At 37.4% G+C, this 72089-nt stretch overlaps 1 protein-coding gene across 10 annotated transcripts; it reads left to right on the top strand.

The window, feature by feature from the left end:
- The first annotated feature begins 15901 nt into the window (after positions 1-15901).
- Positions 15902-66396, top strand: LOC100340280 (putative P2Y purinoceptor 10). 10 transcript variants are annotated; one of them, XM_089324218.1, is made up of 3 exons: positions 15919-16127; positions 64544-64996; positions 65512-66396. In XM_089324218.1, the coding sequence occupies exons 2-3, from the start codon at positions 64593-64595 to the stop codon at positions 65606-65608; spliced, it is 501 nt and encodes a 166-aa protein (XP_089180344.1). In that variant the 5' UTR covers positions 15919-16127; positions 64544-64592; the 3' UTR covers positions 65609-66396. The 10 variants fall into 10 exon arrangements, with proteins under 10 accessions (XP_069922910.1, XP_089180344.1, XP_069922909.1 ...); XM_089324216.1 differs by lacking the exon at positions 15919-16127 and adding an exon at positions 16349-16610; XM_089324219.1 differs by lacking the exon at positions 15919-16127 and adding an exon at positions 16358-16506.
- Positions 66397-72089: the final 5693 nt, after the last annotated feature.

The following is a 72089-nucleotide window of genomic DNA, read 5'->3' as shown; positions in this document are numbered from 1 at the left end:
CCAGTAACAGTCTTAAAAAGAAATTAGAAGGTCAATTAAATTTATGATAGTATAAAAAATACTTAGGAATAAATCCAACCAAGGAAGTACAAGAATTGTATGCAGAAAACAACCAAATATTGTTGAAAGCAATTTAAAAACATTTCATTTTAATAGATTAGAAAATCTAATATTATTACAATGCCAGTGTGCCCCAAGGCAAGACAGACACAAATTCAATGCAATTTCTATCAAAATTTCTTTTTTGCAGGAATGGAAAAGCTGATGATAAAATTCATAGATAATTTCAAGGAATACTGCAAACTTTAAAGTCTTAAAGAAGAAGCACAAAGCTGCAGTAATTAAGTTACATATGGATAGACAAGTGGATCTATTGAATAGAGTTGAGAGTCTTGAAGTGAAACCCTGTATTGATGGTCTACTGATTTTGGCAAGGTTATAGAAGATTAATAAATTCTGGAGGTCTGTTGTCTACCATACTGCCAATAGTTAACAATATTATACTGTATATTAAAATTTACTAGGAGAGTATATCTTGCATGCTATTATTACAAAGCAATAACAATAACAATAATGATAGATAAATACATGCTGGTGAAGAATATTTTTTCACTTGATGGAAAGGTTTATGGTATGGGTTTATTCTCATCATATGATTATGAAGACTGGGAAGTTTCATATCTGTCATCTGAAGATTGAAAAACTAGGAAAACAATTGAAGTAATTTGGGCCATGTTCAAAAGCATGAGAACTAAGGGACTTAGTGATGTAAATCTCCATCAAGGTCCAAAGGTCCAAAAAACAGGAGTTACAATTTCTGTAGACAGGAAACGATGAAAGTCCCAGCTCAACCAGAGAGATCAAGTTACCTTTTCTTTACATTTTTGTTGTTTTCATTCCCTTAGTGTATTGGGTGCTAACTCACATTAATGAGGCTGCTGTATTTAATCTATGTGCTTCCAGTCTCTTCAGGAGACACCCTTTCAAACACACTCAGAAGCAGTGTTTTACATGTCATCTGGGCATCCTTTAGCCCAGTCCAGTTGACATATAAAATTAACATTTACAATGACATATTTTATAATGTATTCAACAAAGGAGTAACATAACATTTTTCAGAGGAAAACAAAGATCATTAGTGTCAGCCATGATGTATATAAAGAAACACATTCCAGCTAAAAAAATGGGCAAAAATTCTGAATAGACAGTTCTCTAATACAGATACACAAATGATCTATATGCACATGAAATGATGCTCATTATTAATAGTCAGCAAGAAAATAAATATCTGAACCACCATGAAATACCACTTTATACTTATTAGTATAATAATAACATTAGTAAAGAAAATAACTAGTATTGGGGAAGATGTCAAGAAATTGGTTTTTCCAATCCAGCTCTCTGCTATGGCCTGGGATAGCAGTAGAAGATGGCCCAAGTGCTTGGAGCCCCTGCACCCACATGGGAGACCTAGAAGAAGCTCCTGGCTTCGGATCAGTGAAACTTTGGCTGTTACAGGAATCTGGGGAATGAACCAGCGGATGGAAGACCTCTCCCTCTCTCTGCCTCTCTCTGTAACTCTGTCTTTCAAATAAATAAAATAAATCTTTAAAAAAAGAATTACCATATGATTTAACAATTCCACTCCTAGGTATATAGCTAAAAGAAATGAAAGTCGGTGTTCAAACAAAAATCTGTACATGTGTGTTTGTACAGCACTCTTCACAATTGTCAAAAAAGATGGAAAAACCCAAGTGTCTGCAAATTGATGAATGATAAATAAAATGTGGTATTGCTATGCAGAATATTATTTAGCCATGAAAAAGGAGTGAAATAATGATACATGCTTAGGAATGCTCTACAATGAAAAGATTATGCTAAGTGTAAATAGCAAGATACAAAATGCCACATATTGTATGATTCAAATTATATGAAACATCCAGAAAAGGAAATCCATAGGAATATACAGCAGATTATTAACTGCCTGGGACTGGGTTTCAGATAAGGGGATGAGTGACTTCTTAATGGAAAATGAATTTACTAGATAACAGTATGGTGATCAACATTATAAATGTATTAAGAGTCACTAAACTATACAATGTATAATATTATGAATTTTATGTTATGCTCATTTTATTCCAATAAAAATTCTAAAATTTTAATGCTATGTATCATTTGATCTGTATTGAATTTCAGGCTCCTGACTTTGGCTTGGCACAGCCTTCCTGTTGCAGGCATTTGGAAAGCAAACCAATGGATGGAAAATCTCTCTTTCTCTCTATTGCACTTTTCAAATAAATAAGTGAGCAATATAAAATTTGTTACATAAACCTGTCATTGTGCTGTTAAAATTGATTTGTTAGTATTTTTTTTTTTGACAGGCAGTTAGACAGAGAGAGAGAGAGAGAGAGAGAGAGAGGAAGATCTTACTTTTCCGTTGGTTCACCCCCTCAAATGGCTGCTACGGCCAGCGGGCTGCGCCGATCCGAAGCCAGGAGCCAGGAGCTTCCTCCTGGTCTCCCATGCCTGTGCAGGGCCGAAGCACTTGGGCCATCCTCCACTGCCTTCCCGGGCCACAGCAGAGAGCTGGCCTGGAAGAGGAGCAACCTGGACAGAATCCAGCGCCCCAACTGTTAATAGAACCAGGAGTGCTGGCGCCGCAGGTGGAGGATTAGCCTAGTGAGCCATGGCGCCCGCCAATTTGTTAGTATTTTGTTGAGTATTTTTGTGTCTGTGGTCATCAGAGCTTTAGGCCTTTCATTTTATTTCCTATAACATCTATATGTTTTAGGTATTAGAATAATACTGGCCTCATTAGATGAGTTTGGAAGTACTCTCTTATCTTCAAATCCTTTTGGACGAGTTTGAGAAGGAATGGTATTAGCTCATTTAATGTTTGGTAGAATTCAGCCATGAATCCATCCAGTCCTGGGATTTTCTTTCTTGGGAGGTTTTTGATTTATTATTCAATCACATTAGTCATTGTTCTGTTCGGATTTTCTATTTCATTATGATTTAATTTTGGTATCTTATATGCTTCTAGGATTGTACACATTTCTTATAGGTTATCCAATTTGTTGGTACATACTTGTTCAAAGTAATCTGTTATGATTCTTTGCATGTCTCCAGTACCAACTGGAATGTCTTAATTAGTTTCTGATGTTATTTATGTAAACCTTTTTGTGTTTCAATGAGGCTAATGTTTTTTGATATTTTGATATTTTTATTTTAAAAATCAACTCAATTTCATTGGCTGAGCCAAGCTGAAGCCTGAAGCCAGAACTCCATCTACATCTCCCACATGTATGGCAGGGCTCAAGTACTTTAGACATTTTCTTTCTTCCCAGGTGCATTAGTAGGAAGCTGGATTAGAAGTAGAGCAGTTGGGACTCTAACCAGCACTTAGATATGAGATGCTGACATCTCAGGTGCTCGACCGGCCTCAGAAGATTTGTTTTTAAAGATTTATTTATTGATTTGAAAGTCAGAGTTATACACAGAGAGAAGGAGAGGCAGAGAGAGAGGGAGAGAGAGAGAGAAAGAGAGAGAGAGAGAGAGAGAGAGACAGAGGCCTTCCATCTGCTGGTTCACTCCCCAGTTGGCCACAGTGGGCGGAGCTGCACCGATCAGAAGCCAGGAGCCAGGAGCTTCCTCTAGGTCTCCCAAGTGGGTACAGGTGCCCAAGGACATGGGCCTTTTTCTACAGTTTTCCCAGGCCATAGCAGAGAGCTGGATGGGAAGTGGAGCAGCTGGGATTTGAACTGGAATCCGGATGTGATGCCGGTACTGCAGGCAGCGGGTTTCCCTGCTACGCCACAGCACAGGCCCCAAGAATTTAATTTTGATTTTGATGTAATTCAAAATTTTAATATATTATTATTATTCCCTAGGTTTTTTGTGTCACATCTGTGTAAGAATCCCTTGCCTAATGGTAAATCAACATATTTGCTTCTACTTTTTCTTCAAACTTTTAAAGTTTTAGCTCTTGTATTTAGATATATGGTTCACTTTCAGTTAACTTTTATATGTGGCTTAAGGGAATGATTGAGTTTCATTCTATTTATGTGGATATACAGTTGTCCCAGAACTGTTTTATGAGAAGAGCACTGTTTCCCCTAATGAATCATTGTGGCCCTCTTAATGAAAATCATCTGGATTCTGTTCTGTGAAACTATGCTCGCACTTACATATAGGCATATAGATCAGTCTTGATTATTGTAGATTCATAGTAAGTGTTGAAATCAAGAAATGTAAATCCTCTGATTTTGTTCTTTCTTTTCTAAATTGTTGTAGCTATTCTGTTTTTTGTATTTCCATATGAATTTTGAGTTAATATTGAAAACTCTGAAAAATACCATGCTGAAAGTTTTACAGGAATAGTGTTGAATCTGCAGATAAGTTTAGAGGGCACTGCCTTCTTAAATATGGTAACTCTTCTGATAGATCAACATAGTATATCTTTCCATTTATTCAAAACTTTGACTTATTTCGGTGATAGTTCATAGTTATAGATGTACAAGTCTTATTTTTATTATTTTCTTTCTAAGTACTTTATTATTTTCGGTGTTATTGTAGCAGGAATTGTTTTTGTGATTTTATTTTTGAATTTTTCATTTCTAGTATATAGAAATAAATTTATTTTTGTACTCAATCCTATATCCTGAAAACTTGCTAAACTTAGTTATTAATTAAAGTCATTTTAGTGTAAGCCTCAGGATATTTAACAGGCAGGATCCAGTCATTTTCAATCAGAGTTTTAATATTACTTTCAGTTTGAATGACTTTTATTTCATTCCCTTGCCTATTTGCTCTTCCAAGACCATCCAGATCAATGTTAATTAGAAGTGGCAAGAGGATATGGGCTGCTCTTAGAAGGAAATAATACATTCTTTCAACCTGACATTAAGTAAGATATCATTAGTACATTTTCATGAAGACCTTTATCAAGTTGAAGAAGTTACTTTCTATTTCTAGTTTCCTTCTGTTTCTAGAATTTTTCCATCAAAGTGTGTCGGATTATACAAAATGCTTTATTTGCATCTACCAAGATGATTATGTGTTTTCCCCCTTTTGTTCTGTTCATTTGACTAAGGACAATTTTTTTTTTTGACAGAGTGGACAGTGAGAGAGAGAGACAGAGAGAAAGGTCTTCCTTTTGCTGTTGGTTCACCCTCCAATGGCCCCCACGGCCAGCGCACTGTGGCCGGCACACCGCGCTGATCCGATGGCAGGAGCCAGGTACTTATCCAGGTCTCCCATGGGGTGCAGGGCCCAAGTACTTGGGCCATCCTCCACTGCACTCCCTGGCCACAGCAGAGAGCTGGCCTGGAAGAGGGGCAACCGGGACAGAATCCGGAGCCCTGACCGGGACTGGAACCTGGTGTGCCGGCACCGCAAGGTGGAGGATTAGCCTAGTGAGCTGTGGCGCCGCCCGACTAAGGACAATTTTTGAAAGTCAGATGTTAAATCAATCAGCTGTTCCTGAGACAAATTCCACTTGATTATAATCCTTTTAATGTGTTGCTGAATTCAGTTGATTCATATTTTGTTGAAAAATTGGCATCTATAGTCTTAAAGGATATTGATATGTAGTTTTATCTTCTTGTGGTATCTTTGTAGTGTTTTGGTATCAAGGTAATATTGTGCTTTTTATAGATTGAGCTGGAAATTGTTCTTTCCTTTTTCAGTTTTTTGGAAGTGTTTCCCGCAATCCTGTAATTCTCCTTTAAAAATTTGGTGAAACAATTGATCAAGTGAAATCAATTGCTGCTGTTTTTTTCTTTAAAGGAGTACTTCACTTGTTATTTCAAACCCTTTCACTGTTATTAGTCTATTTAGGTTTTCTATTAATTTGTAGAGTCCATTTGATTTGCATTTTTCTAGTAATTTTTTCTTTTACTGTAAGTTATCTAATTTAGGGGCATGTAGTTTCCATTCTATTCTATTCTAACCCTATAATTATGACTGTTATTTCACTTGTGAATTTAATAATTTGAGTCTTTTTTCTTTGTTCTTGGTTAGTATAACTAGAAATTTGTCGATTTCATTATCACTTTAATGAACAATAGTGTTGACTACATAATTTTCAAATGATTAATAAAATGACTAAAATTAAAGAATGTACTTACAATGAACATTGGGGCTGTATCATTGCTTTTGTTGAGTTTTGCTCCTGCTTGCCATTTTATATTTCATGTATTACTCCTCTAATTTTATCAGTTTCTTCCTTCTGCTTGATTGGATATTTGATCTTTTATTTATTTATTAATTTTTAGTGTCTTAAGGTAAGAAGTTAAGGCAATGATTTTCAGTTTCCTTATTTTTAATGTTCATGTTAGCATCACTAAATTTCTTTTATGTTATGTAATAATTGTTGTTATTGTAATTTTTATTCATTTCCAGGTATTTTCTAATTTCCCTTGTGATTTATGATTTATTCTTTGACCCATTAGTCATTCAGGAGTGTGCTTTTGAATATTTGTGAATTTTCCAAATGTCCTACTGTTGTTTTATAATTTCATTCCAGGTTTTTCTTCTTGTGAGTATATACTCTGTTTAGTGCGACTCCTTTCAAATTTATCCAGACTTGTTTAATGGTGTGATGTATGTTCTATCCTGAAGTACATTCCATATGAACTTGAGAAAAGTATATATTCTGCTCTCAGAATACTCCATAGATACAGTTTAATGTTGTTCAAGTCTTCTATATCTTTGTTGATCTTATGCCTAGTGTCCTTTCCCCTAGTGAAAGATGAGTTTTACCAGCTATGACTTTTGATGATCTATTTTCATCTTTAATTGACCATGTTTATTTTATGTATTTCCAGCCTGTTTTTTTAATCTGTATGTGTGGAGAGTAGTCATATGTTACTGATATATTCAGCCATTTATCATTATGAGATGTCTTTTTAATGTATAGTAATATTTTGTATTTAAATTATATGTTGTCTGATATTACTAGAATTAGTTCATTCCTCCTTTTCTTGCTGTTTGAATGACACGCAGTTATGAGATGTAATAGATTTACTTGAGTGAATGTCTCCATTTGCTGTATGCCTTTAGGGCCCTTTCAGATATTTTGTTTTGAGGATATATATATATATATATATATATACAGAGAGGGAGAGAGAGAGAGAGCTCCTATCCACTCATTCACTCCCTTAATTCTTGCAACAGTTGGGGACCAAAGCTAATAGCTGAGACTCAACCTACATCTCCCATGTAAGTGGTAGGAACCCACTTACTTGAGCTATTACTACTGCCTCACTGGGTCTTTGCATTGGCAGGAAGCTTATGATAGGAGCTGAAGCCAGGCATCAAACACATTCCTATATGGGATGCAGGCATCCTAACTAGCATGTTAACCACTAGGCTAAATGCATGTTCCAATTTCCAGATACTTCAAATAAATAATTTATATTTTTCTTGAGTTAAATAGTTGTCTTGCTGGGGAGAATGTCCACTGCACTCCTCATTCTGCCATTGCAGAAGTTAGACCCTCCTGGTTTCCTTTTGCTAGTATTTACATGGCACAACTTTTTCTGTTCAGTTTACATGCATCATTAAGTTTGAAGACTGTTTCTTGTATATAGTATAGTCTTTTTAAAATCCACCCTACAAATCTATATGTTATTTATGTACTTATGTATTTATGTATTTAATTATTGGGAGAAGGAGGGGGAGAGAGAAAGGGAGAGAATGTCTTATCTGCTGGTTCAAGAGCTGAAAACTCAATGTTGCCAAGTAGGTGAAAGGGAACCAACTACTTGAGCCATCACCTGTTGCCCTCTGGGGTATGCATTGGCAGGGAGCTAAAATAGAGAGTAGAGCCAAGACTCGAACCCAGAAACCCTGATACAGGATGCGGGAATACCAAGCAGCAGCTTAACTGCTACACCACTGGTACTCCAGTAAAATTTCCATTCTTTGTTCTATATTCACTTTTGTCTGAGATTATTTATTTACTGATACTTTCTATGTTTCCATTTGTATCGAGTATTTTTTCATTGCTATTTTAATTATAATTACTTTAAAATCAATTCTAGATCATTTTAGAAATTATTTTATCACACTATTGGTCTTCTTTATTCTTTTCTCATTCCTGTGGTGATTTTCCTGGGTATTGGTATAAGAAATACTTTTAAAATGAAATGTCAAAGTTTTAAGTATTGTTATGAGAGACTGGATCCTGTCTAAATCTTCTCATCTGACACCACTTCAGTGCTGTTAGGGGGATACTATTTTACTACTGACAAACAGGACTGAAGTTCAGTCTCCCCACTCTACCACCTGGGAATGATTGCCTTGTTTCTGCCCCCATGTGGCCTCCACAGATATTGTGAGGGGTGCTGTCCTCATTATCACTGGTGAAATTCATGACTCTACCTTACTCCTCCTCTGATTCCACCTCAACCCGAAGGTTGGGGGATGCTTTTTTACTTCAGGTCTTATTGGAAGCCCAGGCCCAACCTGTGTTCTTCACTAACAGTACAGGTGGGAGAGAACATACTATTGCATACTGAGGATAAAAGCTTTGACTCCTCCGTTGTCTGACATCACTCTAGGTGGGGAGGATGGGCGTTAACAAAAATTGTTATAACCTGATAACAGAGTCAATCTAGGTTCATCATTTGTGTGTGTGCATATTGGCAAGTGTGGAGTAGGGCTCACCATCTTTCTGCGGCATTTGACTAGCATATGGGGGCTATTATCACAAAGGTTTGTACCTTGCTGAGTGCCCCTTTCCTGATCCTTTTACTTAACTAATGTAGCTTTTCTTGAGATTTTTCTACTCTATAACTATTGATATTTTTATGCTGCTACCTTTACAGCATCAAACCTGGAATATATGAAGCAAAAAGAAAGTCCAGGAAAACTCATTTTTCTATTGCTTCTCAAGTCCTAATTTCTTTAGCCAGTCTGCCTTCTTTATATCTTTCAGACCCTTCTCATGTTGTACTTATTAGGAGAAATAGAGAAAAATACATATACTCCATGTTTTCAGAAACAAAATTTATTCATTTAATTCTTTTTATTTTCATATCTTTGACTGAGGGGACATTTTCTCAAGTGTGTATCAGCTGTTATTTTTTCCTCTCTTCTTTATTCCCTACACATCTTATGTTTAGCTTTTATTGAAAAGCTGAAATTTTCTCTATTAACTCTTTTTTTTTGACAGGCAGAGTGGACAGTGAGAGAGACAGAGAGAAAGGTTTTCCTTTGCCGTTGGTTCACCCTCCAATGGCCGCCGTGGCCGGTGTGCTGTGGCCAGCACACCACGCTGATCCGAAGGCAGGAGCCAGGTGCTTATCCTGGTCTCCCATGGGGTGCAGGGCACAAGGACTTGGGCCATCCTCCACTGCACTCCGTGGCCACAGCAGAGAGCTGGCCTGGAAGAGGGGCAACCGGGACAGAATCCGACGCCCCGACTGGGACTAGAACCTGGTGTGCCGGCGCTGCAAGGTGGAGGATTAGCCTATTGAGCTGCGGCGCTGGCCTCTATTAACTCTTAAGTAATCCTTGTTAATAATAGAACTCCAATGTTCACTGCAAGTATGTTCCTTATTTTTATTCATTTATTAATAATTTAAAAATTATGTGGTCAATACTATTGCTCTTTTTTAAAAATTTTTTTTTTCTGGCATTTGGTGTTTTACCTTCCCTATTCCAAAATTATGTAAATATCAACTCAATATTCCTCCACCGGCTTGAAATCTTACCTTTAGAAAATTTTTACTTCTTATTTTCTTTATCATAGTAGGATTTCTTGTAAGTTGATGTATAATATACAGAGAATAAAATAAACTTACCTTTAATGCACAGTGCCATGAGTCAGATCCTACGTATACTTAGCTCTCTCCCATATTTCCTATTCTCTCTTGATCTTAGCTCTTAAAAAATTGTTTAGGATAACAAAGAGCTTCTTGAAATCTTAGATTTTCAATACCCTTCTGTGGAGAAACTGAAAACACTTTTTAAATGTTAACACCTGGTCATTAAGCGTCAGCAGGGTCTTTACCAGTTCATTAATTATAAGCAGCTCTGTTAGTTTCCAGGCCCAGCGCAGACCAGCATTCTTATTAGGAATTAGGGTTTGGCCCTTAATGTAGAAACATTCCTGCAAAAACCAAGATCCTGACTAGCATTCATTTTAAATATCAGAATTATACAGATTTCAGAAGCCAGGGTCTTGGAGAGGTCTACAAAATGTGCTGACATCTATTTTGGAGATTAAATGTGTGGAAACAGATCAAACCAAGTTAAGTCCTGTCATAAGAACCCCAAATTATCGCTTCCCCTCTAGACTTCCCTCTGGAGGAAACACTGAGTAGATTTCTCTGAAAGACAAACAGAACGAACACTTATCATCCTTTGGCTTCTTGTGAATAGACTGTCCTGGAGCCCTCCTAAACCATGGCCACAAGATTGTAAGCATTAGACTTACATTGTAGGAACTTAACTCACTTTCTCTCATTTATTTTGGATGCCCAGCGACCCTTTTAGATTCTTGTAAGGACAGCCAGGAACGAATAGGGGCATGGAGACGATGGACTGGTTGTTTTCCAAAAGCGAGTATGTTTCATTGTTGTCCATGGGTGGCCTTTCAGGATGCATACTTCGGAGGAAAGCTTGAAAGTTCTTCCTCCAGCCTCTCAAGGCCATCGTACAGAACACGGACTCTGAAAAGTCACAGAGAAAAGTGGTAAAGTGTCAAGGATGATTAGTGGAGCTTAAAATTTTGAGATATTTTAGAAAAACCAGAATTGAACTCTTGGGAAAATGCAAAGCAGGCTAATTTTGTCTTAAACTTCCTCTTCACATTAGTTTTCCCCACCTTTTTCTCACAGGGTGTTTATATGCTATTTTTCCTCATACTCAAAACTTGTCTTTTATTTATGCTGAGGCATGAATGACTTGTTTGGTTCTTTCATCATTTATGGTATCTTTACTTTGTACAAAGAACTGGGTGGGTGCCAGGGATACAGAGATGAATTAAACAGGATTTCCACATTCAAGTAACTCACAGATCACAACTTAAAATTTTATTCCTGTCAAAGTGGTTATCATTTTTATTGAAATCAAAGTTTTTAATTCAAAGACTGATTTGTCAAACTTTGGCATTGTAGGCACCCCTGGGAAGTATTTGAAGGACCCTAAAATAACTTCCATGTGTGTCAATGGGTTCTGCAGATCAGAGTCATCACAAAAGAATCTTACAGAAGTAGACTGGGAACACTATAATTACACTGAAAACTTACTAATTCAGAGTCAGGCACTTTGTATTGTTGTCTTTGAACACCCAGCACCTGCCAGAGTGCTTGGACTTATTAGCAAATATGGACTCAAGAAGTGAATACATAGGAGAGAATGGGTTAGATCCCACCTCTCAAACAAATGCACCTGAGAGTTGTCATAGGGCACCTACAGGCAACCCTCTGAGAAGGTCCTCTTTCTTTTGTCATTGTTGATGAGGCCTTAAATTTCCCAACACACCTCTACCCATCTGCAATGAGATAATCTTTCACCAAGAAGCTAAAGGAAGCTTGCAGTTGATGTGTAACCAAATCTTGCTTCCTGTGCCAAAGTGAGTTTACTCATGTAGCTGATGAATATTAATATGTTTGTTAACTTGCAATGATTATGGTATGAAGAGTTTAATATTAGATATTATGTAAGATGAAAAATAAATAAAAAATGTGTTCTTCCCATGTGAAAGACTGTGTAATTTTGTGGAAAAAATATAGTCACTTGAGGTACATGGCTTGCAGTTCTACTTAAGCTATTTGTGTAAAGGTTATCTTGGACAAGTTGTTTGTAGTATTTTTCAAAGGTATTTATTTAATTTTTTTATTTTAAAGGGGAGAGAGAGAGAGAATTAATCTTCCATCTGTTGGTTCACTGTCCAAATGCCCACAACAGCCAGGGGCCATAAACTCAGTCTAGGTATCCTACATGGGTGACAGGGACCTAAATACTTGAGCCATCACCTGCTACCTCCCGTGGAATTAGAAGTGGAGCCAGAACTCAAACCCAGGCACTCCAATATGGGATGCAGGTGTCCCAAGTGGCATTTTAACCATTGTGCCAAATACCCTATGTTTGAGGAAGTTTCTAAACCTCAAATTCCTTATTTGTGAAATGTGTATAGCAATAATACTCTTATGAAGTTGCTCTAAGGATTTCATGAGATAATATATGTATGCAAAATTCTAATTTCAGAGCTAGGCTTTGAACCTCCTCCCAAACCTCATTTTAATCTTTGCAGTCATGCACCACTGAAATGTCTCTGTTATGTGGGAAATGTTCAGTGTTTCTGTAGTTAATTTGCAAATTAGGTACAATTTGTGCAGACATATATTCTCAGCCAGTTTTTTAAGGAACAAAGAAAAAGCAAAATTAAAAGCATTTGTGTTTTAATAGGACCTACTCATTAATTAAATAAATCCCCATTCAAAAATAAATTTATAAATGTCTGAATTAATTGCTCCATGCCCATATATGAAGGTTTCAGCACTCCATGGGAAAACACAATTTCATTTTTAAATTATTTTGAACAAATTTAAAGAAAAAAAGTGTCTCTGAGCCAATGCTGTAAATTTGAAAAGCAACTACAAGTGTATTGACATCTCATCAACAACTGTAGAAAGTGTGGAAACAGGACCCTGATATTTCAATTTCACAGAAATATATGACAGGGCTTGGGGCAGATTAACTTGCTCTGGTCTGGATATATCAAGCAACCTACAATCTAGATCAATTGCTCCTAATCAACCATTTCCTTGAACACAATGATGCAACACCACAGATTTCTCTGACAATGGTTCTTGTCTATTAGTGTCAAGAAGGAATCAATGTTGTTTAGAGGAGACTACAGGCTACCTCCATCACCCCCAAATAAGTGAACAACACTGGATTCTCTTGAGCTGTTTCTCAATCAGAGAGATTTATAAAAGCAAGGGCTCAAATAAAGATGTGCGGGAGCAGCTCTTATCAATGAGAGGAAATAAATTCTTAATTTATATGTGTTTATTGCATTCTTGTGAAAATAATAGCTTTTGGCTATCAGATAAATTATCCTTGAGCTTTCCTTTCTTCTTTTTCCCTTATCTACTCTTCTAAAAGGTGCTAAGATTCCTTTCTAATGGAGTCCATCCTAGTAGGAAAATAAACCCTAATATGTTAAACAAACAATCCTTGGGGGTAGAGGTCACATAAGCAGAGAATTACAAGTAGTGGACATTCAGTAAAAACTTCTTAAACAGATGAATGATGCGCCATTTCCCTTTTATGATGCTGTCATTTATTCAGTGACCCAGGCCCCAAATACCGTATGTGTTGAATCCTTCCTTCTCCCTCACCCTTCAAGCCAGTTAGATACAAAATTCTGTTGCTTCTTCCTTTATGACATCTCTCAAACTCCTTCCATCCAACTGTAACTACCACCAATCCTATTTGCTGCAGTCTGCAGTACAGTGAAGTGTCTTGTCTTCTTGTTTCTCTTCAGCACACATTCTGCTAAACTGAGTTTACTCACAGCCAATAGACAGTAGAAGTTTGGGAATTATTTCTTCTCATCACCATCACAATTTTTCATTTTACTTATATAGAATTACTTCTGTATGATGGAATGTGAGACTTAAAAGAGAAGCCCATCATTCCCTTCCCCTACTACTTAAACTGTGATTCTGAGACTAATTGAACTGTTAATTTACTTTATTCTGAAAATGATGACTCCAATCTATTTAATTCTCTGTCAAATACTGCAATGATACTGACTATATCTATCGATCTTATATTCATTTCTTTATCATCTATATATGTCTCATGCTCAATTCCCCACCCCCCTTTGCAGTAAAATGAAAACAATTCTAAAACATGGCACTTAAAATAAATATTTTTTTGACAGGCAGAGTTAGACAATGAGAGAGAGAGAGACAGAAAGGTCTTCCTTTTTCCATTGGTTCACCCCCCAAGTGGCTGCTACAGCCGGCGTGTTGCAGCTGGTGTGCTGCGCTGATCCAAAGCCAGGAGCCAGGTGCTTCCTCCTGATCTCTCATGCGGGTGTTGGGACCCAAGCACTTGGGCCATCCTCCATTGCACTCCCAGGCCACAGCAGAGAGCTGGACTGGAAGAGGAGCAACCAGGACAGAATCCAGCGCCCCAACGAGGACTAGAACCCCAGGGCACTGCAAGCGGAGGATTAGCCTAGTAAGCCGCGGTGCCGGCCTAAAATCAATATTACAATAGCAGTAAAAGCCTGTCAACTGTTGCTCAGGGTTCCAAGAGTTTTATGAACCTACAGAGGGAGGTTCAGGGAATCACAACTAGGATCTCCTAATTTAGATGAAGGGCAAGAGGGGATTATGGTAGAAATATGGAATGAGGAATTTGAAGCCTAAATTTAGCCCTGAATATCAGAGAAACTAGTGCGAAGAAAGCATAAACCTAGATGTCTGCTCAGTCATGTGGTTAGGCAGTTCCATTATATGATTGTCATAACCACCTCCTAAAGCAGCTGATCTCCTGACTACTTTCTTTTGATGTAATAACAGTTCAGTCTATTCTTTTCCAATAACCTAACTCACCTTCTGGTTTGAGTGTTTCTTAACCTTAGCTGACAACTGTCCATGATAGTTCCCAACTCTACATCCTTATCAATTCATGTTTGGATTATTACAATACTTATGACTCATTCACTTGCCTTCAGACTCACTTCCTCACCAATCTATCCAGATATCATCTTCAGTTTGTCTAAAAATAATAATTTGATCAGGATCATCTCTACTCTATGTGGCTTCTTTATAAAATTACAGTAAGGAATCCCCTCCATTCTGACATGGTCTTCTGGTTAGAATAGTTTTGTGATTTGTGAATTAGAAAATTGAACATTTTCTTCCAAGTGAAGCAGCCCTGTGAACAGCTTAGAGAACTGATTGGCTTAAATTTCAACTCCTGTGCACATTTCAAATTTTCATTGTTTTCCACTATATATCCTTATGCAGTGGCCCTGGCTTTGTTTACATTATTCTAAGTTAAACATTTTGAGGCCCCATGGATTATATCATGACCATTTGAATTTTCTTCATTTTAAACAGATACAAAATAACCTTTATATATAAAAGGAAAAATACCCCAAAGCAAAAGGAAGTCCCTGAGGGCCACTTAAAAGCTTAGATCCTCAAGTTACAACAGCATCAATAGTAAAGTCAACATTTTAGGGAGAAATTAATGAGATATACTTTAAATATTTCACCTACTTTTTGGAATCAAAACTTTTCATTAGCTGCATTTAATGATCTTTTCAGGCAACAGTTTGTAAATGACTGTTGGTTAATCCTACCAAAAGGAGTCAATGACAATGAGATTATGAAATCCTGCATGTTTGTTTTGAAATCCCTTCCGCTCCTTTCTGGTAAGTTTTCCCCATTTTAGGCATCTTACTGCTCTTCCACCCATGCACATGGCTACCCAGACAACATATTTCCAATATGATGTTAAGGATTTAATGTGGTGAAATTATCATTTTCCAAGACAAGTGTATTCAGAGTAAAATTTTTAAACCAAAAGAATTCCTAAAGGAGTAACTTTAGTCATCTTTATGAGAGGCAATGTTAAGCACAATCTTTCTGGTGACCTCAAATCATTCCATTTTGGAGAGCCAATAAGGTTTTCCCTAATTCCCAATAAGGTTCCTATTATTACCATGCTTTAACATTTGAAACAAACAATATGGTAGAGTGCAGCAATGTGGCCTAAACATTTTTATATAGATTGGAAAAATTTATTTCATACAACTAGCTTAACTATTATATTTGACTCACATGGATGCATGCATGAGAGAAAAAAAGGAAGAAGAAAGATGATGATATAGTAAGATGGGCGTGTGCATAGCAGGAAGCTCAGTGCATTTTTGACACATTCTCTTTCCAAGCACCATAGCAAAGACATATGACCTTTCATGTCTTTAGATGGAAACAGCAGTCGTTGTCTCCATGTGATATCTAATGGTGTCTGGGAGTATAATATCTTCTATAAGTTTAGCAAGCTATGGCTAACTAAGACCCTTCAGAGCGATGATGAAAATGAATTCCCCCAGCCTTGCAAGATTGAAGCAGGAAGAAGTCATGGTAAGGAACAAAATACAATGGACAGACAATGGGGGATCAGTGTAAAAATAGATTTTTATTGCTCTCTGCTAAAAAAGTCATTTTTATTTTAAATACATTACCGCTCATTTTTTAAATGACAAAGTAAAATTGTGACAGTTAAGCTGGATTTTGCATAGTCCAAAATTTAAACTTTCAAAATAGACTGAGAAAACTATGGTAATACGTGGCAAATTAAAGTCAGACATTCTGTTCCTGATTGAAGAAGTGTACAAATCATGGAAACTCTGAATTTATCAAAGCCAAAATTTGAATTTTCTTTGCCCACAATATCCTCTGAGGGAAATGCTTTCCTAAACAACTGAGTGATGCTGACGAACAGTTCTACCTCCTATTAGAGGTAAACGATTTTGTTTTTTTTCCTGTTTTGCTGAATAAACTACGTTACTTCCTCTTGTAGCTGAACAAGCCTGCACTTCTCTACAGGATATCTGGGTAGAAAGGGTAAGGTTCTTGGCTTTCTCTTTATACATTAAAAAAAACCCACAGAGCTTAAAAATCTCTGTGAATTGAAACAATGTGAACTTTTCTGCTACTTCCATTGAAAAATATAACTGTGAATCTGCTAAAATCTTACCTTTCGGGGAATATATTGTTTTGAAGAATGGAGACTCCAGTGAGGTAATATCTATTTATAAGTTTAAGTGCTTAAAATGTTCACTGAAACTGCTGCATGCTTTGTGAAAGGAAATGTGGCTGTCTAGATAGAAAGCTCCTTTCTCTACAATTTAATATGTCATTGACAAAAACCAGGAGTCCAGACTTATATTAAACACTGCTCATAACAATTCTATGTTAAACTTTAGATTGTGGTTGATTAAATGCATTTCTTTTACTGTGAGCAGTTGGGTAAAATAAAGTTAAAATTTTAAATCCATGGTTTCTGTCAACCAAATTAAGTGGTAATTAGATAGTAAATACATTTAAATACCTAAATCTTTTCATAAGATGAGATTTGACATGTTTTCTTGGATTGGGACATTTTCCATGTGTACATTCTCGGGTGGGATGTGATGGCTTCAAATAGCACAAAAGGATTTTCGTCAAACCGTAGAAGCTAGCACAGCTGTCCAATCTCAGTGGGGCTGATTCTCAATTTACAATGAACATTTCTTTGAGTGTATTTTTAAGTTGAAAACATGGGAAACATTTTAGTAATGGGCTTCAAGCATTTTGTTGTCTTTTCTTTTTAAAGAAGGGATTCTCTCCATTTTCCTTATTTGAAATAATAAGAGCCGTTGTTCTTGTTAAAAGTCAGCTAACTTTTAACTGAACAGCTAACTTTTATTTCCAATATGTAAAATTTTATGTAATCCTACAGAAGTTAGTGCAAGCCATTTTAAGATCAGTGAGACCTAGTTATACCACCACATAAATATATGAGCAAATTAATATATTCAGTTTATACTGAATTCCTCCAATGAAAAAGTTGGTCATACTACATTTCCTTTTACTAAAAGGTGCCTCAATGAAATTTTTCTTGTGAAATATAAGAATAAAGATTTTATTGTATGATTAGCTTATTTTTTTTCCAGAAAAAAAACTGTTACTAACAGCTGTAGACTACATGAGCATGACTCACAGGATGGCCCTATCTGTATATTATGGTTGCCAAGTGGCACCATAATACTGGATATTGAAAGTAGCTTTGCCTAATCTCTCCGACCGCAAGTATAGGTGGAGTTTTTCCTCCCTCAAAGTAGTTCTAAAGTGACTGAAACTTGGGACAGTGTATGAGCAGGCTAAGCAGCTGCATGGCTCTGGGGATCTCCAGAAGAGCTGAGGTCAGCAGTACTCCTTGCACAGATTTTCCTCAGAAGTTAGTTTTGGTGGAACTGTGTGAAAAAAAAAGGATATTCTCAGAAGATTTGTAATCTCAGGATGGAATTTTTTCTTCTCAATTGGTTCTCCTTCCCCTATCTAATTCAATGAGGAGGAGGCTAGCTATACAATGAAATACTGAGACTGTGTTGGGGGTGGGGGAAATTAATCATCTGTGTATCCTTAAAAGCAAAGTTTAGCTCAAACTTGGTGCTTAGTAGGGACTAGACATTTACTGAATTGTAGAGCCCTAGGGCGAGGGAGGAAGACTGAGAAAGAAATTACTGCTAGAGCTCGAGACATTTTTCCACATGGTCAAAATTACTGCTCAAGATTGGAAAATAATACTTGTAGTTTCTAGGGGTATAAACCAATAACATAACACTAGAATTAGACTTCCAAATTGGCAACTGCTTGAGCGTATTATTTTGAGGCACCCCCAGTCTGATGTATTTCCTTACACTGCCTCTGTCTGCCTTGAACCAGAAATGCCACTATTAGTAATATTTTCCCAGAGGTTACTAAAAGCCATTTTAAATTCTTATTTCTTGAAATGCACATATTCCTGCCAGCTGATAAATGTTAAGCTAATGGCAATTCAGTCAATGAGTTTATGAGTTAGGTTTATCAGCTGGCTTTTTCATTTTTTAAATGAGGAAGGTTGGCATTTCCAAACATACTAGGTGATAGAGGGAAGTGGGAAATGGGAACGAAGGGGAAGAAGTTACCATGTAGTGGAAAGGGAAATCTTACTACATGCACTGATAATGTATGTATGTGCTTCATGCCAAGCCAAAAACCTATGAACTTACCTATGAACAACCCAAAGAGTGAGATTTCTTTCTTATTTATGTTCTGAGAAGAATCTGATTACTTCTTAAAATTAATCACAAATATGTCTCATATTTACCCTGGTAATGTCTATAGATGAGTTTACTTTAATTATCTTCTTTTGAGAAACTGGTGTTAATTGACAGATAATAATTGCACATGCATGATGTGATATTTTAATCCTTGTATACATTGTAGAGAAATTCAATCAAGCTAATTAACATACCCATCACCTCTCTAACATCTGATCTATTTTTCTGGCGATAATATTTAAAATCTATTATTTTATCAATTTTGAAATGTACAATAAATTTTTATTCTGTGGTCACCATGAAGTACAATGGATCACTAAAACAGATTCATGCAATCTAACTGAAACTTTGACACTTTGGTGACTATTTTCCCTTTCTTCACAGCTTTCTTCTCTTTTCCAGCCTCTAGGGACCACTTTTCTACCTTATGTTTACATGAGAGCAACAAGATTTAGACTACACATGAACATGAAGCCATGCAATATTTGTCTTTCTGTGCCTGACTTATTTCACTTAGCTTAATTTTTCCTAGTTTTACCCATGTTGTTATGAATGACAGAATTCCTTTTGTCTTTATGGCTGTGTAATACACCATTGTGTGTATATATGTATTTGTATTTTCTTCTTCCATTCATCCATCATTGAGTTCTATATTTTATTCATAATATATTAGTCCACTTTCCACTGCCAAAAAAATATCTGAGGCTCGGTAACGTTTAAAGAAAAGAGGTTTGTTTGGTTTAGAGTTTTGGAGGCAGAAATCCCAAGATCCAACAGCTCAATTGGTTCAGCCTCTGGATAAGGACGTAGGGCAGACAGCCTCACAATGGTGGTAGTGAATGCAAAACAATTTATATAGTGAAGTAGGAAGTTAGAGAGAGCAGGGAGCAGCCAATTTTGCTCTTTTGTAACAATTCACTCTTGCATGAACTAACTGGAGTTCCATAAAATCTAAATTAATCCCTTCTGAAGCAGTGATCCTAATGCCCTAACCACCTTACATTAGGTTCTATCTCTTCAAGGTGTTATCACCTCCCAGCATTGCACACTGGGGACAAAACTTTCAACACATGAATTATTGGGGGACAAACTCAAACCATATGTGAAGACATATCTTATCTATTGTGAAAAGTGGTGAAAAGAACATGAAGGTGCAGATATCTCTTTGACATAATGATTTCAATTTCTTCAGATCCAAGAATTGGGATGATTGGATCATATGGTGTTTCTATTTTCAGTTTTTTGAGAACCTTCCTTACTGTTTTCCAAAATGGCTGTACTAATTTATATTCCCATCTACAGTCTACAAGAGCTCCCTTTTCTGGCTGGATTTTTCTTTACTGGCTTTAAATTGGAGCAATGCTGTGCATTTCTGTGGACAAGTCAGAGTAAAGAGTTGGCCTGGTCTTAACAATGAAACTTTCTGAATGCCTTGCTTTAGAGCTGGCTCCAACAGTGGATTCAGTTCAGTGGCTGAAGAATGACCACATATTTTTTCCAGACAGGCTTCTGAAGGTTTGTAATTGCACTTCCCAAAGCCAGAGAACAATTTTTATGCCAAACAAAACCAAAAGAAAAACCTATTTCTTGATTGTGGATCAACATTTGTGACAATAAATACTGTGGAAAGTCAAGATATAGTAAATCTTAGGATAACTTCTGTAAAAGTGTTTTACATATGAAAAATCAGATACATTTTTACTAGTTTCTTCATTGACATCAGTGCAGTTCAACAGGACGTCTTTTAAACTTTTTAATTTGGAGTAATTTTAGTCTCATATCAAGCTGTAAAAATAATATAGAATCATTGAGCACTCTTCATTCAGTTTTCCCAATGATAAGAAATTGTAAGACTATAGTATAATATCAAAATCAGAAAACTGGCATTGGTAGAACACTGTGTATTAACTAGACTACAGATCTCACCTAAATTCAGCAGTTTGTTTTTTAAAGATTTATTTTAGGGGACAGCATTGTGGCATAGCAGGTAAAGCCACTGCCTGCAATGTGAGCATCTCATATGGACACATTTTTGTGTACTGGCTGCTTCACTTCTGATCCAGCACCCTGCTGATGGCTTGAGAAAGAGCTGAATATGGCCCAAGTATTTGAGCCTCTGACACTCATATGGGAGACTTGGAAGAAGCTCTGGGCTCCTGACTTCAGCCTGGCCCAGTGCTGGCTATTGTGGCCATCTGAACCAACAGATGAATGATCTCTTTCACTGTCTCTCACTCTCTTTCTGTAACTCTGACTTTCAAATAAATAAATCTTTAAAGCTATTTTTAAAAGATTAATTTTATTTATTTGAAATTCATTGAGACACAGAAAGATGGAGAGGCACACAGAGAAAGAGATCTTCCATCTGTTCACTCCCCAAAAGAATGCAATGGCTGAATCTGGTCCAGGCTAAAGCTGGGAGTCTGTAATTCCATCTGTGTCTCCCACATGGGTGACAGGGGCCTGAGTAAATGGGTCATCTTCTGCTGTTTTCCTAGGTGAATTAGCATGAAGTTGGGTTGGAAGCAGAATATCTGGGACTGGTGTGGGTGTTCTGATATAAGATGCCAGCACTACATACGGCAGCTTAACTCCTTGCCCCACAATCCTGGCCCCATTTCATCAGTTTTTACATATATTCTTGTTTGTGTGTCTACAGTTCAAGAAAATTCTGAAATCATTTTATTCAAAAATTATTAACCTGAAATACTTGCATATTTTTGTAGTATACATTGTAATATTTCAGTACATACACATAAACTAAAGAGGCCAAGCAATTAGCCTTTCTATTTCCTTACCATTGGTGTATTTGGAGCCTACTAGTTCCTGTCTTCCAATTCTCTATACCATATATAAAACATAACCATGAACTACATTCATACCATTCGTCTGTGGAACACTGGGATTTATTACTACTATGGGACTATGTTAGAGCCCCATTATCCAACCTCCCTCTCTCCTGTTTCTCCACATTTTTCCCAACCTTTAACAAGCACTGTTCTAAGTTAAGATCAATTTATCAAACTTTCACATATAAAAGAGATTGTGAAGTCTTTCATGATTGCCTTTCTGGGTCTAGTTTATTTCACTTAATCATATGATCTACTTTCATCCATTTTCTGCAAGTTTAGGATTATATAATTTTTATAGGTAAATAATATTCCATTGTGCATGTATAACAATTCTATTTATTTCTTTATTTATTTTAAAAGATTTATTTGTTTACTTGAAATCAAGATAGATGGTAGATCTAGTTGTAGGTTTTTTTTTGAGTAAATGACATACTCTTAACTATAACAGTTAACATAACTTAACTATAACAGCTGTGCTATTTTGCATTTCTTTCCTTTTCTCCACTTCCTCAGCATTTGTTAGTTTTGTTTTTTTCATGAGACCCTTTCTAACTTCAGAGATGATACTCATTGTGGTTTTCACTTGTGCTTTCCTGATACTAATAATATTAATTTTTCATGTATTGGTTGACCATTTGTATGATTTCTTTTTTTAAGATTTTATTTATTTATTTGAGAGGTAGAGTTACAAAGAGTGAGAGAGAGAGACAGAGAGAAAAGTCTTCCGTCCTCTGGGTCACTCTTCAGATGGCTGCAGTGGCTGGAGCTGCGCTGATCCGAAGCCAGGAGCCAGGAGCTTCCTCCGATCTCCCACATGGGTGCAGAGGCCTAAGAACTTGGGCCATCCTCTACTGCTTTCCCAGGCCACAGCAGAGAGCTGGATTGGAAGAGGAACAGCCAGGACTAGAACTGGCGCCCATATGGGATGCTGGCACTGCAGGTGGAGGGTTACCCTCCTGCGCCACCGTGCCGGCCCCACAATTTCTTCTAAGAAGTGTTTTTTCAGGTCCTTTGCCTGTTTCTTTTCTTTCGTTTTTGAGATATTTTTATTTATATAAATGGAACAAATCTTAAGTATTTCATATTTATAGCTTTAAGAGACTAATGATGCCTCTCACCCAAACCTCCCTCCTCCTTCCTTTCTCATTTTTATTTTAATTTTTACAAGGAAATATTTTCAATTTACTTTATAATCAAAAGCTTAACCCTCTACTAAGTGAAGGATTCCACAAATACAGTCAGAAACACCACTGTTCCTCAAGAATATAGACAAGATCTATAAGCAGTAATCATATCTCAAAATGTTGCTCTCACTGATGTACATTGATTTTTTGTGTTTGGTATATTAGTTACCACAAACTAGGGAAAAATATGACATTTGTCTTTTTGAGATTTTTTTTTTAAAAGCATGGGGCTGCTGCTGTGGCGCAGTAGGTTAATCCTCTGCCTGTGGCGCCCGCATCCCATATTGCTGATGGTTCTAGTTCCGGCTGCTCCTCCTCTGATCCAGCTCTCTTATGTGGCCTGGGAAAGTAATGGAAGATGGCCCAAGCACTTGGACCCCTGCATCCATGTGGAGGAACTGGAAGAGGCTCCTGGCTCCTGGCTTCAGATCAGCTCAGCTCCGGCTGTTGTGGCCATTTGGGGAGTGAACGAAAGGATGGAAGACATCTCTCTGTGTCTCTCTCACTGTCTGTAACTCTACCTCTCAAATAAATAAATTAAAAAAATATTTAAAAAGTAAAAGACTTGTGTACTTATTTACTTGAGAGGCAGAGTTACAGAGAGAGGGGAAGGTCTTCCATCTACTGTTTCACTCCCCCAAATGGGGGCAACCGTTGGAGTTGAACTGATCTGAAGCCAGGAGACAGGAGATTCTTCCAGGTCTCCTACATTGGTGCAGGGGCCCAATCATGTGTGCCATCTTTCACTGTTTTCCCAGTCTGTTAGCAGGGAGCTAGATTGGAAGTGGAGCAGTGGGACATGAAACAACACCCATATGGGATGCTGGTGCTGCAGGCCTAGGCTTAACCTACTACACCACGGTGCTGGCCCCTGACTTATTTCACAAAGCATAATAGTCTTCCATTGCATCCATTTGTTGTGAAAGACAGGGTTTCATTCTTTTTATGGCTGAGCAGAAATCCATTCTGTATATGTACCAAAATTTCTTTATACTGTCATTGGTTAATGGACATGCAGGTTGATTCTGCATCTTAACTATTGTGAGTTGAGCTACTGTAAACATTGGAATACAGATAACTCTTGCATGTGCCAATGCTATTTCCTTAGGGTACACTCCCAGGAGTGAGATGGCTGGGTCATATGGTAGACCTATTTTCAGATTTCTGTTGAATCTCCATACTGTCTTCCATAACTGGTGTACTAGTTTACATTCCCACCTACAGTGATTTAGGGTACATTTTTCCCCACATCCTCACCCAGCACAAAATGCTTACCACCTCATTGTGGTTTTTACTTTATTTCCATCCCCCGATGGCTGGTGATCCTGAGCATCTTCTCACGTGTCTGTTGGCCATTTGAATTTCATCCTTTTAAAAATTTCTGCTCATATCCTTAGACCATTTCTTTTTTAAAAATGATTTATTTATTTGAAAATGAGGAGAGAGAAAGAGAGAGAGAGAGAGAGAGAGAGAGAGAATGAATTTTCATTCGCTGGTTCATCCCCCAGATGGCTGTACCATCCAGGGCTGAGCCAAGCCAAAGCCAGGAGCCAGGAGCTTCCTGCCTGGATAACTGAAGCCCAAGCACTTAAGCCATCCTCCACTACTCATCCCAGACTGTTCACAAGTAGCTGGATCAGAACTGAAGAAGCTAGAACATGAACTTTCTTTAGACCATTTCTTAACTAGATTGCTTGGCTTGTCGTTGAGTTTCATGAACTCCTTATAATATCTTGGGTATTAATCCTCTATCAGATGTATAATACGTAACTACTTTTCTCCCATTTTCTCCCATTCTGTTGGTTGCCTTGTTCCTTTCTTGAGTGTTTTTTTTGTGTGTGTGTGCTGAAGCTTGTTTGCTTCATGTAATCCCATTTGTCTCTTTTTGCTTTGATTGCCTGTGCTTCTGGGGTCTTTTCCAAGAAGTCTTTGCCTATGCCAATGTCTTGCAGAGTTTTCTCTATATATTCCTCTAGTAAGTTGATGGTTTCATGTCTTAGATTTAGATCCCTGATGCAGTTAGTTGATTTTTTATAGGGTGTAATGTACTGGTCTTATTTCATACTTCTGCATGCAGGCATTCAATTTTCCCAACACCCTTTGTTGAAGAGATTGTACTTTCTCCAGGGAGTGATTTTAGCTTGTTTGTCCAATAGTTGGTTCTAGATATGTGGATGAATTTTGGGGCTCTCTAATCTGTTCCACTGGTCCACATGTGTATTCTTGTGCCAGCACTAAGCTAATTTGATTAAAACTGCCCAGTAGTATGTATTGAAATCTGGTATTGCGATGCATCCAGCTTTGTTTTGGATGTTTAGTATTATTTTAGCTATTCAGTGTTTCTTGTGATTCCATATGAATTTTGCAGTCGTTTTTCGAGATCTGAGAAGAACATCTTTGGTGTTTTGGTTGGGATTGTATTGAATATATAAATTTCTTTGGGTAGTATGGCCATCTTAATGATATTAATTCTTTAATTCATGAAAATTCAAAATATCTCCATTTTTGTGTATGTTAATTCTTTCCTTAAAGTTTTGTAATTTTCAAAATCTTTCACATTCTTGGTGAAGTTTATACCAAAGTATTTAATTTATTTGGGAGGGGGCTATTTTGAATGGTACTGACTTTATAAAGACCTTTCTCAGCCATGACATTGTTTGCGTATACAAAGGCTATTGATTTTTGTGTGTTGGTTTTATATTCTGCAACTTTGCCAAACTCTCTTATGAGATCTAATAATCTCTTAGTGCAGTCTTTTGATTCCCCTGTGTATAAGATCATATCATTTTCTTTTTTTAACTTTTATTTAATGAATATAAATTTCCAAAGTACAGCTTATGGATTACAATGGCTTCCCCCCACCATAACTTCCCTTCCACCCGCAACCCTCCCCTTTCCCACTCCCTCCCCCCTTCCATTCACATCAAGCTTCATTTTCAATTCTCTTTATGTACAGAAGATCAGTTTAGCATACATTAAGTAAAGATTTCAACAGTTTGCACCCACATAGAAACACAGAGTGAAAAATACTGTTTGAGTACTAGTTATAGCATTAAATCACAATGTACAGCACATTAAGGACAGAGATCCTACATGAGGAGTAAGTGCACAGTGACTCCTGTTGTTGACTTAACAAATTGACACTCTTGTTTATGGCATCAGTAATCACCTGAGGCTCTTGTCATGAGTTGCCAAGGCTATGGAAGACTTTTGAGTTCACCGACTCTTATCATATTTAGACAAGTGGAAGTTCTCTCCTCCCTTCAGAGAAAGGTACCTCCTTCTTTGATGACCTGTTCTTTCCATTGGGATCTCACTCGCAGAGATCTTTCATTTAGGTCATTTTTTTTTTTTTTTTGCCAGAATGTCTTGGCTTTCCATGCCTGAAATACTCTCATGGGCTTTTCAGCCGGATCCACATGGCTTAAGGGCTGCTTCTGAGGCCAGAGTGCTGTTTAGGACATCCGCCATTCTATGAGTCTGCTGTGTATCTTGCTTCCCATGTTGGATTGTTCTCTCCCTTTTTTATTCTATCAGTTAGTATTTGCAGACACTAGTCTTGTTTATGTGATCCCTTTGACTCTTAATCCTATCATAAGATCATATCATTTTTTTTTTGGCAGGCAGAGTGGACAGTGAGAGAGAGAGAGACAGAGAGAAAGGTCTTCCTTTTGCCGTTGGTTCACCCTCCAATGGCCGCCACAGCTGGCGCGCTGCGGCCGGTGCAACATGCTGATCCAAAGGCAGGAGCCAGGTGCTTCTCCTGGTCTCCCATGGGGTGCAGGGCCCAAGCACTTGGGCCATCCTCCACTGCACTCCCTGGCCACAGCAGAGAGCTGGCCTGGAAGAGGAGCAACCGGGACAGAATCCGGAGCCCCGACTGCGACCAGAACCCGGTGTGCCGGTGCCGCAAGGTGGAGGATTAGCCTATTGAACCATAGTGCCGGCCCAAGATCATATCATTTTCAAGCAGGAATAATTTGACTCCGTCTTTTCCCATTTCTGCCTCTTTGATTTAGTTTTTTTGTTTATTGATTCTGGGTAAAATTTCCAGGATTATATTGAATAATAATGGTGAGAGTGAGCATTTTTGGTTCTGGATCTTAGTGGAAATGTTTCCAGCATTTCCCCATTCAATATGATTGCTGGCTGTGGGTTTGTCATATATTGCCTTGATTGTAGCAATCAACAATTGATTGTGTTGAGGAATGTTCCTTCTATAACAAATTTGCTTAAGGTTGTTTTCATGAAAGGATGTTGTATTTTATCAGATGCTCTGCATCTGTTGAGATAAATCATATGGTTCTTATTCTTCAATTTGTCAATTCTATGTATCACACCTATTGATTTACATATGTTGAACCACCCTTGCATATATCCTATTTGGTCTGGGTGAATGATCTTTCTGGTGTTTTGTTATATTCCTTTAGATAGTATTTTGTTGAGGATTTTTGCATATATGTTAGTCAGGGATATTAGTCTATGGTTCTCTTTCTCTGTTGTGTCTATTTTTGGCTTTGAATTTAAGGTGATGTTGAACTCATAGAAGGAGTTTGGGAGGATTCCTTCCCTTTCAATTGTTTTGAATAGTTTGGGAATAATTGGAAGCAGTTCTTCTTTAAAAGTGTGGTAGAATTCAGCAGTGAAACCATCCGGTCCTGAGCTTTTCTTTGTTGGGAGTGTCTTTATTAATTCAATCCCCATCTTGATTATTGGCCTGTCTCAGTTTTCAAAGTCTTCGTGCCTCAATTTTGGTAGATTGTATGAGTCCAGGAATCTATCCACTTCTAGATTTTCCAATTTGTTGATACCCAGCTTTTGAGTATAATTGAAGAGATTGTCCTCTCTCTCTCGGACTTCTATTTTGTTCCACTTGTCAATGCGTTGATTTTTATGCCAGTACTATGCTGTTTTGCTTACGAAAGGTCTATAGTATGTCTTAAAATTAGGTATTGTGATGTTTACGGGTTTGTTCTTTTGTTCAAGGTTATTTTGTCTATTCAAGGTCTTTTGTTCTTCTATCTGTATTTCAGTGTCTTTTCCCTGTTTCTATGAAGAATACCACTGTTATTTTGATGGAGATTTTATTGAATTTGTAAATTACTTTGGGTATAATAATAATTAATAATACTGATACTACTACTAATATTCATTCTTCCAATACATGAGCATGTGAAATATTTCCAATTTTTTGGTGTCTTCTTCAAAGGCTTTCACCAATGTTTTGTAATTTTCAATGGAGAGGTCTTTCACACCCTTGTTTAGATTTATTCCAAGGTACTTCTTATAGCTATGATGAATGGGATTGCCTTTATAATTTATTTTCTCAATGTGTCCATTATTGCTGTATGAAATGCTACCGATTTTTGTGTGATAATTTTGTATTCTGCAACTTACTGAATTTGCCAGATCCAATAGTCTTGTGGTGGAACACTTTGTTTTCTTGATATAAAGAATCATGGTAGCGTGAGTGTCTGGCAGAGCAGTTGCCTGCAATCCATATCAGAGTGTATGGATTTGAGTCTAGCTCCCCTCCTAATTCCAGCTTCCTGTTAATGCAGATCCTGGGAGGCAGCAGCTGATGGCTCAAGTAGTTGTGTCCCTGCCACCCACATGGGAGACCTGGATTAGGTTCCAGGATCTTAGCTTTATATCCAGCTAGGAGCCATTGAAGGCACTTGGGGAGTCAACCGAAAGATGGAAGATCTCTGTCTGTGTTTCTCTTTGCCTTTCATATAAATATATAGAAAAACATGAATCATGTTACCTGCAAAAGAATGTGATTTCTTCCTTTCCTGTTTATATGCCTTTTATTCCTTTTTCTTTTTTAATTGCTCTGGCTAAAATTTCTGATACTATATTGAATAAGAGCAGTGAGAGTGGACATCATTACCTGGTTCTAGATTTTAGAGAAAATAATTTCAGCTTTTCCTCATTCAATGTGAAACTGACTGTGGGTTTTTAATATATATGCTTTATTATATCTAATTAGTTTAAGGTTTTTATAACAGATGGATGTTGAGTTTTATTGGATACTTTTCTGCATCTTTCCTATCCTTCATTCTGTTGCTCTGGTGTATTGTGTTCATTTATTTGCATATGCTTGATCATCCTTACATATATTAATAAATCCAAGTCGATCATGATTAATTTGATCACGTGATGTCTACTGAGACAAATGCCTTCCCTTAATCATTCTTTTTGTGTTAAGTCTAAGAACCATTTATTATACACCAGATTCTGAAGATTTCCTCCTATGTTTTATTTAAAGTCATTTTTCTGTCTTTTTGCAATTAAACATGTCACTCATTTTGTGTTGTTTTCTCTATATTTTGGATAATTACATATAATAAACATTAGGTTTTCTGTTTTCACATGGATAATTATAAAAACATCATTTATTAAAAGAATAATGCTTCTTTATTGAATTTTGCATCTGTGTAAACGAATAAGCAGGCCTTACTTTTGTAGATCCATTTCCATCCTCTATTCAGTTTCCTTGTTCTATTGTCTTCCAACAATAACACACACACGTGATTACTCCAACCATATAGATCTTAAAATCAAGTATGGTGATTCTTCCAACTTTATTTTTGTTTTTCATAGTAGTTTTAGCTATTTTAGTTGCTTGTTTTTCCACGTAAGTTTTAGAATAAACTTATTTGTACCTACAAAACTATGTGCTGAGATTTTGATAGTAATGTTATTATACTTATCACTTCAGGGAAAATTTAAATTTTTACTTTATTGAATCTTCCAAAAAACATAAATATTAAATTTCTCTATTTATATAAATATTTGATTACTTATCAACATTTTATTGTTAGACATACAGTTCCCGTGACTTATACATTGACAAAATATTTCTTGGATGTTTTGAGCAATTGTAAATGGTATTGTGTTTTTAATTTCAGATTTAACATGTTTGTGGCTATTTTATACAAATAAAATAGATTTTTTGTGTTAACATTGTATACTAAAGCCTTTCTAAATGTGTATGTTATTTCTAAGTGTTTTCTTGGTAGATTCCTTGATATTTTCCACGTGTATAATTATGTCATCTGAAAATAGGAATCCGTTTTTTTTTTTTTTTATTCCTTTCCAATTTGCCCTTTACTCTTTTTCCTTACCTTACTGCACTGGCTAAAATTTCCAAGATTATTTTAAATAAAAGAGATGAGAATGAAAATCACTACCTTGTTGGTGAATTTTGAGGGAAGATATAAATTTTTCATCCTTAAACATAATAGTTACTGTGTGTTTTTAAAAGATATTCCATTCAAGTTGTGGTAGATCCTCTCGTTGTCTAGTTTTCTGAAAGGTTGTTAACTGAAGGGATTTTGAATTTTTTAAATGCATTTCCTGCATTAGTGGATATAGTCATGTGTTGTTTTCTTCAGCACATTCATATAGTAGGTTACATTGTGTGATTATATTTTTATTTTTGAGAAACTCTGATTTCTCTTTGATTAAAATATTTCATTAACAATTATACACATTTATGGTGCAGTATTACATTTCTCTTTTTTTCTTTGTGTATCATGGATACGCCGACTGCACAATATGATTTGGGAGTCTTCTCTCTTCCTTTGTTACTGAAAGCGATTGTGTAGAATTGGTTATTTCTTTACCAATATTTGATAAAATTTGTCTGTGAAACCATGGGGGTCTGGAGATTTATTTTTTTGAAGTTTCTGTCTTATTAATTTATTTAACAGTTATAGCACTTATTAAGATGATAGGTTCTATCTTTGGTGAGTTTGATGATTTGTGGTTTTTGAAAAAAATCTATCCATTTCATGTAAGTTGTCAAATTTATGTTTATGGCTGGCACCAAGGCTCACTAGGCTAATCCTCTGCCTGTGGCGCTGGAACCCCGGGTTCTAGTCCTGGTTGGGGTGCTGGATTCTGTCCCAGTTGCTCGTCTTCCAGTCCAGCTCTCTGCTGTGGCCCGGGAAGGCAGTGGAGGATGGCCCATGTGCTTGGGCCCTGCACCTGCATGGGAGACCAAGAGCAAGCACCTGGCTCCTGGCTTCGGATTAGTATAGCTCTAGCTGTGGCGGCCATTTTGGGGGTGAACCAACAGGAGGAAGACCTTACTCTCTTTCTCTCTCTCCCTGTCTAACTCTGCCTGTCAAAAAAAAATTATGTTTAGGCCGGCGCCGCGGCTCACTAGGCTAATCCTCCGCCTTGCGGCGCCTGCACACCGGGTTCTGGTCACAGTCGGGGCGCCGGAATCTGTCCTGGTGGCCCCTCTTCCAGGCCAGCTCTCTGTTGTGGCCAGGGAGTGCAGTGGAGGATGGCCCAAGTCCTTGGGCCCTGCACCCCATGGGAGATCAGGAGAAGCACCTGGCTCCTGCCATCGGATCAGCGCGGTGCACCCGCCGCAGCGCGCTGGCTGCGGCGGCCATTGGAGGATGAACCAACGGCAAAGGAAGACCTTTCTCTCCGTCTCTCTCTCTCTCACTGTCCACTCTGCTTGTCAAAAAAATTATGTTTATAGAATTATTCATAATATCACTGCATGGGCCTGTTTGTAGGGTGTATAGTGACATTTTTCCTTCATCTCTGAAACTGGTAGTTAGTATTATTTTCATTTCTGTTTGTTGGTAGTGTTAAATGTTTACCATTTTGAAAATCTTTGAAAGACTTGTGATTTCTGTTTGATTTATTTCCCCAATTAAATATATTTTTTTCAATTTCAGTGATTTCTTCTTATTATTTCCTTCCTTTTGTGTGTTTTATTCTGTTCTAATTCTTTATCTCTTTAAGGTGAAAGTCTATATTATAGATTTGAAACCTTCCTTATTTTCTAATATAAGCCCCTAATAATCTTAGTATCTCTTTTAGTGTCTTTTAGCTGCACCTCACACATTTTGCATGTTACATTTTGACTTTCACCCAGCTCAATGCATAATATTATTTTCCTCTAGAAGTACTCTTTGATTCGTGGAGTTAAAAGAAAAGTGCCTCTTTATTTCCAAAGGTTTAGAAAAGTTTTTGCAGTCTTCTAACTTGAGTTCTAGGGTATTATTGATTATTAGTTAAATTTCTACCTTGATTTTTTATATTGGTTTCACTGTAGTGAGAGAACACACCCTTTTTTTTTTTTAAGAAATGTTAAATATTTTTTCAGGATCTACTATGCAGTCTGTCTTCCTGAACGTTGAATGCTTGCTATAAAGGAACATGGATTTTGCTCTTGACAGATGATATGTTAAAAGAAAGTTTTGGCCAGCACCGTGGCTCACTAGGCTAATCCTCCGCCTGCAGCGCCGGCACACCGGGTTCTAGTCCCGGTAGGGGCGCTGGATTCTGTCCCGGTTGCCCATCTTCCAGGCCAGCTCTCTGCTATGGCCTGGGAGTGCAGTGGAGGATGGCCCAAGTGCTAGGGCCCTGCACCCGCATGGGAGACCAGGAGGAAGCACCTGGCTCCTGCCTTCGGATCGGCACGATGCGCCGGCCACAGCACACTGGCCGCGGCAGCCATTCAAGGGTGAACCAATGGAAAAAAAGGAAGACCTTTCTCTCTGTCTCTCTCTCTCTCACTGTCCACTCTGCCTGTCAATAAATAAATAAATAAATAAATAAAGGTTTTATCTGGGACTGTCACTATGATGTAGAGGGTAGGGCCACTGCCTGTAATGCCGGCATCCCAAATGGGCCCTGGTTCCTGTTCTGGCTGCTCCTTTGCCAATCCAGCTCCCTGCTGATGGTCTAGGAAAGGCAGTGGAGGCTGGCCCAAGTTCTTGGGCCCCTGCCACCCATGTGGGCGACCTGGATGAAGCTCCTGGCCCCTGGCTTCAGCCTGGCCCAGTGCTGGCTATTGTAGCCATCTGGGGAGTGAACCAGTGGATGGAAGATATCTCTGTCTCTGTATCTCTCTGTCTCTCGCTCTCTATTTTTCTCTCTCTGTGTGTCTGTCTTTCCCTCTCTCTGTGTGTAACTCTGACTTTCAAATAAATAAATAAATCTTTTGAAAAAATAAAACTATCTATCAACAACATTTCTAACACCAAATGTATGGGTTTTCTATACCAAACAGTGTTCTAATTCTCCATGGAGAATTTTAAATTTAATTCAATTCTGATATTAACTACCTGGGTTTAGGACAAACCTTATATATTAGATATCCAGTCACACAAGTCTGCTTCCTTATTAAAATGTCAGTTACAAGTAGTGGGTCTCTAAATTAGTCATACTTCTGTTTAACTACAAATTGAGAGTTCTCATATACTCTCCAGAGGTTCAACAATAAGTTATAAGGGTATAATGGCTCACATAAGTCAGGGAAATACTTTATTTACATTTTCCTGTTTATCATAAGGGGTGCAAATGAATAGCCAAGTGAACAGGTCATAAGAAATATCTGGAAGGATTTAGGCTGTGGAAGCTTCTGTCTCCATGGAGTTTTGGATGTGCTACCATCCCAGAATATTTTCAAAGCTCACTGTTTAGGTTTTTATGGAATTTCCATTATGCAGGGATGCATATTAATCAATTTTTCATTACCTTAACTAAAATAACTTAGAGGAACTTCTTGAGAAGGAAAAGGTTTATTTTGGTTTATAGTTTGGAGGTTCCCAGTTCTAAATCAGGCAGCACTATTAGTCAGACATCTGATGGATGTTGGCAGTGGCTGAGCATGTGTGGAGAAATGATCAAGTTGTGAAACAGGAAGCCAACTCACAGTGACCACACCCTTTTTCTACCCTCTATATGATTTTTCCTATAATGTCATCATGACTCTATTATGAGGACCCACCCTAGCAACCCTATCCAATCCAATCACTTACCGAAAGACTTCACCTTCAGATGCCATATTTTGGGGAAAAAACCTTCCAAACTAATCCATGAACTACCAACATTAGTCCATTAACTATTAACATAAGACTGTGGGGCTCAAATATATGCATGAATATGATGAGCCAAGTCCTGTTCAGTTCATAGCAGTCAGAACAATTGGATCATTGGAGTTTCGTTTGGTTATTCAACCCGATCTCCAGCCTTTCTTCACTCTCTAGAGATTGAGTGTGGGTTGGGGAGCATGTTCCAACCCTCACATCACATAGTTGGTTCCTCTTGGCTACTAGCCCCAATCATGAAGGATTTAGGGACACATCACATGCCATTTCATTAGCACGAATTCACATTTGTTCAAAAGGGGTCTTATTATGGATATCAAAAGATTTCTTTTGCTTCTTATCATTCAGAGTTTTAGAATTTCTGTGCCAGGAACTGAAGACGAAAAACACATACACATTTTTATGAGATAAGGTTATACAAGTTATATAACTTTTTAAAGATTTTGTTGGTTAATGCATCCAGTTGAACATTTTGCATATTTCTCTCTGGTATTTCTATATATTACAGAGGACATTGAAATCCCCAGGTATCATTGTGAATTTGATTTTCTTCTCAGTTAAATCCATTTATGTTTCATGTAGTTAAAAGTTTTATTTTTTCATAACAAACAGTTAAAATTGCAACATTTTGGTGGATCTATTCTTTTTAATATTTATTTATTCATTTGTTAGGCAGAGTTACAAAGAGAGGGAGAGACAGAGAGCGAAAGAGATCTTCCATTCACTGTTTCACTCTCAAAATGGCTCACTTGGTTAATCCTCTGCCTGCAGTGCTTGGCATCCAATATGGGCACTGGGGTCTAGTCCCAATTGCTCCTCTTCCAGTCCAGCTCTCTGCTGTGGCCCGGGAGGGCAGTGGAGGATGGCCCAAATCCTTGAGCCCTGCACCCGCATGGGAGACCAGGAGGAAGCACCTGGCTCCTGGTTTCGGATCGGTGTAGCGCCGGCCATAGCGGCCATTTGGGGAGTGAACCAATGGAAGGAAGACCTTTCTCTGTCTCTTTCTCTCACTGTCTATAACTCTACCTGTCAAATAAAAAAAAATGGCTGCAATGGCCAGGGTTGGGCCAGACCAAAGCAAGGAGCCAGGAGCTTCATCCAGGTGTCTCACACGAGTGCAGGGGCCCAAGCACTTTGGTCATCTTCCACTGCTTTCCCAGGCCATTAGCAGGGAGCTGGATTAGAAGTTGGGCAGCAGGACTAAAATCAGTATCCATTTTGGATACTGGCATTGTACGTGGTGGCTTAAGTTGCTGTGCCACATTATCTCCAGTGGTTATATTATTTTATCATTATGTAATATCTCTCTTTACCCTTATAATTATTTTCTGAAGTGCGGCTGATATTAATATATCCACTATTGGTTTATTTTGATCAGTATTTTGCAAATTATAATAATGTTTCCAATAATAATTTGTGTTATACCAAGTACCAGTACTTGTATTAATCCATTTATGTTGGCCTTATAGAATAACACAGACAATAGCTTAAACAACCGGAATTTATTTTATCACATTTCTGGAGGCTAGAAGTCTGAGGTCCTGTAGTCAGGTTCTGCCGAGGACGCTGTCTTGGAAGATAACCACCTTCTGGCTGTAAGCTTACATAGTAGAGGGAGAGCTCAGGTATCTCTTTCTCTGCTTGAAAGAGTACAAGTTCTATCAGGTGGGAGTTATGCTCTTATAATCTCATATAACTTTATTCACCTCCTTAATGACCCTATATAAAATGAGGTATTGGAGCTTCATTCTATCTTGAGAGGACAAAATTCATTGGGTAACAATATCTTGTATCTGTTTATTGCTGGATAAATATCCTATTCTTTAGCATATTACATTTTACTCATCCATTCTTCACTTGATGGACATTTTGGTAATTTCTACCTTTTGACTATCATAAGCGTTGATGCTACTAACACTCATGTACAATATTTTTTGCATGGAAAGAGTTTTCATTGCTCTTGGTTAGATGAGGGAGATTCGAAACTTTCATGTAAATATGGAGTTAAAGTCTATGTTTTGAAGAGTTCTTTAAAATATTCATGGAAATATGGAAATATGTATTATGAAAAATTTATGCATTTATTTAAATTTTTGCACCAAAATTGTTCTATCTTTTATTTGTTCATGAACTTTTTAAATGTCCTCATATACATAGAAATAGAATTGCTAGTTCATATGGTGACTTTGTGTATAACATTTTGAGAAAATGCTAACTTGTTTTCCAAAGGAACTGCACCATTTTACAATCTCACCAATAATAGATAAGAGTTCAAATTGGTACTCATGTTCCCTAATATTTGTTATTGTCTGACTTTTTTGAAGATTAGCTATCCTAGTGTACATGAAGCATTATCTCATGGTTTTCATTTGTATGTCCCTAATAACTAGTTAAGCCAGGCATGTTTCATGTGCTCATTTAACTTTTTGTAGTTTCTTGGGGAAATGTCCATTCAAATGTGCAGCAGGTGCTGCTAACGTCAAGATCTTGTTATTTGTCTTTTTATACTTCAATTGTGGGAGTTTTTAAAAAATATTTTATCTATTTATTTGAAAGTCAGAGTTACATGGGGGTGGGGGGAGATAGAGAGAGAGAGAATCGATCTTCCATCCACTGGTACTCTCCCTGAGTGGCCTGGATTGGACCAGGCTGAAGCCAGGAGCCAGATGCTTCATCTGGATCTCCTATGTGCTTGTCAAGGGCCCAAGACCTCAGTTCTTCCTCTGCTGTTTTTCTCAGGCTATTAGCAGGAAGCTGGATGGGAATTGGAGCAACTGGCACATGATCAAGTGCTTATATGAGATGCTGAGGCCACAGGCTGCAGCTTAACCATGACACCCACAGCACTGGCCCCAAATTGTGGAAGTTTTAAAAAGGATTTTCTAGGTACACTCATTTACCAGATTGTGATTTACAAGTATTTTCTCCCAATATGTGGATGTCTTATCATTTTCTTTATTGGTGTCCTTTAAAGTACAAAGATTTTATTTTAAGTCTTGGTAAAGTCAGATTTATTTACTTTTGTGTATTCTTTTGTTGTTTTTGTATTTGTTATATGTACGAATTCATTGCATAACCAAAAGACAGAAAACTTGGTAAAATCATTTGTCCTGGATGTATAAATAGATAGATAGATAATGGTTTGATCATGGTCTGTTCCCCAAAGGGTCATATATTTGATGCTTGGTCCTCAGTTTTGTAAAGTCAGAGGGGATTAAACTTTTAAAAGGTAAGGCCTAAGGAAAGGTAATTAGGTCACTGGTGGTCCTTCCCTTAGAAAGGATTAGTGTAATTCTTATGGGACACTGAGTTCTCACAAGACTGAATTGTTATAAAAGGGCAAGGCTAAGCCCTCCCCACACTATGGCTTCCTGTCTTGCCATGTGATATCTACACACACACTCCCACCATTGTGATGCTATCTTCTATGAGGCCTACACCAGAGGATTAATTTATAGAGTTAACCAATCTTGGACTTTCAGACTCCAAAACTGTGAAGCAAGCAATCTTCTTTTGTTTATACATCACCTAGTCTCTGGCACTTTGCAATGAAAATTGACTAGTAACACACATATCTGTTTATTACAAGGAAATGGTATATAAAATTGTAGGTACTGCCTGAACAACTCTAAAATCTGTAAGATAGTTTTTAGGAATAAAAGGTTTGTACTGCTGGGCACAAGCACTTCTGTCCCCAGGTGGAATTGGTTCTTCAGGGAAGGCTAAATTAAAGCTTTTCGACTGATTGAGTCAGGCTCATCCAGGTGATCTATACTAATCTTTCTTAAGTGATGTCAACAAGAAGGCAAAGTTGGAGGTATCTGTGTTCATCATCCTTCAAATAAATGTGTACTTACCAATGAAAATAGCCTTGGGAGGAGTCAGCTGCTGCAACACAGTATAGCAATCAATCGATCAATCAATAGATAAATAAATATCAAATAAACCCAGAGAATAACTGCACAGACAGTATTGCTGAGTAGATATTTTAGACACCTGGCAGTAGGCAGGAACAAAGAAGCAGCAGGGCAACTATCAGTATCAGCCATGTGGCAAGTGCCAACACAGTATCCAGTGGTCTCTGCAGAGAACACTGGCATCCTTTGTTACTGAGGACCACTGGAGATGGAGATACAGCTATAACCCCTTTCAAGAAGTATTCATTATTGCACCATTCCCAATCCCAAGCATGTTCTTGACCTTGAGGTTCCAGCCACCCCACAGAAGCTCACACTTCTGTACCTGTCTTCCCTGGTTGCCCCGTCCTTGCCAGTATTTTACACTCAGACTCTGAAGTTGCACAGCACACACCTACACATCAAACACCAGCTCTGTCACAGCTAGGGGATAGCCCTATCACAGGTCCTGAAACCATTGACTGCTCTGAGTGCATCCAATTTATGGATTCCAGCACCACAGTCATTCCTCAAATGCCTTTGGCTCTGGAATTTGAGTCTCAATTAGAGATCTAACTCACCCCCTAGTCTCCAGAGCTTCTGTAGCTCCTTGTGTGCCCATGTTCCAAATCCAGGCTCCATAGATACATAGCACATGCCCACACCTCAGGACCGGAAACACTACTATGGGTGGTCCGAACCCCACACACTCTGGTAATGTTGTCACTCTACAAACTCATGAGCTCTGTGCATGTGATCCCCACAAACCCTGCATCTTCCTAACCATTAACAATGTGGGAGTAAGTGTGGGTACTTCCGATATCAGTGCCACCATCCTCCTAATCCTGGAGCCTGGTGTCTAGACTTTAGATCCTTGCTCTGTGACTACTTCATGAGCACTACACACCAGACACAAGTGCAAGCACACCCTCAAGCCAGACCCATTGTCAAGAGGAATTTCATCGGGTACAACTTTCCAGGTAGTGGAAAAGAGAAAAGAGGATCCCACAACATGTACCACTGAAAACTCCAAAAGCCCTTACTGCTATTATAGACAATCAAAACACTGGATGCTGAGGACCCCTGCAATCTTTATCAGTGTTGATCCCAGCTACAAGTTGCATCAAGTTGCACCAAGACCATGCCACTGGGTCCTCACTGGAGTCAGAATTGCTGCATGCAACTCAGCTAGACTCTTTGCACCCATTAATAGGCGAAGGTCTTTCTCCACCAAAAACCAGCCATAAAGTATTGGCTACTGTGGGCATCTGAGGAATGAATCAGCAAATGGGAGCTCTATGTACCTGTCTGTATTTGTCTGTCTGCCGGTCTCTATATCTCTCATAGTAAATAATTAAATAATTTTTAAAACACAACCATATGGTCAAATTCAGAATACTAAAATGATGGTGGCCGGCGCCACGGCTCACTAGGCTAATCCTCCGCCTAGCGGCGCCGGCGCACTGGATTCTGTCCCGGTTGCCCCTCTTCCAGGCCAGCTCTCTGCTGTGGCCAGGGAGTGCAGTGGAGGATGGCCCAGGTGCTTGGGCCCTGCACCCCATGGGAGACCAGGAGAAGCACCTGACTCCTGCCACCGGATCAGCGCGGTGCGCCAGCCGCAGCGCGCTGGCCGCAGCGGCCATTGGAGGGTGAACCAACAGCAAAGGAAGACCTTTCTCTCCGTCTCTCTCTCTCTCACTGTCCACTCTGCCTGTCAAAAAAAAAAAATAAAATAAAAAAAAGAAAAGAATATCAATAGCAAGCTTTCACAAATTTTCTCAAACTTCAAAGCTCATTTTAAAGGCCAGCATTGCTTTCACACCAAAGCCAAGCAAAGACACAAAAAATTTTAGGCCAATATTTCTGATAAGTGTAGATTCAAAAATCTCCAATGAAATACTAGCAAATAATATGTTACAGCATATAAATAAAATCACATATCAATATCAAGTGCAATTTATCCCTGGGACTAAAAAATGATTCATCATACCCAATATAATAAATATGATATGCCACATTAACAGAATTAAGGACAAAAGATCTCAAAAGATACAGAAAAGCCTTTGATGAAATTCTTTCATGAAAAAAATTCTCAACAAATCAAATACAGAAGGAATGCACCTCAGAACAATATTGTCCATGTCACAAGCCCATAGCTAACATCATACTTGTCATAATAGTAAAAAGTTGAAAGCTTTTTCTCTAATATCAGGAACAAGATCAAGATTCCCACTCTCATCTCTTTTATTCAGCACAATACTATATGTCCTAGCCAGAGCAATTAAGAAAAAGAAATGAATGAAATTGAAGTCAGAAAGCATTGAAAGTAGAACAATTAATACTATTAAACTGTGAATAAAAACTCAAAATGGTATATAAACTCTTTTTAGTCCCTTTCAAAATTCCAGAGATATTTTCAGAGAAATAGAAAAAGCATCCTTAATTTATATGAAACCAAGGAAAACCTCAAACAACTCCAACAATCCTAAGCAAAAAAACAAAACTGGAGACATCATGCTGCCTGATCTCCAAATCTACTACAAAACCTTAAAAATCAACAGAGTATGGTATTGGCACAAAAATATAAGGAACAGACTAAAAGCCTAGAAGTAAATCCATACATGGATAGTAAACTTTTCTTCAACTAAGCTAAGAACACAAAGTGGGAAAGATGGGAAAGAGTGTTCTTTTTAATAAGTAGTATTGGGAAATCTGGATATCCACATGCTAATGAAACTGAATCCTTACATCACTCTATATATAAAAATCTATTGAACAGGTTAAAGACTTAAATATTAAGGCCTATAAGATATAAATTCATTGGCTTAGAGAAGCACTTGCAGCTAGGGTCCATGTTGGCAAAGATTGCATGAGTCCTCTTTGGAGAAAATGGCAAAAACTTTGATAGATGTCAGGGCTGCTAGGGTCCTCTTGTTCTTGAAAGTGGGGCAACCTGAAATCCAACTGGTGCTCTGATATGGAGTGCCAGCATTGCAGGTGGTGGCTTAACCCATTGCACCACATTGCCAACCATGAACACTTCCCTTTATGGAATAAGGGATGGTGTCCTAATTGAACATACAAACAGGGTGAAGTTTGGGTGGAGTTTAGTGTGAATTATGTTTTTCTGGGCGCTTTGTGGCTCCTCCATGTGGAATTTAGCTCACACATGCTCCTTATGGTGTCTCCTCCTTCACAATCCTGGATGAGATGCAGACACATCACGGAAAAGTGGGCATACTACATCAATAGGTAATGGGGTAGAGTTGTAGTGTCTGGCTACAAAGAAAGAAATTGTGGGACAATATTCCAGCTCATTTATTTCTACCTAACTCCCTGTCTAATTTTCCATGTCACTGTGTACACACAAATCTGTGACTTGAGGGTCAAGCAACAAGTTTTATGATGAGCAATTCATGTGGTGAGCTTGTAGGCCCATGGTTAAATGTTCAGTCTCCACTAAGGCCTGGTACCAAATCAAAGTGTGTTTTTTTTTTTTTTAACAAAAGAATAGCATTTATCTGCAGAGGATAACAGAGCTTCTCTCTAAATTCTGAGTGTATTATGATTCACAGATAGAGCCCCCCAAAGTTTCCACATATCAGCTTTATCTCCCAATGACATTTCAAAAATCATCAGGTCTACTGAATTAAATGATCCAAGTGGAGGAACATCTTGCATGCCTGCCTCAACTTGTTGAAGAGCCTCTCTAATTCTGTACTCCAGTCAAAACTAGTAGCTTCTTCAGTCACTCAATAAATGTGATTATCTCGGTGCATTTGGACAGCTCTAATAAAATACCATAAACTGGGAAGCTTATCAACAACCAAAATTTATTTATCATTTTTATACAGGCTTGCAAGTATAAGATCAAGGCACCTTGGTATCAACTGATCATCTCCTCTGTGATTCATAGATGACATATTCTTTTGTAATTAAGTTATTTTTTAATTTTATATAAGGAATACATACTTCATACATTCTATATATACAAATTTAGGAACATAGTGATCCTTCCCACCCTAACTTCCTCCTGCCCATTTCCCACCCTTCTTCTTCCTCCTCCCTCTTCCACTCTCATTCTGTCTTTATTAGTTGAAAGCAAACTGCTTCTGATAGTCTTTACTAGCAGGTATAAAGAAGAAGATTCCTAGATTAAGAGATGTAGGGTAGACATTGTGATACAGCAGGTTAAGTTACCTCTTGGGACAATCACATCCTATATTGGAGTCTTGGTTAGAGTCATAGCTACTCTGTAGTTTCAATCCAGGTTCCTGTTAATGTAAGAACTTGGGTTCTTGCCACCCATGTAGCAGACCAAGATGGAGTTCTTGGCTCCTGGTTTTAGTCTGGCCTAACCCTGGCTGTTGCAAATATTTGGGTAGTGAGCTGGTGAATGCAGCATTCCCTCTCTCTCTCTCTTTCCCTCTCTCTCTCTCTGATTTTTAAATAAAAAATTTTTTTAAAGATATGCAAATGACTTATGGAGATGAACAACCATGCGGCTATTTTTTTAAAAGATTTATTTATTTACTTGAAATCAGAGTTACACAGAGAGAGAAGGAGAGACAAAGAGAGGTCTTCCAGCCACTGATTCACTGCCCAATTGGCCACAACGGCTGGAGCTGTGTTAATCCGAAGCCAGGAACCAGGAGCTTCTTCCTGGTCTCCCACATGGGTGCAGGGGCCCAAGGACTCAGGCCATCTTCTACTGCTTTCCCAGGCCATAGCAGAGAGCTGGATCAGAAGTGGAGCAGCCAGGTCTCAAACCAGCGCTCATATGGGATGCTGGCACTGCAGGCAGTGGTTTTACCTGCTATGTCACAGTGCTGACCCCAACCATACAACTCTTAAAGGATATTGTGGTACTCTCAGATAATGTGTTACTTCCAGGTTGATGAAAGTTGTGTAACTTGGACCCTTTCTAGGTCAGTGAGCAGATAGTACATGAAACCACTTTTAACAGTAAAATCTCTTTTATTTTCTGGATCACTTCCTGTACATTAAGCCAAGGTTGTTGTAGAATTTATACTTATGCTAGTATATACTACCTTATAAACAAGGACATCCAAATAAACAAGCAAAGTCTTAGAGCCCTTTCTAATCTTCTGAACTAAAATTTTGAATCTTGAATCTCTGCTTAGTGTAATCCTATAGATAAATTCAGCCTGTTCCAATGATATACTGCCCCAACAGTTATCCCACATCCTTAAGAAACATTTTCATACACATTTCTAATTTTTCTCTGGGAAAAATAAATAAATTGGGAAAACCATGTACTTCTGGGGGGGGTGAACATTGTAACTTATCATGGGTCACATTTTTCATTTCATTCTTTGTTAAGACTTGAATATACTTATAGTTCTAGAAGTAAGAGGCATTATGGGGGTAGGTGCTGAAGAGAATCAGAAACAACTACCTCAGGGGTGGTCATGACTTATTCTCAAAAGGACAGGAAAATCTTTAGACAGGGCTGGAGAGTGTGTTCCTAATGTAAAGAAGAACGATTTAATGTCTTCGGCTTCATTAGGATCTGCCGATATGTTGCCCTTTTATTATCTAGTCCTTTCTAATCAATATGTTACTTTAATAGAACAGTTAAGTTTGGGAACTTAACTCGTATTATAATTCAGCCAATTGCAGGAAGAAACTCTGTTGTTGGTTTAACTGTGGTTACAGAAAGTGGTAAGGGTTTCTTCTAGGTAAGATAAAAGAAACATAAATCATTCAAGTGAAGATTGAACTGAAAACTTGAATACCTGGGTTCAATCTTTTCTTTTGACACTTTTTCTAGCTCAGTTAGGAATAGCAAGGCAATTCCATTGTATTCGTTCATTTGATTCAAATCTTCTTAAGCAATAAATACATGTCCATCCAAAACCTTATCTTCTATGCCACATCATGCCACACGACAATATTTTTGCCGTGAAAAATATTGGTTCCTTTCATTTTAATAAGATTGGAAAAATCCAATTTCGGGTCGGCGCTGTGGCATAGCAAGCAGGTTAAGCCACCACCTGCAGTGCCAGCATCCTATATGGGCGCCGGTTTGAGACTCAGCTGCTCCACTTCTGATCCAGCTCTCTGCTATGGCTGGGAAAGAAGTACAAGATGACCCAAGTCCTTGGGCCCCTACACCTATGTGGGAGACCAGGAAGAAGCTCCTGGCTCCTGGCTTCAGATCGGTGCAGCTCCAGTCGTTGCATCCAATTGGGGAGTGAACCAGAGGATGGAAGACCTCTCTCTCTCTCTGTGTCTCTCTGTCTCTCTTTCTCTCTCTTTGTAACTCTGATTTTCAAATAAATGAATAAATCTTGTTTTAAAAAGAGAAAACTGCAATTTCATAACACCCAGATGCAAATCAGAAACTCATCCTTAAGACGCTAATTCTCCAAAAACAACTGTCAGTACTAAAATCTGTGTCAGTCAGCAGTTAGCCAGTGAAACAGAACCAGTAGGAGATATGAATAACATGTATATTACAAGTAATAGTTTATGCATTTGTAGAGGCTGGATAGGTAAGTCAGGAATGCATTGGTCAGGCTGTCAGGCTTTGATTCCAGGCAGAACTTCTTGTGCAGGGAAACTTCAACTATGCTCTTAGAGCCTTTCAGCTAGTTGAATCAGGCCTATCCTGATTATGAGAAATAATTCACTTGAGGTGAACTGATTATGGGTTTTACATATATCGATAAAATACCTTCAAGCTTATGTTACCATTTGAATAACTGGTGACTGTAGCCCAGACAAGTTGGCATACAAAAAAGACCATCATTGCTTCCAACTCCATTCTTTTCTGCATGGATATCAAATTGTCCTAGCAGCATTGTCTTCCTTCCTTCTTGTACTTTATTAACACTTCGGTAAATAAATCAGTTGGCCATAAATGCCAGAGTTTATTCCTAGACTCTCAAATAAACTATAAAAATTTATATGGCTGTTTTTAATGATTTATTTTATTTATTTGAAAGAGAAAGGAGAGAGAGAGAGAGAGAGAGAGAGAGAGAGAGAGATATCTTCCTTCTGCTGGTTCACACCCTAGTGGCTGCAACAGCTGAAACCAGGATCCAGGAGCATCATCTGGGTCTCCCACACAGGTGGCAGGGGCCCAAGCACTTGGGCCATATTCTGCTGCTTTTCCCAGGCCATTAGCAGGGATCTGGATTGCAAAGGGAACAGCCAGGAATTGAACTGGAGCCTATATGGGATGCCAGAGTCACAGGTGGTGTCTTTATCCATAATACTACAGTGCTAGCCACTAAATGTCTATATGCTAGTGCCACATTGATTTGATGATATAACTGCAATAAGTTTTGAAATTAGAAAGTGTGAGTCCTTCAAGCTTTTTCTTCTATCAAGCAGTCTGTTTTGATACTATATAGCATTTCAATATAATTTTAGTAGTGGGTTATCAATTTCTATAAATAAAGCAGGTGGAATTTTCATAGGCATTGCATTTAAACTGTAGATAACTTCATTATATTGCCATATTAACTATCAAGTCTTCCAATATACAACATGCTATGCTATTTCATTTAGTTTTTTTTTTTAATTTCTCTCAAAAATGTTTAGTCATTTTAAAAATATTGAAACTCTTGGCTAAATTTATTTGAAGTATTTTATTCTTTTTATTGCTATTATAAATATTATTACTTTCTTAATTTTTTAGGATTGTCCCTTTGTTAGTGTATAGAATTACACGATTATCTTTGTATTGATCATGTGTTCTTTTTTAAGATTTATTTATTTACTTGAAAATCAGAGTTACACAGAGAGGGAAGGAGAGGCAGAGAGAGAAAGAGAGGTCTTCCATCCGCTGGTTCACTCCCCAGTTGGCCGCAACGGCTGGAGCTGTGCTGATCCAAAGCCAGGAGGCAGGAGCTTCCTCCGGGTTTCACACATGTGTGTGGGGGCCCAAGGACTTGGGCCATCTTTTACTACTTTCCCAGGACATAGCAGAGAGCTAGATTGGAAGTGGAGAGAGAGAGAGATATATTGCCACAGTGCCAGTCCATTAGTCATGTATTCTTAAACCATGCTGACGTTGTTCATTAATTCAACAATATGTTGTTACATTTTATGAGGATGTCAGTATTACCTTAATACCAAAGCCAGGTAAAAATGTGACAAAAAGAACAAATAACTCTAAAAAAATATTTCAAACCCTCAGTAAAATACAGGCCAGCATATAAAAAGGCTAACACGCCATAGCTATATAACTATTATATATTATGTATATAATATATAACATATATCATATAATATATAACGTATTTAATACACCATAGTTATGTAACAACATATGTTGTTACATTTGTTACATTGGTAACATTTGATATTTTGTTACATTTGTTACATTTGGTATTTTCTATATACAAGATTATGTCATCTACAAATAAACAAAGATTTACTTTTTTCCTTTCTTTTCTTGCTTAATTTCACTTGCTACAAATTATGGTGCAACATTTAATGGAAGTGATGAGAGCAAATAATTTTTCTTGTTCCTTATCTTAGTGAGAAAGCACTGAGTCTTTTAGAGTCTAAAATTAGCTTTGGTTTTTTACAGATGTCCTTTTTCTGGTTGGGTGTCATTTTGTACCGTTTGTTGAATGTTTTTAATCATGAAAGATGTTAGATTTGTCAATTTTTTGCTTTTATTGAGATGATGGTATGGCTTTTGTTTTCTGATTTATTAGTTGTATTACCTTGACTGAGTCTTATGTTAAACCGTCTCTAGCTACGGCCTATATAAAATCCTCTTTATATTAGGATATATTATTAATTCCTATATTAGGATATATTTATATTAGGATATATTTACAATTCCTATAAATCCACTTCCATATTTGGAACAATTTGTGAAAGATTGGTATTAATTCTCCTTTAAAAGTTTACTGTAGAGGTTGGCATTTTGGTATGATGAATTAAGCTGCTGATTGAGACACCTAAATGAAATATCAGGGTGCCTCGTTTAAGTCCTGCCTCTGATCAGCTTCCTGGCCTCCACATGAGAGATCTAGTTTGGGCAGTGAACTAGCAGATAGAATATCTCTTTCTCTTTCTCTCTCTCTTTCTCTCATAAATCAAAATAAATATAATAGAATATATTCAGTTGTATAAAAATAATGAAATTCTATCATTTGCAGCCAAATGGTTGGAACTGGAAGACATCATATTGAGTGAAATAAGATGAAGAAATACAAATATATAATCTCCCTTATATGTGTAACTAAAATTTAAAGAAAGAAAGAAAGAAAGAAAGAAAGAAAGAAAGAAAGAAAGAAAGAAAAGTAATTGCCTGCACATATCAGTTTTTCCACAAGTACAGAGTTTTTTCAAACTTTGTTTTAAAGTTTGTTCCATTTCTGGCTGCTCCATTTCTGATCTAGCTCTCTGCTAATGCACCTGGGAAGGCAGTGGAAGATGGCCCAAGTATGTGGGCCCTTGCCACCCACTTGGGAGATCAGGATGGCGTTCCTGGCTCCTGGCTCTTGGCTTCAGCTTGGCCCAGCCCCAGCCATTGTGGCTATTTGGAGAGCGAACCAGTGGATGGAAGATCTCTCTGTAACTGCCTTTCAAATAAATAAATAACTTTAAAAAATGCTACTTGAAAGTTTAGTGTCATTCACAGAAGATACCACCTGGGCCTAGGCTTTTCTTTGTGGCATGGTTTTTAAAGACCGATTTGTTACAACTCTTCAATTTTTAAAGTTTCTTTTATATTTATATTCAGTTATTATGTACATTTATTCATTTCATTTGTTCATTTGCATTTTTCATAATATTCTCATGATTTTTTTAATATTGGTTGGGTTAGTAATGGAATCTCCTCTTTCAATACTGATTTTAGTGACTAAAGCTTTTCTTTCCCATTTTTGGTCCATCTATTTAAAGTTTTATAAATTTTGTTGATTTTTTAAACTTTTATTTAATAAATATAAATTTCCAAAGTACAGTTTATGGATTACAATGGCTTCCCCCCCCCCATAACTTCCCTCCCACCTGCAACCCTCCCCCTCCCACTCCATTCACATCAAGATTCATTTTCAATTATCTTTATATACAGAAGATCAATTTAGCCTATATTAAGTAAAGCTTTCAACAGTTTGCACCCACACAGAAACACAATTTTGTTGATTTTTTTCAGAGAATAAATACTATTTCAACGATTTTCTCTATTCTATTTTCTATTTATATATACTCTAATCATTATTACTTCTTGCTTTGGGTTTAGTTTGAATTTATATTTTAGTGTACTAAAAGTAGATTATATCATTTATTTGTGATCTCTTCTTTCATATATGTTTATAGTCTCTAAGTTTTCCTCACAGATATCTTAGTTCTGTCCAGTAAGTTCTGGAATGCTGTATTTTAATTTTCACTCATCTTAAAATATTTTCTAATTTCTCTTGTGGCTTTTTCCTTTGACCCATTTGTTATTTAAGTGCATATTCAAATTTCTTCATAATTGTGAATTCCTAAGATTTCCATACCATTATGGTCAGAGAACATACTTTTTTGATGGCAAGCATTTTAAACTTTTCAGATTCTTTTATGGGTTGACATGTGTTATATTTTGGAGAATGTTTCATGTGTACTTGAGAAAAATAAACTTACACACCCTGCTGTTGTTATGTAAATTGCTGTGTTATTGTCTGCTCAGTTTAGTTAATTTATAGTGTTGCTCAACTATTACAGATTCTGTGGATATCTGCCAAGTTGTACTATTCACTGCTGAAAGCTGAATAATGAATCCTCTCACTATTATTGTTTCACTTTAAATTTATTCCAGCTTTTACTTCACATATTTCAAGGTTCTATGTTTATTGCATGTATATTTTTAATTGATATGATTTCCTGATCAAATGATCTCTTTATCATATGATGTCCTTTGTCTTTAATAGAAATTGTTGTCTAAAGTGTATTTTGCTTGCTATTAGCATATCCTCCTACCTATTTTTTTTGTGTACACAATTTGCAAGACATATCTTTTTTGAAGATCCACACATTTATTTGAAAGCCAGAGTCACAGAGAGGAAGAGGGAGAGGCAGAGGCAGAGAGAGAAAGAGAAAGAGAGAGAGACTTCCATCTTACTCTCTAAACAGCCACAACTGCTGAAGCTAGGAGCCAGGAGTCTCATCAGGTCTCCCACATGGGTTCAGGGACCCATGGACAAGGGCCATCCTCCAGTGCCCTCCCAGGTGCATTAGCAAGGAGCTGGATAGGAAATGGAGTATCTGGCACTTGAACTGGTGCCCATATGGGATGCTGATACTGCAGGCGGTGGCTTTACCCACTAAGCCACAGTGGCAGCCCCCAAAAGGCATATCTTTTAACCTCCTTTTGGTATAAATGTATCAGTTCTTTTGAATATAGTGTGTGTATATTTAAGCAGCATATTGTTCTTTATTTTAATTCATTCTACCAATCTCTGCCTTTTTATTGGTATGTTTAATTTATGTAGTTTCATTGTAATTAGGGATAACGTTGAGTGGATATTTATATTGCTATTTGTTTTCTTAATGTCAAGTGATATCATGATATTTTTCCTTAATTTACCATTTCTTAATTTGTGTTACATAGATATTTTATTGTATACCACTTTAATTTATTTGTTTTTTCTTTTACTTTCATTTCTGAAGTATTTTCTTAGCGCTTCCTCTGTGTATTTCAATTAACATCTGACCTGAAGACAATCAAGTGCAGACTGATACCAATTTCAAGAATTTACTCTAATGTTCTAATATAACCCAGTTTATTCCCCCCTGTTTTGTTCTGTTATTGCCATATAAATTACATCCATAGGCATTATAAACCCACCAACACAGTTTTATCATTATTTGTTGCTCTTTGCAATATTTCAAGTTAGAAACTAAAAGAAAAGTGAGTCAAATAAAGGTATAGACTTTGTTTTATATTTCCTCATGTCATTAGGTAAACAACAAATAGGTATTTATACTTAATTTTGTACTAAGTTATGATTACCTACATTAGTAATCTTTTCTTCCTTTTTTGTGTTTTAGATACTGTTTCGTTCTTGGTGTTCAAAAGGTTTTCTTTTTTTATTTTCATTTATTTGGTGTTTTAAAAAATTGCTTTAGCAGTTCTTTTAGAGGAGGACAGCTTAGTATTACTTCCCTGGTAATAGCTATTTCCAAGAGATATTTTTGCTGAGATTCATGATTTAAGATTATAAATCTGTGTTATTTGAGCAATTGTTCCATACTGATGATGTATGGTTTCCTTCCAATGCCTCTCAAGATGTGTTTGTAAGTCTTGTTTTCGTAAGGTTGATTAAGACATGTATGTCTGCCCATTTATCCTGTTTGGGACAAATTAACTTCTTGAATCCATTGATTGATATCCTGAACCAGATTTGAGGAAATTTGAGCCATCAAACTTTTTTTTTAAATAATTTATTTATGGCCATCGCTGCGGCTCAATAGGCTAATCCTCTGCCTGCAGCGCTGGCACACCGGGTTCTGCTGGTCGGGGCGCTGGATTCTGTCCCGGTTGCCCCTCTTCCAGGCCAGCTCTCTGCTGTGGCCAGGGAGTGCAGTGGAGGATGGCCCAAGTGCTTGGGCCCTGCACCCCATGGGAGACCAGGAGAAGTACCTGGCTCCTGCCTTCGGATCAGCGTGGTGCACTGGCTGCAGCAGCCATTGGGGGGTGAACCAACGGCAAAGGAAGACCTTTCTCTCTGTCTCTCTCTCTCACTGTCCACTCTGCCTGTCAAAAAAAAAATTTATTTGCTTATTTGAAAGGCAGAGTTAGAGAGAAAGAGAAAGGGAGAGATATAGAAATACAGAGATCTTTCATCTCCTGATTCACTTCCTAGATTGTCAGGCCAAAGCAGGATCCAGGAACATCTGGTTTTCTCACATGCGTGGCAAGGGTCCAAAGACTTGTGCCATTAATAGGGAACTGGATTAGAAGTGGAACAGCTCGGACTTGAACCAGTACCCATATAGAATGCTGGCATCACAGGTAGCAGGTTAACCCACTGTGCCGTGATGCTACCCCAAACTCAGCCATCATTTTTTAAAGAATTTTTTCTGCTTCTGAGCTTCTTCAGTGTCGGGCCAAGATTTATAGGAAGGAACACACACACACACACTCACACAATTCACGGTTACACTGTTCCTCCTGGTCTCCCATGGGGTGCAGGGCCCAAGCACTTGGGCCATCCTCCACTGCACTCCCGGGCCACAACAGAGAGCTGGCCTGGAAGAGGGGCAACCGGGGCAGAATCCAGCGCCCCAACCGGGACTAGAACCCGGTGTGCCGGCGCCACAAGGCGGAGAATTAGCTTAGTGAGCCGCGGCGCCGGCCCCCTTAAGTTTTAAGACACTATTTTCCTTCACAGTTTACAGTTGTCTGACATTTGTTTCACATGTCTTACCGAAATTTTCATCATAATTAGTAGTGGGAATAGGGCAGAATGAACTTACTACATATTAACTTATATTGAAAAATTCATGGAACAGTAGTATTATCATTAGGTCTTTCTGGAATAATTTGGGAGGAGGAATCAGGATGCAGGCTGCCTGTTTGTAATAATCTTATCTTTTATTTTGTACCTGAAATTACACTATATGTTAATTAATTTAATTGACAGGTATGTTTTGAGTATTTGGTTACTGATTGAAACATTTCTAGCTCTCTTTTATTTCTAGTTCTCTTGGTTCAAGTTTTATAAAGGTAAACACAGTCTCTGCCCAAGAGCGTACAATTTAATAGGTGATAGAATCAATAAAGGAAATACGAGGCCCTATGAGAGCTTAGGGATGTGCCGAAATGAGACCTGGAGAGAAGTCAGCAAACGTGTCCTAGAGGATCATTGGAAGCCAGGAACTGAAAGAAAGTGAATTACCTACATGCAAAATGGGAAATAATATTTCAGGTGCAGAGGATTGTGCAAAATCATAGCTACAAAGGAAAACATCCATGGAAATGCAAGTACTTCATCATGGTAAGAGTAGAGAATGGTGATGAGGAGGACTGTAGAAATGATATTGGAAAGATAGGCCTGCAGGATTTAAATAAAACATAGTAAAATGTGTTCTAATATGGAAGAATCATTGAGGAAAATAAGCGGAAGTGGCACTATAGATTTGGCCTTTAAAAATATCTTTCGGGATGTAAAATATGTTGATTAGAATGGGCAAAATTATAAGCAGAAATAATTTAGAGAGGCTGATAATAGTAAGGAATAAGCAGATGATATGGTTGCCTGTATTAGAATGAAGATAATGGATAAAGAATTGGCTAAATTTAAAAAAGACATAAATCACAGGATTTGTTGACTGTGAGTAGGGTATCAGCAGATGAATATGCTAAAAATATTACCTAGATTGTGTGAGTTGAGTAATCATATAACACCATCCCAAATCAGATACTTTTAAGAGTGAAAGGCTTTGTCATTATTAATTATAGAGTGGGATAACATGTAAACCAGGAGAGTGACAGACAAATTAGGATATATATACAATTCACCTAACATATGGTGATAATAGTAAAAAAAAAAAAAAGGATGTGCTTTATATTCTGTTTAAAAAGTTTTAATCTTGGGGCTGGCATTGTGGCATAGCTGGTAAAGCCACTGCCTGTGATGCCGGCATCCCAAATGGGCACTGATTCCTGTCCTGGCTGCTCTACTTCCAACCCAGTCCTTGCTAACAGCCTAGGAAAATCAGCGGAGGGTGGCCAAAGACTTTGGGCCGCTGCAGCCACATGGGAAGCCCAGAAGATGTTCCTAGCTCCTGGCTTCAACCTGGTCCAGCCCTGGCCATTGAAGCTATTTGGGAAGTGAACCATCAGATGGAAGATTCTCTCTCTCTCTCTCTCTCTCTCTCTCTCTCTTTTCCTCTCTCTCTCTCTCTCTCTCTCTGTCTCTCCTTCTTTCTTTGTAACTCTGACTTTCAAATAAAAACGATTTAGTCTTACATGCCTATGGGACTATTTTGGAGTACAATAGGTACTTTTACCTATGTATAAGTATGTATGTTAGATTTATATATGTATATATGTATGTGTATATCTAGATTTCTGGAGATAGCTACAGACTGGAACAATGGAATTGAGAATCATGAGGTTATATGCAAGAGTAGATGAGAAAGACTTGAGAAATTAAGCAGTGTGAAAAGAATCCTTAGAACAAAACTGGGAACCCTGGCATTTCTGGAATTATAAAAAGATTCTATAAAAATAAGAGTCACTCAGAAAAGGAGAAAAATAGAAAAATGTGGAATCATAAAATCCAAAGAAAGTCTTCTGTGATGTAAGGAATGGTTAACCGAATAAAATGCTGAACAGAGGTCAGATATGATGGGGTTATATGTGATTCTAGTACATTTAGCAACAAGAACACAATTGGAAACTTTTGTAGGAAAATACCTGAAATGAATTAGGTCATGGCTTTCTAAAATTTTGTTTATTTTTGAGATAGTATATTGTTGAGACAACATATATTTAGCAGTAAATATATTTTTAGGTTTTTATAAAATTTTAATTAGCTTTTAACAGATTCAGTGTAGTTTGTAGATAACAATTCTATGAACATAATGATATTCCCTTTCCCCCTCCTACCCTGATTCCTTCTCCCTTTCTTTTTTTTAAGTTTTTGAGATAACATATTTTAAATTTACATTACAATAAAAGAATTAATAGTTCATCAAATAAGAAGTTTAACACGTAAAAATAAAAAAGACCCTAGTTTAGTGGGAATGTAGACAATAGTCATAAACAATAATTGAACAGAAAATATTTTTAATTAACATTATAGTCAAAGGCTTAATGCTCAATAAATAAAAAGTTAAATGATCATAGTTCAGCAGGGATTTGGGTAAGGGCTATAAACAATAATCAAATGAAAATATGTGTATTTTACTCATATACAGTCAATTTTAAAATATTCACGGATCATTAAAAGTATAGTTGTACACCATTATTAACAATTATCTCTGCTAAATTACAACCTTCTGGAAGGTATAACAATTGTTTTCAATATTTAGTCGCACAATGAATTACTTTTCACAAAAGTAGGTTTCAGTGAGCTAAGGATAGTAAGACAGTATGGACACTAAGAATGAAATGGGGATGAGTGTGATTTTAGATTTTACAATGAATCAATCTATGCTTTCAGAAAAGATGTATGAGTTCATTCTTATGTATTCCCCAGAGGTAGTCTTTAAAGTCAGGATAGTGTTACATTTGCAGCGACCCCAGAGATACCACCTCTTGTGTGACTAAGTTATCCCAAAATGTAACCAACATATTCAAAAGTCTTTACTGGATCCGCAGTTTGACAATATTTGGCTTGGATCAGATTACATATGAACAGATGTGAAATATGGGATAATTATAGAAAATTATTTTAATTACTGAAAAACATTATTCAAGCATAAATAGAATTCAATATTTCTAATGTGATATATTGGGAAAAGTACAATGAACAGAGAGTCATAAGACTTAGATTCTGGACCTGGTTTTGTCTTGAGTTCTCTATATGTCTTTCGGCAAGGCTCATCAATTTCTGAGCTTCAGATTACTCATTTTTAGCACAGAAATGATAGATTAGATAATACATAGGCTCTCTTCCAGAGTTATGATTTTCTGAACGTTGTTTAGCCAAATAAATGCTAAATATGTAGCAAAAGAAAACTTAATAACAAAACAATGTGTGACAATGTTGTAATGTCAAATAAATCCAGAAGTATTACATAAATCCTAAATCTCCCAGGGATAAAGATTATTCCAGATTAAGAGACTAGTCTATTTTGCGCTGATGCCTTATTTTTCCTTCTGTAGTGACGTACTACCTTTTACCCCAATGTAACATGGCTGTGCCAACTGATCACAGGCCCAGGCAATTTCTAAATAACAATGATAATAGTTAAAATTTATTAACTACCTTCTGTGGGCTTGACACTCATGGCAGTTCTGTTAATTCCATTATGAAGTGAGGAAATCAAAGCACATGGAAGTTAAAACACTTTCCCCAAATTAGTATGTGGCAAAGCCAGTAACCAAACTCCGTTTTTCAAAAAAGTCTGTGCTCCTCATCACAACGCTACATTATCAATGGAATATTAGCCAATTTAGTTCCTTAACAGACTAGATTTGGGCACTCTCGTGTCCTTGGAGTCACAGGACAGCGGGCGTGGAGTTAGAGTAAAATATTTTATTTCTCTGTGCTACAGTCATGTAAAAGGAAACAAATGAGCTATTGGGTTCTGCACAGGGCACTGGAGTTTTGACCATGAAGTTAGTCAGTGCTTTTCCTGCCTGAGTCTTAATTATACTCCAGGGTCACCCATCCTGAGTGCGAACAAGAACAAAGAAAGAATGCAATGAACATAGGCAGCATAGTCCTTTCTAGTACTGAAAGTAGTGGACCATAAACTTTACAGCAGGTCTGGATTTACATGTTTAAGTCCAATAGCTATGATTTGAGGGAGTCCAACAGATCTCTGATCCCCAAAGTATGTTTCAGTTTGAGTTCTACTATGTGAAATTTCACCATTCAAATATTTGAATAAAGCTATTATTTTCCTTTAATATTTTCCCTTAAGTACAAATATCATTACAGAGAATATTATTAAGTTTTAGGCATTCATTAGCATTTGTTTTGGTGTTTTACATTATTGATTAGGCTACTAGGAAGGGATTTCAGCAGCAAGACTGTGGAAGGACAGTGCTGGTTGGGTGGCAATAGAAGCCTTCATTAGGGAGATGTGACATAAATGGAACTTTGATGGATAGGTAATATTTCTTTAAGTGTGAAAGAGGAGTTGCCGCAATGCAATGGAGGTTGCAACTTTGTGAGGGCAGAGACCATTTTTGTCTGTATACCATGTCATCATCAGTACCTAAAACAATACCTAACACATTGAAGACATGAAAGATGTTAAATTAATAAGTTAATATCTATTATATTTGAAGATAAGGCTGTGATCTGAGACCCAGATAAGGAAAGCTTTGCATTTAGAAGTAACATGAAAGATATAACTAGGGGAAAGGTCCTAAAAGACTGTATGGACTTAAATATCACTTGTGCAAAGTGGGAGATGATAGAAAAGGCTAAATCTGTGTAATAAAAATTCCTATTGATGCCTCTGTGTTCTCCCCACAAAACCAAAATTCATCTACTCTATGACTTCCTTGACCCTTGTAATTTTTGTTGGATAGGGGAGTAGACGGGATATCCTAAGCATTTCCTTCACTCATCAAGGTTAGGGCACAGTGAGGTGAATTAGAATGATTCATAGAGTGAGAGGAATGATTACTGCCACAATCCAAAATCTAGTTAACAGGGTCCTTTATTCTCAGGCAAGTTTCTTGGCCACTTCATAACTGTCCCTCATCAAAAAAGATTACAAATATAAAAATTAAAATGATAATTTTTATTTTCTGTGGGTAGAATACTCCAATGATGGGGCCAATGAGGTGGGCCTTACATAAGTAGGTAGTTTACTATAGGTCTGTGGCTTAAATATTTCTGAAGAAGTAGTGCCCTGAAATAATCTGCTGGTTGAGAAGTTGGTAACAAACATGAAATTCAACAACAGCCTGAGGTGTAGTCAGACTATCCTGTGCTCAACCCTTGTTTATCTGAAATCAGCAGCTCTCTCTTTCCTTACTTAGCAGACATTCCTGGTCCTACAGTTCAAGAAATCAGCACTCATATGGGATGCTAGTGTCACAGGTGGTGACTTAACCTGCTGCATCCACGACATCACTCCAGGTTTATTGGGTTTAAATTCATGTTCCATCATGAACTAGCAGTTTAGCAATAAGAACAAAAAGAAGAATCATTTCTCAAAATTCAAATGGGCATAATGACAATATATCCTTACTTATATGATTTTTATGAAGATTAAGTTTAAATATAGGTTAAACATAAGCTAGATAATGCCTGGCACAAAGCAAATGTAATTGTTGTTAAACACTGCTGCTATGTGGTATAAGTTGCTAGATACTTCAAAAATCCCAAGAAAGTCAACAAAAACCAAAGAAATCAGGAGCAGCTTCCTGTGTTACATGAATGTTAAGCTGAACTTTGGAATGTATTTATATACATCTTATTTAATAACTTACAAAAATTACATGCAATGAAATGGAAAAACAACCACACTAGTTATGATAATATGAAGTATTATATATATATGCATTGCTTAACTCTTTGAATGTAAAAAAAAGGCAATAGTATAAATTATATAGTTTAAGAAATTGTGGCTCAACTAAGCTAGGAAATATAATTCATACTCAAATTCAGGTCTTCCTGACTCCAAAGATTGTAGTTGGAACCACTATAGTACATCTACTGTCAATAAAAAAGTAATAAATCTAGAAAATTGAATTAAAAACTTGTTGGCATCAGAATAGGAATTTCAAAAAGTGTTTGGGCATGAAAATGTATATGCCTCTCCAATTTCTGGGGGAAAATTTAAAAAATCAGAACTATGTTTCCCATTTTACAAATGAAAATCAGTCATAAATTAACAAAGTGCTTATCAGTTACATTTTGAATGCTAATGAAAGCTTTTTAAAAGCTTTTATTTAATGAATGCAAATTTCATAGGTACAACTTTAGGAATATAGTGGTTCTTCCCCCTATACCCACGCTCCCACCTCCACTCCCATCCCACTTCCTACTCCCTTTCCCATCCCATTCTTCGTTAAAATTTAATGAAAAGTTTTAAGGCTAATGCACTTTTTTTCTTTGATTGAATTTACTGTTTTCAACTTTCTGGTATTCAAGAAGAAAATAGGATTTGTGAGATCATTACTTATCTCAAAAATTGTTTATCTTACTTTAATATGTGAATACTTATAAGTTCATGGAAATGGAATTAAAATAAAAGTTTATTTTGGTGTGAAGAATTTTGAAGTGTGTGCATAGTTGGTTTTTCAAAATATTTACTTTCTATGAACCCTTTGAAGACTCCTTGTGGGAATGGATTTCAAAAATTTTGCACCAACATAAGCTTATATTTTAAGATATTACCTGTGTATTTATTCAATAGGCAGCTGTGTGGGGAGACTGGTTTCTCATCTGCTGGCTCACTCCACAGATGACCACTACAAACATGGGGCTGGACTGGTACTGAACAGGGGCCAAAGCCAGTACCCAAGATCTCAATCTAGGTCCCCTACATGAGTGACAAGAACCCAACTATTTGAGCCATCATTGCTACCTCCAGGGTCTGCATTAGCAGAAAGCTGGAGTCAGGAACCAGAGTTGGTTTATGGAACCCAGGTACACCCACGTGCAATGTGGATGTCCCAACAGGTGTCCTAACTACTATGCCAGATGCCCACCCCAAATTATCTAATGAGTCCATTTTTCCCATGAACATTTTTAAATACCCTTATACATGCTTTGTTTTATACTAGTCTTGAACTTTCAGAAACATTGTTCTTTGAAGTGCATAAGTCACAAAATAGTGATTAGTCTTTTTTTTAAGAATTATTTATTTGGAGGGCAGAATTACAGAGAGGAAGAGGCAAAGAGATAGAGAGAAGTCTTCTGTCTGCTCTTTCACTCCCCAAATGACTGAAAAGCTTGGAGCTGGACCAATCTGAAGCCAGGATCCAGGAACTTCTTCCAGGTATCCCACGTGAGTGCAGGGGCCCAAGGACTTACGCCATCTTCAATTGCTTTCCCAGGCCATAGCAGAGAGCTGGATCAGAAGAAGAGTAGCCAGGACTTGAACCGGAGCCCATATGGGATGCTAGCACTGCAAGTGGTGGCTTTACCTGCTACGCCACAGCACTGGCCCCAAAAGAGTGGTAATTCTGAAAATTAATAATAATTTTTAAATTGAAATAATTTGGGTAAGAATGTTAGAATATTTTAGTAATAATTTTTTAAGCTTTTCTCAAAGATGTAGAGTAGTAAAAAATAACAGCTAAACGTTTAATTTTTCAATAAGGTATTAAGAGAGTGATGACATTCTTCCAAATGCAGTGATAAAAGAAAAACCATAGAATCCTGATACTTTGCTTTCTAAAATCTAAATACAATGCAATGATTTCATCACTGTATTTTGTATTTTTTAAAAAGAATTATTTTATTTGAAAGACAGAGTTACAGAGAGAGGTAGAGCCAGAGAGCGAGAGAAGTCTTCATCTGCTGGTTCACCCCCCAAATGACCGCAAAGGCCAGAGCTGAATTTATCTGAAGCCAGGAGCCTGGAGCTTCTTCCAGGTCTCCCTGGTGCAGGGGCCCAAGGACTTGGGCCATCTTCTACTGCTTTCCCAGGCCATAGCAGAAAGCTGGATCAAAGAGGAGCAGTCGGGACTTGAACCAGTGCCTGTATGGGATGCCGGCACTGCATGCCGGTATTTTTTTTTAAATCTTGATTAATTTATTTTATTTTATTTATTAATTTTTAAGCTTTTATTTAATGCATACAATTTTCATAGGTACAACTTTAGGAATATAGTGTTTTTCCCCCCATAATCACCCCCTCCCCCATGCCTCTCCAATCTCCTAATCCCTCTCCCATCCCATTCTTCTTTAAGATTCATTTTAATTAACTTTATATACAGAAGACCAACACTATACTAAGCAAGGATTTCAACAGTTTGCACCCCCCCACACCGTATAAAGTACTGTTTGAGAACAAGTTTTGCAGTTAATTCTCATAGTACAACTCATTAAGAACAGAGGTCCTACATGGGGAGTAAATGCACAGTGACTTCTGTTGTTAATTTAACAATTAACACTCTTATTTATGACCTCAGTGATCACCTGAGGCTCTTGCCATGAGCCACCAAGGCTATGGAAGCCTTTTGTGACCACAGACTTCGTCAGTATTCAGATAAGGCCATAAGTGAAGTGAAAGTTCTCTCCTCCCTTCAGAGAAAATTACATCCATCTTTGATGGCTCTTTCTTTCCACTGGGGTCTCATACACAGAGATCCTTCATGTAGGATATTTTTGCAACAGTGTCTTGGCTTTCCATCAGGCTTTTTTTTTTTTTTTTTTTGACAGGCAGAGTGGACAGTGAGAGAGAGAGACAGAGAGAAAGGTCTTCTTTTGCCGTTGGTTCACCCTCCAGTGGCCGCCAAGCAGCTGCACCACAGCACCGGCTCCTGTGTTTTATCTTACTATCACTTTCTTCCGTACAGGACACAGAAATAATTGAATGTAGATAAATAGACCAGATCACAGTACACAGTGATAAATGTTAGGCCACAAATATTTTCTTGGTTTCCTTGTTTCCCATGTGGAAAAGAAATTATTAATTATTTTTTAATTAAATGAGTCACAATATTTATGAAGAGGTAATATGTTGATTTCTCAGATAAAATACAATCCTTGATTTTATTAACAAAGTGTTAAGGTAATAATTTTCTTTTTTTGTTTTAAATATTTATTTTATTTATTTCAAAGGTAGAGTTACAGGAGGTGGGGGAGACAAAGAGAGAGGTCTTCCATGCACTGGTCCATTTCCCAAGTGGCCACAATGGCCAAGGCTGGGCCAGGCCAAAAGCAAGGATCTAGGACATTCAACTTGGTCTCCCACATGGGTGCAGGGGTTGGGCCACCCTCTGTTGCTTTCCCAGGCATTAGAAGAGGGCTGGATCAGAAGTCAAGCAGCCAGGACTTGAACTGTTGTCCACACGGGAGCTGCAATCAGCGACATAACCTTCTAAGCAACAGCTCTGGCCTCAAGGTGTTGTTTTTCAAAGTCTGGGCTCTGGAGCACATGAATATTTATTGGAAATGCAAATTCTCAAGCCCTACTTCAGAACTACTTAATCAGAATCTCGTTGGATAGGATAGCCCGCTGATAATTCTGAGGCATGCTGAAGTTTGAGAACCACTGTTTTGAGATGGGAATGAAAAATACTTTTTGGGTTGGTTTGTGACAACACAGAAGTTACTTTTCGGTTAGATCTTAAAAAATGAGACGTAAATTCTGGAGACCTATCATACATCATAGTGTTAGAATTAATAATAATGTATGGCATACTTGAAAATTGCTAGGAGATTAGATTTAAAGCATCCTCACAAAAATAATAAGTATATGGGTTAGCAATGAATTAATCAGCTTGATTTTAGCATTGCACACTGTATATGTATCTCAAAACATCACATTGTACATCATAATTATATCGAATTTGTTATTTAAAAATTAAAAATGAGTCAGAATTCTCTATCATATTTCTTTTCCCAACTAAACAAAATTTGTTATATATGGAAAACACACATATTTAAAAATATGATGTTATGAGAAAGCAATAGTTTTGAAATTTCATATAAGATGCCTTCCTGGAGACAGTGTTGCACTATGCATCAAAAGCCTCAAAATTTTTCTTGTAAGAATTTATCCAAAGGATAAATTCACAAAGATGAGTGCTCAGAAATGTTTATCAAGTCATTGCTTCTAAAAGTAAAACAATGGCAATCTACTTCATTGTCTACCAGTTAAATTAATTATAGTATATGAAATTAGATTTGCATATTTATTGACATAGACATTTGTGATTATTATAGAATGAATATAAACCATAATTTTAAAAGGATATATGAGTAAAATTTCATTAAAATAATTACATGGGTAGTCATTTACTGATGTATGTACATAGAAAAAGCTGAAAGGATGTATACCAAAATGTTAGCGATGAAAATTCTGGAAATGTATATATTATATATATATATATATAATTTGTGTTTATTTTGCTTATCTCTGTTTTTGAATGTGAAACTCCAACCCTGTGCGAAGAAATACAAAAGTTTCAAAACAGCATAAGCTAAAATTCAACAGGCTTCTTACACAATCTTATCACTAGGGACTAGAAATATTTATTTTAAAAAAGTACTGCATTTGTCCTAGAATATTTGGAAGCAACTAATCCCTCTTGTTATAACAGTTCATAGTCAAGGTTAGTGGTTTAAAATCTGGCACCAGTTCATTTCTGAGCATTTGTATTATTACTAGATAATTGTAAAAATATGGTTTTCATTTTAGAAGTTCCTGGAAAAATAGAAACAGCTCTGTAATGGGAGGCGAGATATCCTGGTCAGCATTTGCCACTAACTTTTTGTATGAGTTTGGAAATTTTAGTACGAACCCCCTTTTCTGGCCTTAGTTTTCTCACATAAAAAGTAACTGAATCAGACGATCTTAATGGCCTTTAGTAGCTCTAATACTTTAGGGATCTACAATGCATTTCAAAGTCAAACTGTCATTAGAGAGCTGTATGAAGGATGGAGGTTGAGAAACATAGCATAAAATAAACCCAAAGTCTCTCAAATGCCCTTTAAAGATGTTTGCTTCTAAAGTTTGACAGGATGCTGCTGGTACTTCTCTTTCTTAGTAAGATTGCTGTCTTAATGTAATCTTTAAAAAATATTATGTTAAAGATCAAAAGCTTTTTGAACGTTGGTATACTTATGACACCTGGTGGTCAAGTCAAACATCACAGCTAAATTCTAATCCCCCAGACACTCATTCCTATGCTCTCAGTGAGACCTTTTCTTTACTTCTAGATTCATCTGTCCATCATGCATTCTGTGATTCACTCAACAAAAACTTAGTGAACTCCTCATATGTTTAAGGCACTTTACTAAGCACTTTACTATGGAGGAAAGGAAGAAGAGGACCAGTCTTTGATACGTAAAAGATCGTTATGTATTTAGAACAACACAATAGATTGCATGGAAAGGTAAATAACCACTGCATGTTGAATGTGCTAAGTGTATTCTCACTAAAGAAAATTTTCAAAATCATGCATACAATGAGGCCAGAGGAAAGACTTGTGGTTTGGAGAAATCAGGAAAGGTTTCAGGTAGGAAGTGAGTCTTGACTTTCTTGAAGTCTCATCTGTAAGGTAACATCAATATGTTATTATTTCATAGGATTTCTGAGAAGATTGATTGAGAAAGTATATGCAGAGTACTTAGCAGAGCACCTGGTCAAAAGTAGGCGTTCAGTGATTGTTAATCATTTTTATAACAAAGCCACAGGTGACTAGGAAAGATTTCATGTACATTAACTGTTCTATAATTCTATCAAGACCACTTCTGATTCATGATTGTGTGCTTTTTTAAAATTTAGATTGATTATACAGAGCATGAGATTATTTTAGTTAGTGCATTTGATAAACAGACAAATAAACCACAATAAAAGATGGCGTGGAGTCTTTAGAGTTTACTAGAATAATTGGTTGATTGAGCAAAACAGTTAACTAAATGCAAAAACACCAAAAAAACTCATTGAGAATAGCTGTTCGCCTGAATGACCTAGTTGTTTGACTGCAATAAACTGTCAGTTTGGTAAATACAGTGTTTCTGAGAGCCTCACATGGTCAGTGCAAAGGTATCAAGCATGTTGTTTCCCACTGTACAGGCTGTACATAGGTTGGCTACATTTTTCCATTCTTTTAACTGACTGTGTTTGAAGTTGAATAGACACTATCTCAGACTTTATATTGTTTTCAAAACTCATATTTCAAGTGTTGTTGCAAAATGTGCATTTACTTTTGTGCTTGAATTTACTTTTGTGCTTCCTTTCCTTTATTTCTGTAAAATATGTATCAAACTAAAATTTCCATTGCAAACAATAAAGAGTATAAAGGAGTATTAAAATCACACTTATAGTTTTGCTTCTACAATAAGGTGCATAAATAATATTTCTTAAAAGTATCAAACACTTGGGTAATTGACCTAACATTTTCAAGAATAAAATAAGCTATACTGTAGTGGCTCTTGGCCAGAAGCAATAATGTTCTGACACTAAAGAAAACCAAGAACAAGACCCATGTCATATTAGGAACACATGTTTGCTCTGGAAAAATATTTGATAGGGGACAGAATTGCTGTCTTCAGACATTTGAAGAGATTTCATGTGTAAAGGGAGTAGACTTCAATTTTTGTTTGAGTTTGGCAGGAGGAACTAGGTTGAAATGACAGGAACAAATTTTGACTCATAGAGGGAAGATGTTTATAAAAAGTATGATTATAAAAATATAGCCTTCTATATTAATAACTTTTCACCAGAGTTACCCTAAGAGTTGAAGGAAAGATAATCCTTTTCACTCTTATTTATTTATTGTTTGTTTGTTTGTTTGTTATTGCATCTAATAGCAAACGCACTCTAGTCCTTCATATACTTTAGTAGCTGAAATGATTACAAACATAGTCTCAATTTAGCATGATTGTCTGAAAACACCATGATTTTGTTAATAAACACAAAAATTCAGTTGCAGATGCTTCTTAGACGCACCATGAAATGCAAGCAAGACTAAGTCTGTCCCTCGTAAAATTCTGAAGGAGAGAGGCAAAGATTATCAGAATTGTACTAGCTTTTCCAAGATTCTACTCTTGTAAGGCCTAGTGACCTGTCAACATATCCTCAGGTTCCTATCCCATATCTTGTTCACAAAGTTCACAAATACACCTCAGCAATCATAGAATCCTTTATAATGTTGTAGTTGAAAATGGAGTAAGTTTTTTCTCTTTTAGGTTTGATGATAGGGAACTTAGTTACATTTCAAACTTTGAAAATACAGATGGTAACGACTGGAAAACAGAACTGTGGAACTCCACAAAGGTGTTGGGATGTATATATCAGGGCTGTTTTGCAGTGAAGTCTTGCCAGTTGATTACCTCTGCAAGTTCAATTACTGCCTCTTACAACTAAAAGGAAAATATGACTGTGGTTATTACCAAAATGCCAATCTTTTTTTATTCATGGAAATATCTTTGTCAATGCTGTTATCAGTTTGTAGATGAGCGTGATATTTTTGGTTTACATAGACATGTTTTCATTTTTATTAAAGTTCACACCTAAATGTTTCTATGGTAGGAAACAAATATGCCTATATACTGATATATGGACTGGTTTGCCCTTGACCATATTTTTGTTCTGTTTTCTGCAGATATCATCATTCTAATGCTTTCCCTAAGGAAGGAACATAAATTCTCGAGATGGGAAGTAACAGCACAAACAGTACAAGAGCAAAGTGCACTGATCTTCAAATGTCATTTCAATACTCCCTGTATGCTACCACTTACATTCTCATATTCGTCCCTGGTCTTCTGGCCAACACTGCAGCCTTGTGGGTTCTGTGCCGCTTCATCAGGAGGAAAAATAAAGCCATCATTTTCATGATCAACCTCTCCGTGGCTGACCTTGCTCACGTGCTGTCCTTGCCCCTCCGGATTTACTATTACATCAGCCACCACTGGCCTTTCCAGAGGGCCGTTTGCCTGCTGTGCTTCTACCTGAAGTATCTCAACATGTATGCCAGCATTTTCTTCCTGACGTGCATCAGTCTTCAGAGGTGCTTCTTTCTCCTCAAGCCCTTCAGGGCCAGAGACTGGAAGCGGAGGTACGATGTGGGCATCAGTGCTGCCATCTGGGTCGTCGTGGGGACTGCCTGCTTGCCAATCCCTATTCTGAGAAGTGCTGGCTTAGCCAACAACACCAAATTCTGCTTTGCTGATTTAGGGCTTCACAATATTAGCATGGCTTCCTCGATTGGCATGGTAACTGCAGCTGAACTTGGAGGGTTTATATTGCCTGTTATTATTATTACTTATTGCACGTGGAAAACAAGAAAATCTTTACGAGAAGTTCAAGTTGCCCCTCAGAATACCAAAGAGAGGAAAAAGGCTTTGAAGATGGTCCTGATGTGTGCAGTGGTGTTCATTGTGTGTTTCACTCCCTACCATCTTAACTTCCCATTCTTCATGATGGTGAAGCAAGAAGTCTTTTCAAATTGCTCTTTTATTAAGAGCACTTTATGTTTCCATATCATTTCCCTGTGTCTTGCCAATCTGAATTGCTGTCTTGATCCAGTTATATATTATTTTATGACCTCAGAATTTCGTGATCAATTTTCAGAACATGGTGGCTTGGTTCTTCAGTCATGTGTGAGATGCAAGAACAGTGCTTTGGAAATTCATCAAAGGAAGGAGGACCTTCAAACCATCTCTCTTGAATGTTTGGACGATTCCAAGACAATGTAATCACATAATTTGCTAAAGTGATCTATATACCCTATCAATTTAGCTACATTACTTCGAAGACTTACTCTTTAAAACTGGTGCTGTTGAGTGCTTTAATTAAATATGGCCGGGCCCCCTTTCCTTCATAATCCAAAATGATACCACTGAAGGAATTATCCATGCCTGTTTTGTGTAGACGGATACACACTGTCCTATGAAACATGTGAGAAGGTATGTTAATTTACAAAAAATGATGAGCAACAGGATGGATTGCACACCTGTTCCTCAGCAATGGGTCTAATCTTTTCACCCTCTCCTGAGAGAAAAAAATGTGAATTGAACACAGGTGGCCTTAGGGAAATTTTCTAACATTGAAAACTACATATCAAAACAACATACTCCTAGCTTTATTTAGAAAATACACACTACTTGAATAGAATATGTTGAAGAGGAAAGACTTTTTAATATTAATTTGAGTTATGAAAATAAAACCCTATAACTTAAAATATCTATGAGACCTTTTTTCTTCTTGGGTAAATAAACAATTCAGGTGACCCCAAATATTTCAAAAGTATCATGGAATTTATGCACAGCACATATACATTAAACACGAAATAAAATTCGATTATATCATATTTCACAAACTTGAGTTTCAGGAATTCTAATGATGACTCTCATCTTGGGCATCTGAGTGTTTGTGATGTGATGCATGTTTTTATATAATGACAGTCATTCCGAAATCATTTTGTTATATTTGTTCATTAAAGTCAACTGTACCATGGTCTGTGTCGATTTACTGCTCTGAATACAATCTGAGTCACAACTTCCCTTGATGTGCATGAATCAGTGAGTTAATAAGAGTCAAAAATCTCTCATACAGAATTCCAGTTGCTAAACCCTAGTCAGATCACATTTCTCATAAGTAAAGATATATGTAAAACAAATATAGTTGAATTCAATTCTATTATTGGTAGGGAATGAAAAACTGCTAGTTTTTAAATCTATTAAGTTAGGTCATTTTATAATACTAATCACTGTCTTGAAATTAAAAAGCAGTGGTTAGCTTCATGAAATTATAAAGGCTTATTTCCTTGCTGGTATCTAATTGGAAATCCACAAAATGTTTTTATTTGTGAAAATATTATTGGTAACAGATTGCTTATCAAAACAACAGCAGGTAACACTTACCACACGGGAGTAAACAGGGAGAAACCTAGATTTTCTGAAATCTGGTAGCATACTATATTTTAGACTGTTGTATCCTGTAGAAATGATCATGTAACTCTACAAGTACCCAAACATTTAAAAATACGTTAGGTGCAAATATTTCTAAAATATATTTTGTGCCCACTAAAGCAGTTTGTGTTAAAGAAGGGAAAATGCTATATGAAAGAACTGATCCAGATTCAAAGGGCCAGGATCCTACTTTCAGGCCTGCCAACATTAAGCTATGTATTTTGAGCAAATTACTTCTCTCTAGGTTTCAGCTTTATTATCTATATATACAGGGGGTAGAAAATATTGGGATCAATATGAGATATATTTTTTATAAAATGTGTTCTAATTGCTAAATCAATTCACAAATGTTTGTTGTAGTTGTTATTATTGTTGAAGAATTTGAACACTAACATTTAATGTAATCTTTTCAGGTTCACAAAGGATCATTGTTATAAACATCAGTTATTTTACTGTGTCCATTACTTCTCCCAGGGCTATTGAGATCTGTGTTGACATTAAAATGGGCCCATGAGTTTTTGTTCTTATTTTTAGATATATGTTTAGTGCTTATATCTCCACATTTTCAAGCTATCAGTTCTTACCTCCTGCCACTGTCAGTGGCATTTCTTAAGAAGTCCTATCATTTAGATGAATTCTTTCGAATCTTTGGTGGCTTTCAAAGCACTAACAAAACTAGTGAAGGCAGTTGTAATTCAACAAAAATGAGTAAAAGTCTACTTTATTTATTTTATTTGGAGAGGTTATGTGTGGAAAGGGGGAAATCTCCTATGGAACGAAGTGTACAGGGTTTAATTTATAGGTTTTATGACATCTATTTTGGCAATCCTGAGCTATTTAACTTCCTTCCTGGCACTGTCAGCTGTGTTTGGATAGGTGAGATTGCCAGGTATTTGAATTCTGGATTACTGAGGTGTGATTAGCTATTTTTGACACTTGAAATTCTTGGAAAATAATTAGTGTCAGATAGAAAGAGACATAAGTAGAGAGCTATAGATACAGATTTAAATTTTGGATCTATCCAAAGCCATTATTTGCTTCATCAAGAAATAGTTTAGGGGCCGGTGCCATGGCTCACTTGGTTAATCCTCTGCTTGCATCCCATATGGGCGCCGGGTTCTAGTCCCGCTCCTCTTCCAGTCCAGCTCTCTGCTGTGGCCCGGGAAGGCAGTGGAGGATGGCCCAAGTGCTTGAGCCCCTGCACCCATATGGGAGACCAGGAGGAAGCACCTGGCTCCTGGCTTCAGATCAGCACAGTGCCGGTTGTAGCTGCCATTTGGGGGATGAATTAACAGAAGGAAGACCTTTCTTTCTGCCTCTCTCTCTCTCACTGTCTAACTCTATCTGTCAAATAAATTTAAAAAAAAAGGTATATGCCATGAAGTGACTAAGAGTATGCTTGGGTAATGTGTCAAACGTACTGTTAATCACTTAAAAAAATAAGACTAGAGAAAATCTACTATGAACAACTATATGCCAATAAATTGGATGAGTTTGCAGAGATGAATAAATTGCTAGACAGGTACAACCTACCATTTAGGGGGTGAACCAATGGAAGGAAGACTTGAAAAAAAAAGAAAAAAAAAGAAATAGTTTATTCAAAATTACTTCATTACTCTTAGTGAGATTATTTTCTATTTTCTGTAATGCTTTTTAGAAAACATTTCAGTCTGGCCATTGTTTCTTTCCTCTTCAGAAGTACTTTGTTGAAATTCCCTTTTGTATTTAAAGTCTATCTGAGATACATTAATCCATTTCTGGCAATTGTCCTATTGCGATTGTGCATAATAAACTGTTGTGCCAGCATCCCATATGGGTGCCAGTTCATGTCCTGGCTGCTCCTCTTCTAATCCAGCTCTCTGCTATGGCCTTGGATAGCAGCAAAGGATGGCCCAAGTGCTTGGGCCTCTGCACCCTCGTGGGAGACCTGGAAGAAGCTCCTGACTCCTGGCTTTGGGTCAGCCCAGCTCCAGCTGTTGCGGCCATTTGGGGAGTGAACCAGTGGATGAAGACCTTTCCCTATCTCTTGCTCTCTCTGTCTGTAACTCTGCCTCTCTACTAAATAAATTAAAAAAAAAAAAACTTAAAAAAAAGATGTTGCTTGGAATATCCACATCCCGTATTGACATGCTTAAGTTTGGGACCTGGCTTTGCTTTTGATTCCAGTTTCCTGCTAATGTGAACCCTTGAAAGTATTCCTACAGTCCACATGGGAGACCTGGAATGAGTTCCTCTCTCTTGGCTTTAGTCTGGCTCAGACCTGGGCATTGCAGGCATTTGGGAAGGGAACCAGAAGGTGGATGATCTCTCTGTGTCTCTCTATTTCTCTGTCTCTGTGCCTTTCAAATTAATAAATTTTAAAAATCAATCAAAAATCGAAATTTTCCTCTGCATTTACCATAACAACTACTAGGGGCTAGGGGCCTATAAAACACTTCTTTCGGCTGGCACCGCAGCTCAATAGGCTAATCCTCCGCCTGCGGTGCCGGCACATCAGGTTCTGGTTCAGGTCGGGGCGCTGGTTTCTGTCCCAGTTGCTCCTCTTCCAGGCCAGCTCTCTGCTGTGGCCGGGAGTGCGGTGGAGGATGGCCCAAGTGCTTGGGCCCTGCACCCGCATGGGAGACCAGGAGGAAGCACCTTGCTCCTGGCTTTGGATCGACGCGGTGCGCTGGTCGCAGCAGCCATTGGAGGGTGAACCAATGGTAAAGTAAGACCTTTTTCTCTGTCTCTCTCTCTCTCATTGTCCACTCTGCCTGTTAAAAAAAAAAAAAAAGAATGGATTCCAAGGTTGACATTGTGATGCAGTGGGTTAATCTGCCACCTGCAATGTTTGTATCCCATATTGGTGCCTGACTGCTTCACCTGTGATCCAGTTTCCCAAGTACTTGGGCCCCTGCCACCTAAGTGGGAGACCTGTATGGAGATTCAAGCTCTTGGCTTTGGACTATTCCAGTCTTGGTCGATGTGGTCATTTGGGGAGTGAATCAGTAGATGGAAGATCTATGCCTCTCCCACTCTGTAACTATGTCTTTCAAAAAAAAAATAAACCATATATATATAATTATAAGACAATAATTACTGTCTTAACAAAATGCAATCCCCAATGTTCATATAAGATCAATTCTAGCTGAATAGACACCAAAAATGGTGGATCAAACTTCCGTTTATCAAACAAATCAATTTCACTTTATCTCTGTTACTTTTGATTTCCAAAAGTGAGACATGATTTATTTTCACTCTTAATACTGAAAGCTGAAAGAATGGTATGGATATTAAAGTTGGGTAAACTTGGGCTTAAATATCAGCTCCTTTATTGACTATTAAACTTTGGATGAGTTACTTGGTCTCTTGAAGATGTGACTTCCTCAATGGAAAGAGAAATGAGCAAGCCATACATTACAGAATTATCATGAAGTCGAAGCAAAAATATGTGAAAGGTCTTAGTATGGTTTACGGCATCTATTAGATGTGCAAGGCATTTTAATGATGTCAATCTGTGTCATGTGTAATAGGTATTAGTAAGGTATGGGCTTTATTGTTTTATCTTTTTAATGTAAAGCTAATACTGTATTTCATCCATCTGGAAATTTAGTTTGTGTGATGGGCATGGTGAAAAATCATGGAATAACCTCTTCACCCGATATCCTGCTTCCCATACAGCCTACCAATTTTAGCTTAAAATTTACATGAGAACGAAGCAAAAGGAATGAAAGATGGTAGATGTTAGGAGGTGTGGCTCAAAATGAAACAGAAGCATGATATCAGTATGTAAGCAATCAAAGGAATTTTTAGGAGCTGGTTCCCAGCACAGGCAGACACTTAAGCCCTTGGGAAAAAAACAAAATTCTCAGTATTTAATAATAGATGCTGATTCATGGAGACATTTAATCTTGGTCATATATGTAAATAAGTCCTGGTGATACAACTATTTCTGTGGAAATTGAAATTCACTCTCATCTAAATTCCTGAACTCTACTACTAGTAATTTTGTCTTAATAACTGTATGCTTGTTTGACTCAGTTTATAAGTCTGATGTTTGACACTCAAAATTTCACTTTGTTGCCAAAGATAGAGAATTGACATGAGTAGATCTTAAAAAAAGAAAAGGAAAGGAAAAGAAACGAAAGACAGTGAGGGAACATCTGTCTCAGTAGTTAAGATACTGTTTGGAAAGCTCATATCACATATTGAAGTGCTTAGTTCGAGTCCTGTCCTTATTTCTGATTCACTTTCCTATTAATGCACATCCCTGGGAGGCAGCAGAGGAAGGTTCAAATATGTGGATTATTACCACCCACATGTGTGCTGAGCACCTGGCTTCAGGCTGGCTCAGCCCTGACTGTTGTGAACATTTGGGGAGTGAACCAGCAGATAAAAGATTCTCTCTCTCTCTCTCTCTCTCTCTCTCTCTCTCTCTCCCCCTATATTTTAAGCAATGTGAAAACAAATAAATACAAAATACAAAAACAGAAAGGAAGGAAAAAGGAAGAGGAAAAGAGGTAAGGGAGGTAGGAAAAAGAGAGAGAAGGCAGGAGGAAGGAAGGAAGGGTGATATAAAAATCATTAGAGTAAATCAAGAATAAAGGTGTGGAAAGAAACCAATTCACAAGCACTCCCTGCACTGTAACCTTGAGACCAAGCTAGTCTCAAGCCAGTAAAATGGCTTGAGATTTACCTGTAATGAAAACTGGACTTGTTTTCACTCCTCTAGTATAGGATTCTACCCTGTTTTTGTTTCCTCTATGGCTCTGACTCCGCTGATAATGGCTTTGTGCTGGTGGCTGAATTTGCTGATAATTATGAGAGAAAGAGCTGCTGCTGTAGAGAAAAGCACTGGCTTGGGTGTTATGAGACCCAAGACCTGTGGTCCTCTACCCATCTACTGGGGCCTGACACAAATGATTAGCCCTTTCAGGGCCTCTGTTTCCTCTTCAGACAAAGGATGGGTTGGATTTAATGATAGCTAGTGTCTGCTTTAGTTTTGCTTTCAGTGACAAAAAGGGATCATCAAGCTTTTTCAGAAAACTGCAGGTGTAAGGATGCAAGTGTGTGCAGAATGAGGTAGTAGTAAGGCAATAAGTGTCTGAGCTGCAGGACAAAACATTACAGAAGATTCAGATCTTCAAGAAATAAAAGCTAGAGGATGATGTGTTTTATGCCTGCTGACATAGTATCCAGGCTCTGTCATTCATTCTCTGTTCACTTGGACAAATTTAGCCCATAAAAAAAATCTATAGT

Source organism: Oryctolagus cuniculus, chromosome X (genome assembly GCF_051225735.1).
Source record: "Oryctolagus cuniculus isolate XC-2025 breed Fujian yellow rabbit chromosome X, ASM5122573v1, whole genome shotgun sequence".
NCBI lineage: Eukaryota > Metazoa > Chordata > Mammalia > Lagomorpha > Leporidae > Oryctolagus > Oryctolagus cuniculus.
This window is presented reverse-complemented; position numbering and strand designations above follow the sequence as displayed.

Coding starts and splice junctions, on each gene's coding strand:
- LOC100340280 (XM_070066809.2), top strand. CDS start 64,593: ATGGGAAGTAACAGCACAAACAGTACAAGAGCAAAGTGCACTGATCTT.